The sequence below is a fragment of the Trachemys scripta genome, chromosome 2 (genome assembly GCF_013100865.1).
Source record: "Trachemys scripta elegans isolate TJP31775 chromosome 2, CAS_Tse_1.0, whole genome shotgun sequence".
NCBI classification, from domain to species: domain Eukaryota; kingdom Metazoa; phylum Chordata; order Testudines; family Emydidae; genus Trachemys; species Trachemys scripta.
This window is the reverse complement of record NC_048299.1, coordinates 216,578,008-216,638,955: the sequence shown is the minus strand read 5'-3', so window position 1 is coordinate 216,638,955 and position 60,948 is coordinate 216,578,008. Positions and strand designations below refer to the sequence as shown.

At 43.0% G+C, this 60,948-nt stretch overlaps 1 protein-coding gene and 1 long non-coding RNA gene across 5 annotated transcripts; one reads left to right on the top strand and one right to left on the bottom strand.

The window, feature by feature from the left end:
- Positions 1-14,881: 14,881 nt before the first annotated feature.
- Positions 14,882-48,513, top strand: LOC117873493 (transmembrane protein 68-like). 3 transcript variants are annotated; one of them, XM_034762936.1, is made up of 7 exons: positions 14,882-15,074; positions 25,706-26,036; positions 35,366-35,530; positions 40,750-40,943; positions 42,248-42,308; positions 45,012-45,151; positions 47,927-48,513. In XM_034762936.1, exons 2-7 carry the CDS (start codon positions 25,709-25,711, stop codon positions 48,029-48,031), a joined length of 993 nt encoding a protein of 330 aa, XP_034618827.1. In that variant the 5' UTR covers positions 14,882-15,074; positions 25,706-25,708; the 3' UTR covers positions 48,032-48,513. The 3 variants fall into 3 exon arrangements, with proteins under 3 accessions (XP_034618827.1, XP_034618828.1, XP_034618829.1); XM_034762937.1 differs by lacking the exon at positions 14,882-15,074 and adding an exon at positions 24,975-25,115; XM_034762938.1 differs by lacking the exons at positions 14,882-15,074; positions 25,706-26,036; positions 35,366-35,530 and adding an exon at positions 40,221-40,292.
- LOC117873494 lies at positions 20,805-39,524 on the bottom strand. 2 transcript variants are annotated; one of them, XR_004644740.1, is made up of 3 exons: positions 39,296-39,524; positions 36,419-36,540; positions 20,805-21,683 (listed from the first exon to the last, which is right to left on the bottom strand). It is a non-coding gene; the product is annotated as an uncharacterized LOC117873494 (long non-coding RNA). The 2 variants fall into 2 exon arrangements; XR_004644739.1 differs by lacking the exon at positions 20,805-21,683 and adding an exon at positions 35,550-35,791.
- Positions 48,514-60,948: the final 12,435 nt, after the last annotated feature.

Below are 60,948 nucleotides of genomic sequence, written 5' to 3'. Positions count from 1 at the left end.
TGCCATCCATCACCCCAATAGTGGGAACTTTCTGCTTAGTGCACTTTGTCCTGCTGTGATTCTCTGTGCATCTGCTTAATAGCTCCTGCACCAGGAGCATTATCTTCTCTTCTGCATGCTGCGCAGCCTGCATCAGTGTACAGCTAGTCTCTCGTTACCACAATCCAGTTCCTTCAAGGAACCTGGACAGATTTCAGTGGAGAAAGAGTGCATTAATAGCCTCTCTTCTTTGGCCAGAAGAGATTCTTGAATGTTTGGATTACTTGTTTCAGCCAGTGTAAAAGCACAGACAGTGCTAATCTATTTTCCAATTGAGTGTGATTCCGTGACTGGAGCTTTAAGAACATAAGAATGGCCATACTGGGTCAGACCAAAGGTCTGTCTAGCCCAGTATTCTGTCTTCCAACAGTGGCCAATGCCAGGTGCCCCAGAGGGAAGGAACAGAACAGGTAATCATCAAGTGATCCATTCCTTGTCACCCATTCCCAGTTTCTGGCAAAGAGAAGCTAGGAACACCATCTCTGCCCATCCTAGCTAACAGCCATTGATGGAACTATCCTCCATGAATTTATCTAGTTCTTTTTTGAACCCTGTTATAGTCTTGGCCTTCACAACATCCTCTGGCAAGGAGTTCCACAGGTTGACTATGCATTTGTGTGAAAAAATACTTCCTTTTGTTTGTTTTAAACCTGCCTATTAATTTCATTTGGTGACCCCTAGTTCTTGTGTTATGAAAAGGAGTAAATAACACTTCCTTATTTATTTTCTCCACACCAGTCATGATTTTATAGACCTAAATCATATCCCTCCTGTTAGTCGTCTCTTTTCCAAGCTGAGAAGTCACAGCGTTTTAATTTCTCCTCATATGGCAGCCATTCCATACCCCTAATCATTTTTGTTGCCCTTTTTCTGAACCTTTTCCAATTCCAATATATCTTTTTTGAGATTGGGTGACCATATCTGCATGCAGTATTCAAGATGTAGGTGTACCATGGATTTATATAGAGGCAATATGATATTTTCTGTCTTATTATCTATCCCTTTCTTAATGATTCCCATCATTTTATTTGCGTTTTTGACTGCCACTGCACACCGAGTGGATGTTTTCAGAAAACTATCCACAGTGACTCCAAGAACTCTTTCTTGAGTGGTAACAGCTAATTTAGACCCCATCATTTTATATGTATAGTTGGGATTATGTTTTCCAATGTTCATTACTTTGCATTTATCAACATTAAATTTCATCTGCCATTTTGTTGCTCAATCACCCAGTTTTGAGAGATCCTTTTGTAACTCTTCGCAGTCTGCTTGGGACTTAACTATCTTGAGTAGTTTTGTAATTTTGCCACCTCACTGTTTACCCCCTTTTCCAGATCATTTATGAATATGTTGAATAGGACTGGGCCCAGTATAGACCCCTGGGGGACACCACTATTTACCTCTCTCCATTCTGAAAACTGACCATTTATTCCTACCCTTTGTTTCCTATCGTTTAATCAGTTACCAATCCATGAGAGGACCTTCCCTCTTATCCTATGACAGCTTACTTTGCTTAAGAGCCTTTAGTGAGGGACCTCGTCAAAGGCTTTCTGAAAATCTAAATACACTACTATATCCACTGGATCCCCCTTGTCCACATGCTTGTGGACCCCCTCAAAGAATTCTAGTAGATTGGTGAGGCATGATTTCCCTTTACAAAAACCATGTTGTCTCTTCCCCAACAATTTATGTTCATTTATGTGTCTGACAATTTTGTTCTTTACTATAGTTTCAACCAGTTTGCCCGGTACTGAAGTCAGGCTTACTGGCCTGTAATTGCCGGGGTCACCTCTGGAGCCCTTTTTAAAAATGGGCATCACCCTTAGCTATCCTCCAGTCATCTGGTACACAAGTGGATTTAAATGATAGGTTACAAACTCCAGTTAGTAGTCCTTCAATTTCACATTTGAGTTTCTTCAGAACTCTAGGGTGAATACCATCTGATCCTGGTGACTTATTACTGTTTAGTTTATCAATTTGTTCCAAAACCTCCTCTAATGACACCTCAATCTGGGACAGTTCCTCAGATTTGTCACCTAAAAAGAATGGCTCAGGATTAGGAATCTCCCTCACATCCTCAACCGTGAAGACCAATGCAAAGAATTCATCATTTGTTTCTCCACAATGGCCTTATCGTCCTTGAGTGCTCCTTTAGCATCTCGATCGTCCAGGAGCCCCACTGGTTGTTAAGCAGGCTTCCTGCTTCTGATGAACTTTAAAAAATTTTGCTATTACTTTTTGAGTCTTTGGCTAGTTGTTCTTCAATTTCTTTTTTGGCCTTTCTAATTATATTTTTACACCTTGTGTTATGTTTCCCAAGAAATGGTGAGATGCCAGTGTTTTGTTCACATGTAGGATAGGCAATTAGTAGATGTTAAAGATCATTAATTATGAACCTTTTAACAGACTCCAAAAAACAACTGCAATCCAAGTGCCTGGATAGGCTTTTAGAGATTACTACCCAAGTATAGTCAGCTGGCGGAATTCAACCAGAACAGACATAGGCGCTTGAAGAGTAGAGTTGAAAGGACTGCATTTAGTTAATTGTCCCTCTCTTATTGCAGCCCAAAATGGCTGAAAACAAACTTTATTTTGCTGTTAGTCAAAGTCAAAAAGGCGCTTTTAAAAAAAGAAAATAGCCTAAAAAGTGTTTGGCCCAGATGCACAAAGGTACTTCGGTATTTAAGTACCTAAATATCTCTATGAATCCAGGCTTTAATGCCTATAACAAATAATTCAATATAAAGTGGCAGTGAGAATTTATAATCCTAAAACTCAATCCAGCAATCAGATTGGTGTGGGCAGATCCCCTTTGACTTCAGTGCACTCCCTGCAGGTGTAAGGGTTTGCCCAAATGGATCCGGTTGCAGAACCGAGATAAAGATCAGATTTTAGATTTTTAAAAATGAGTATCTAGTTGGCAATGGCATTAAACTGATCTGGGTTACCTTTTGTAGGCCTTATAGATGAAAACAGCATAGTTTTCTATAGTCAGAAGTGACATATCACCTTGTTTTATTTCTGAATATTAACCTTTACTTGTACATGATTCAAGTTTGAAAAGGTGTCTTTCCCCTCTTCAATTTCCTAGCACAAAAAGCTGATAAAAACTGGAATAAAATACTGAGAAATAAATATCAGTACTGTGGTGAAATTCATAAATAAAAATAAGTTGATTCTGTGACAGAATGGGATATATCAGCTTGTGTTGTATTGTAAACTCCACGTATGTGCTGAGCACGTCTAACCTTGCTCAAGACAATTATTGTAATGTATTCCAGACAGGTGCCCTACCTAGGAAAGATGCTTGCTGTCCTGATGAAAGACCCCATAACTGAGCAGCCATCAACTCAGTTTCTCAACTGGAGGCCCAACTCCATGGAACAATGGCATTTCTATATAGGGGAGCCAGCATGGCTAGTTGAATTGCAATTTTTCAGTTTAGCACTAGGCAAAAGAAGAGAGACTGTATTGTCGAGGGGAAGGATGCTCCTCTGAGCAGAAGGGTAAATGTAAGCAGGACTGGCTCGAGAGATATTAGACAGGAGGGAATCTGCCTAGTCTGAAATGCTGAGAAGCCATGGACTCGCAGGGGGGGTGAGGTCAGACTATGGGAGGCTGCATCTCAGGATTTGTTATTTTTCAAATAATTAGCACTTTTAAAGAATAAACTGACTCTTGCTATTAAATTCCCTAGCTAAGCCTGTGTTCCTTACTTTCCTGCACTGTTTTCCACAAAAGGGTTAAACTATAAGCCCAGTGTGATCCCACCTCAGGTGGGACTCTTAGGGAGCATTTGTAAGCAAGGTGGCTCAGAAAGTTTAAGGGACTAGTTTTCAGGGAGCAGACCTTCTGGACTGCAGTCCTATGCCACAATGAAGACTTCAGACAGAGAATTCAGCCCAGACCCCATTGGTTTGGTGGCCTGTGGAACCTGCAGTTGCGTCCATTTGCAATAGACTGCTGATACAGAGAGGTACTGGGAATATAGTTAATGGGAGAAAGGAATAAAGGTAATGGAAAGTTAAGTAGCAATATGTTGGGTAAGATAGGCCTGGCAGTGGACAAGATGTTTTTATCAGGTGGGACTCCATTATCCTGATAGCAGCACTTCTGGACCTTAACCAGAAAACCAATTGTATAAGTAACATGAATGCTGGCTGAGTGGGAGAATCCTAGGCTGTAATAACCTCTCTAATAAGCCATTAAAAGCAACCTGGAATTGTAACTCATTAAACAGAGTACCAAGAAAGGTAATTGTCTAGTTTGATCAATCACTAATGGATCACCCACTCACAGGAAACATTACAGATGGGGTGAGAAAGCAAAGGAACACACTAGCTCAGACCACAAAAATGCCAGGGTAGGGTAAAAATTTAGCATAATATGGAACTGCAGAATGAAGACTTCTTCAAAGAGTGTCCCTGTGGGTGCTCCACTTCTGGTGAATGTGCGTCCCTGTGCCTTTGATCAGAGAATTTCAGCAGCAGTGCTCATCTGGGTCACGCATCCACTGTCCCCATCGCGCACCATTGTCAACGCCTATCTACCATGCACAACCAGACTCCCCTCAGTTCCTTCTCAATGGTCCTCACCCTGAGATGGTACTCCCAGCAGTGTGAAAAATAAATAGCTTTATTCAGTGTTTAGAATATTTTAAGTGGTTTTAGTACAGTAGTTAGATTTACTTACACTTTTCTTTCCCTGTTTATTTTTTTCATTGAAAAAAAATTAATACATATATTTTCCTACCCCTTAGAATAGTTCGTGTTCACCCTTAGGGCTGAACTGCCATAATTCGATCCATGCCCTGTTCACTGGGATTCAAGTGCTGCTGTTCCTGGTAGGAGGTGATCCCGGTATCGGATGGACACTCTCAATACGTCCGGTGCTTAGGTGAGACAAATATCTGTAGTGAGGCGGCCTGGCTCCCAGCCGCCCCAGAGAGGGACGAGCCCCTCCAGATGCCAAAGTGGGTGGAGCCAGTGGAGCCTGCACCCGTCCCCCAGAGGTCAAAGCGCAGGACAGGAAGTATAAAAGTCCAACCCCAGGGCTCAGAAGCTGCCTGGCTGCCGGAGAAGCCAGACGCTGGTGGACTAGCTCCCGCTGGGGAGATTCCTGCAGCCTGTGACCGACCCGAGGACTGGCCATACCAGTCAAGGCCTGATGCCGACCAGACCCCGGAGAAGCTGTTAAGCCTACCTGTGAGAAGCGACCCAGAGGAGCTGCCAAGCCTACCGCTTGCCGAGTACCCTGAGGAGCCCATGGTGCTTGATTCCGTGGAGGACACCGACCAGATGCAGGTACTGCTAGAGGGGGAGGTAGGCAGTAGTCCGGGGGCAGCCAACCTTAGGCTGGCTGCGGCACACCCAGAGCCAATGTCAGTGTATTGCGGCCAGGATCCCCACTGACACAGCAGCAGGCTGCCTGCCGCTGTTAGGGCCCCGGGCTGGGTCGCAGTGGAGTGGGTGGGCCTCCGTCCCCCCTGCCACCCCACTCACGGGTGGCAGTCTCCCCCTCGCCCCAGACGCTCAGAACCAGGAGCCTGGGGTTTGCTATTGAACTATTTGCTCAGCCCCTGCCTGAGGGCCTGAGCTCCAGACGGTTTGTTTGCTGCTCTGCCCTGACCCAGGGCTTGTTCCTGAACTATTTGCTGAGCCCTGAGGGCCTGAGCTCCTGATTGTATGTTGCCCCGCCCTGACCCAGGTCCAGGACCTGTTACTGAACTATTTGCTCAGCCCCTGTCTGAGGGCCTGATCCCTTGACTGTTTCCTGCACCGCCAGGCTCATTGCCCAACTCACCAGACCTAAGTAGTGAGGCGGCCTGGCTTCCAGTCACCCCAGAGAGGGAAGATCCCCCCAACCGAACCCCTCTACAATATCCCACAAATGTGCTCTCTCTGCAGCAAGTTGATTTAAAGGCTTGAGCCAGAAAGGACAGAGACTTGCATCTCAAACTTATATTTATGCAGAAGTCTCTATGACAGCAGACTCCCTCTGGACAACGATCTCCAGAGACTTTAACCCTCTTCACAAAGGAAGGCTCACTTCGCCAAAAAGCTAGCGATGAAAAGAGCATCAACTTCTCCCCCCTGAAAAAGCCACCGAAAAGGCTCATTCTGTATCCTCAGAACTGACTGCACCACAGCTGAGTACATATGAGGCACCAGGATCCTCCGGTACCGTGCGTATCGTGAAAGCCAGTGACCACAAGCGGGCAGGCTTGGAGTGAAGAGGCAAACAGAAGCCCACCTCCTTTGCTATGACATTGAGGGAACCGCCCAAAGATGCAGCACCAAGGTGCTCCCTGCAGGCTATGGCGCCACCACCTGCTCCAATAGCAAAGAGCACTCAGATGTCAGCACCGATGCCTGGAACCGCAACAGCATCATCTGCTTTGACCATTTTGGCGCTGAAACCATTGGGTCTCTTGAGATATATAGATAGACTTATGTGTAATGCTGGGGAGGAGCTGGTGGTTGTGGTACATGTAGGTACCAATGACATAGGAAAGGATAGAAAAGAGGTCCTGGAGGCCAAATTTAGGCTGCTAGGTAAGAGATTGAAGTCCAGCACCTCCATGGTAGCATTTTCTGAAATGCTTCCAGTTCCACACGCAGGGCCAGCTAGATAGGCAGAACTGTAGGGTCTCAATGCATGGATAAAACGATGGTGTAGGGAGGAGGGGTTTAGATTTATTAGAAACTGGGGAACCTTTTGGGAAAGGAGGAGCCTATACAGGAAGGATGGGCTCCACCTAAGCCAAAATGGAACCAGATTGCTGGTGTGTAAAATTAAAAAGGTCATAGAGGAGTTTTTAAACTAAGGGCTGGGGGAAAACCGACAGATGCAGAGGAGCACATGGTTTGGACAGAGAGAGATCTCTGAGGGGAGGATCTATTAATGGAGGTTCCTTTTATGTAAAGCCTCTGCTCAATCCAGTAGAATGCGATTGTAAGATTTGTAACTTTTCAGTCATTGCTAAGTATGATCATTAAGTTTTGTAACTTTTGCAAGCTTTGTAACCTTTTCAGTTACCACTTCTATAAGCCTCCAAGCTTTGTAATATTCCATCACGCAATCAGAGAGAGTGTGAACAAGGGAGTGTGTGTGGGAGATAAGGGAGTGTGAACAAGGGAGTGTATGTGGAATTGGGCGGAGAGAAACTGCAAGGAGAAAAGAGCCAGGAGCCAGGTGTGTCTGATGTAATCTGCCCTGAGAAGACAATCATGGGGTGCTGTAAAGAAAAGAAGAACTCGGTATGCGTGAAAGGAACGAGGCCTGGAAATGCTTCTTGGTGATGGAAACAGAAGGGAAACTCAGTGTACGTGACAGGAGCCGCCCAGTTCCAATAAAAGAAAGAAGGCATGCACACAAGCCTGCTGGTTTTTTTGACCTGCTCGTCGGCCCGGACCCGTGACCGCAGGCGGACACACCAGAACTACTATGCCTCAGCTTCTCGGCTTCTTCTGCGGTCTCCGGTAATTCTCCGCCTGTGTGAGTGTGTGGGTGCATGAGGGTATGAATGCGATGAATGTGGGAGCGCATGAATAAGCTCCATCCCTTTTCTATTTGATCCAATAGCAGCATTTAATAAAACCAATATGTGTAACCCTAGGTTGATTTCTACGGAAACTGAGGTAACAATATTCTCTGTCCTAGTAAGGAGGAAAGGATGGAAAATAAAATACAGGTAGGATCTGATGAGAGACAGTCAAATGAAAAGGAGTCCCATTTAATTACATCACTTAATGGCAGATAGCTAAAAATTGACAATTTTTTGAAGTGCTTGTATATAAATGCTAGAAATCTAAATAACAAAATGGGTGAACTAGAGTGCCTCGTATTAAATGAGGATATTGATGGAATGAGGACAATCAACGGGACACAGTAATACCAGGCCACAAAATATATTGGAAGGACAGTACAGGTCATGCTGGTGGGGGAGTGGCACTATATGTGAAAGAAAGCATAGAATCAAATGAAGTAAAAATCTTAAATGAACCAAACTGTACCATAGAATTTCTATGGATAGTAATTCCATGCTTGAATAATAAGAAAATATCAGTAGGGATATACTACCGATCACCTGACCAGGACGGTGATAGTGACTATGAAATGCTCAAGGAGATTAGAAAGGCTATAAAAATAAAAAACTCAATAATGGGGATTTCAACTACCCCCATATTGACTGATACAGGTCACCTCAGAACTGGATGCAGAGATAAAGTTTTTTGACACCTTAAATGACTGCTTCTTGGAGCAGCTAGTCCTGGAACCCACACGAGGAAACATAATACATGATTTAGTCCTAAGTGGAGCATAGGATCTGGTCCAAGAGGTAAATACAGCTGAACTGCTTGGTAATATTGACCATAATATAATTAAATTTAACATCCCTGTGGTGGGGAAAACACCACAGCAGCCCACCACAGTAGCATTTAATTTCAGAAAGCGGCACTACACACACAAATGAGGAATTTAGTTAAACAGAAATTAAAAGATACAGTGCCAAAAGTGAAATCTCTGCAAGCTTCATGGAAACTTTAAAAAGACATCATAATAGAAGCTCAACTTAAATGTATACCCCAAATTAAAATACATAGTAAGAAAACCAGAACAGTACCACCATGGTTAAACAACAAAGTAAAAGAAGCAGTAAGAGGCAAAAAGGCATCCTTTAAAAAGTGGAAGTTAAATCCTATTGAGGAAAATAGAAAGGAGCTCTTGGCCATGACTGCCTTTTTTCATTTGCACCTAAGTACACTAGATCTACTGGCTCACCCTTGTCCACATGCTTATTGGCCCCCTCAAAGAATTCTAGTAGATTGGTGAGGAATGATTTCCTTTTACAAAAACCATGTTGACTCTTCCCCAACAAATGGTTCATCTATGTTACATCTATGTTACATAGATGAACTAGTAAAGAAAATTCTGTTCTTTACTATAGTTTCAACCAGTTTGCCTGGTACTGAAGTCAGGTTTAGCAGCCTGTAATTGCCGGGATCACACCTGGAGCCCTTTTTAAAAATTGGCGTCACATTAGCTATCCTCCAGTCATCTGGTACAGACACTGATTTAAATGATAAGTTAGTTGTTCTGCAATTTCCCATTTGAATTCCTTCAGAACTCTTGGGTGAATAACATCTGGTCCTGGTAACTTATTACTGTTTAATGTTATCAGTTTGTTCAAAAACCTCCTCTTATGACACCTTAATTTTGGACAGTTCCTGAGATTTGTTACGTAAAAAGAATGGCTCAACTTTGGGAATCTTCCTCACATTTTCAGCTGTGAAGACTGATGCAAAGAATTTATTTAGTTTCTCCGCAATGGCCTTATCTCCCTTGAGTACTCTGTTAGCATCTCGATTGTCCAGTTGCCCCACTGGTTGTTTAGACGGCTTTCTGCTTCTGATGTTCTTAAAAACTTATATGCATCTTAATGCTGCCATATCATAAATTCACTTGTGTTTTAAATTTATGACTGTGTTCTATTTGCCTGAACAAAACAATAGAAGCAGTTCGTATTGCCTCACACTTAACAGCTAAATACACACTTGTTTTAGATTTCTTTGGGCATGGCTACACTTGCGGATGTAGAGTGCTTTGATTTAAACCAGCCCTTGGAGAGTGCAGTAGGGAAAGCGCTGCAGTGTGTCCACACTGTCAGATTCGAACACAGTGACATGGCCACATTAGCAGCTCTTGCAACGTCACAGAGAGCAGTGCATTGTGATAGCTATCCCAGCATGCAAGTGGCTGCAACATGCTTTTTAAATGGGGGTGGTGGTGGTGGAGTGTGACAGGGAGTGTTTTGTGTGTACGTGGAGGGAGAAAGAGTGGGTTTTTGGGGGATTGAGAGCATGTCAGCATGCTGTCTTGTAAGTTCAGAGAGCAGCAGACCCCATCCCCCGGCCTCTCTCTCTCACACACTCACAGCAGCAGCATTCCACACTAATGGTTGCTTTGTCCCGGAGCAGATAAACAGGCTGTCAGAAACAGAGCTTTGAATGGGCATATCCGCATTCCTGCAACCGATTCCAAAACAATGACAAGAGTGGCCACTTGACTTAAAGGGATTATGGGACGTTTCCAGAGGCCAATTGCAGCGCAGTAATTCAACACCTTGTTCACACTGATGCTGGGGCGTTTCAGCCGAGGCGCAGCAAGTGTTATGCTTCTTGTGGAGGTGGATTACCAGGAGCGCTCCAGCTGCAGAGTCCAGGCGCTTGCAAGTGTGGATGGGTCGTGAGTTAGGGTGCCTGGGGCTGCTTTAATGCGCTCTAACTTGCAAGTGTAGCCAAGCCCTTTTCCCTCTCTTAGGCCTTGGCTACACTTGTGAGTTACAGCACAATAAAGCCTCCCCCAGTGCTGTAACTCACTCCCCGTCCACACTGGCAAGGCACTTACAGCGCTGTATCTCCGTGGCTACAGTGCTGCACGTACTCCACCTTCCCAAGAGGAATACCGTGTATTGCGCCACCGCTGCAGCGCAGCGGCGCCAGTGTGGCCACCCAATGCGCTGTAACTGGCCTCCAAAAGAATTCGGCAGTATCCCACAATGCCTGTTCTAGCCACTCTGGTCATCTGTTCAAACTCTACTGCCCTGGCCTCAGGAAACCAACCATGTGACCCGCCCTTGACATTCCCCGGGAATTTTAAAAATCCCCTTCCTGTTTGCTCAGCCATGCGTGGCGTGGAGTGCTATCAGCGAATCTTTCCAGGTGACCATGCCTGCATGCGCCAAGCGAGCCCCAGCATGGAGCAATGGCGAGTTGCTGGACCTCATCAGTGTTTGTGGGGAGGAAGCTGTCCAGTCCCAGCTGCGCTCCAGCCGTAGGAATTACGATACCTTCGGGAAGGTATCAAAGGACATGATAGAAAGGAGCCATGACCGGGACGCCCTGCAGTGCAGGATTAAAGTGAAGGAGCTGCGGAGTGCCTACCGCAAAGCCCGCGATGCAAACGGCAGCTCGGGTGCTCCCCCCGCGACCTGCCGATTCTACAAAGAGCTGAATGCAATACTTGGGGTTAACCCCACCTCCACTCCGAGCACCACCATGGACACTTCAAAGCCGGGGTGGGAGGAGGAGGAGGAGGAGGAAAACGGGAGTGAGGGTGGTGGGGCAGATGGAGACACCCCGGAATCCCTGGAGGCATGCAGCCAGGAGCTCTTCTCGAGCCAGGAGGAAGGTAGCCAGTTGCAGCGGCCGGTAGTTGGTGGAGGACAAACAGAAGAGCAGGTTCCCGATAAGCGGGTTTTTTTTCGGGAAGGAATTTTTTCGGTGCGGGCTCTTTGGGAGAGGAGGGTTAGGCATGCATGCTTAGATGTGGAATAGTGCATTGATATGATTTATCACATCGTGGTAATCGACCTCGGTAATCTCTTTGAATGTCTCATCCAGAACGTGTGCAATGCGCTTGCACAGGTTTATCGGGAGAGTCACCTTGGTTCTTGTCCCAGCCAGGCTAACGTGTCCGCGCCACTGTACCGCGAGGGGTGGGGGGACCTTTGCTGCACACAGGCAAGCTGCATATGGGCCACGGCGGAAGCCGCATTGCAGTAGAAGACCCTCCCTTGCTTCCCAGGTCACCCTCAGCAGCGAGATATCGTCCAGGACGAACTCCTGTGGAAAATGTTGGGACAGGGTTCAGTGTAGGTGCCCCCTGCAGCTGTTGGCTCTCCCCAAGACACAGAAACCCAGAGGACAGTACAGCCCTGAAACAATCAGTCCCCCTTACTCACCATTTTGAGGCTCCCATGGGGTGTGTGTGATCTGTTTGGGACAGGAAAATTATGCTATTGTGTAGACCCTGTGTGTGCCCTCCTTAAGTGCGGGGGAAATCATTACTCTGTCTGGTATAAACAATGCTGCCTCTGTTAAATGTTCCATTTTGCCTATACAGCTGCAACAACCTTGAGACTTCAGCCCTCCTTTTTATCGTCGGCTCAGAGACTGCAAAGACTCAGGAAGAGACCACGAAAAACCAAAGAAGACATGCTGCAAGAAGTGATGCGGCAATCTATTAAAGAGAATGAAAAAGCACAGAACTGGAGGGAGAGAGAAAGCAGGATCCACCAGGAAAACGCAGCGCACCGGCGGCAAAGCACAGAGCACCAGCAGCAAAGCACGGATCGGCTCATAAGCATCCTGGAGCGCCAAGCAGACGCTATCCAAGAGCTCGTAGCCATGCAGAAGGAGCAGTACCGCAAACGCAAACGCCACCCCCCCTACAGCCCTTGTCCCAAAACTCTTTCTCTTGTGCCCCACTGTTACCTCCAACCCACTTTCCCCAACTTCCGGGTTCTTCACGCCACCAGCTGCCTCCAACACCAGTATCTTCACCAACCAGCCCTGAAAACCACGACCCTTACTTTCTGTACTCAACCCCCATCACCATGCTTTACAGCTATCCTGAAGTGCAGCACTCACTGCACAGCACACCAGACAGGACATACGCGAATCTGTGATTGTACCATACCCCACTCCACCCCCTAGCCCTTTCTGATCCCAAGCAATTGCGTTTCTTTTCAATAAATAAATTTTCTTTTCAATAAATTGATTTTTTGGCTTTGAAAACATTCTTTATTATTGAATAAAGTAAAAGATTCCTTAGCCCAGGAAATAAACAGGCACTGCAAGTCTGCTTAGCAAACACTGATTCCTAAAGATTGGAACTACTGCACTTCACTCCTGTGCAGGGCACCAGATATCACTGCTGGTTTTCAGCCTCAAATTGCTCCCTCAAGGCATCCCTAATCCTTGCAGCCCTGGGCTGGGCCCCTGTAATAGCCCTGCTCCCTGTGCAAATTCAGCCTCCAGATGTTGAACCTCAGAGGTCCATGCCTGAGTGAAGCTTTCACCCTTCCCTTCACAAATATTATGGAGGGTACAGCACATGAATCTAATTGCGGGGATGCTGTGTTCGGCCAAGTCCAGAGTTCCCATACAGAGATCGCCAGCGGCTCTTTAAATGGCCAAAGGCACACTCCACAGTCATTTGGCACTGGCTCAGTCTGTAGTTGAACCGTTCCTTGCTGCTGTCAAGACTCCCTGTGTAGGGTTTCATGAGCCACAGCATTAACGGGTAAGCGGGATCTCCAAAGATCACAATGGGCATTTCAACTTTCCCTACTGTGATCTTCTGCTCTGGGAAAAAAGTCCCGGCCTGCAGCTTCCTGAACAGCCAAGTGTTAATGTCAATGAAATGCCCACGGTGATTCACAAGCGCCTGGAGAACCATAGAGAAATATCCCTTCCGATTAACGTACTTGGATGCTAGGTGGGGTGGTGCCAGAATAGGAATGTGCGTCCCATCTATTGCCCCTCCACAATTAGGGAAACCCATTTGTGCAAAGCCATCCACTATGTCCTGCACGTTACCCAGAGTCACGGTTCTTCTGAGTAGGATGCGATTAATGGCCTTGCAAACTTGCCATCAACACGATTCCAGCGGTCGACTTTCCCACTCCAAACTGGTTTGCGATCAACCGGTAGCTGTCTGGAGTTGCCAGCTTCCAGATTGCAATAGCCACCCGCTTCTCCACTGGCAGGGCAGCTCTCAATTTCATGTCCTTGCGCCGAAGGGTGGGGGTGAGCTCCTCACACAGTCCCATGAAAGTGGCGTTTCTCATCGGAAAGTTCTGCAGCCACTGCTTGTCATCCCAGACTTGCATTACGATGTGATCCCACCACTTGGTGCTTGTTTTCCGAGCCCAAAAGCGGCGTTCCACGGTGCTGAGCATGTCCGTGAATGCCACAAGGAATTTCGTGTCGTACCCGTTATGCGGCTCGATAGCATCGTCGGACTCCTCACTCTCACTTTGGATCTTAAGGGATAGTTCGAGAGCCAAACGTGACGTGCTGGCGAGACTCGTCAGCATACGCCTCAGCAGTTCGGGCTCCATTTCCCGCAGATAGTTCCTCCATTTCTGCACAGAAATGGTTGAAAGATGGTGCCAAAAGTGGATGGAAACAAAGGGATTTCTGGGATGCGAAGCGATGCATCACGGGGCATTGGGACAGGACCCAGAAAGCTCTGCATCCACGTCCCCTTCCCGCAGCAAGTGTTATGCTTCTTGTGGAAGTGGATTACCAGGAGCGCTCCAGCTGCAGAGTCCAAGCGCTCTAAGTGCCTTGCAAGTGGATGGGTCATGAGTTAGGGTGCCTGGGGCTGCTTTAATGCGCTCTAGCTTGCAAGTGTAGCCAAGCCCTTTCCCCTCTCTTATAAAGATTAACAGTGGAACAATAAGGCCCCGAGTCTACACCACACCTATGCAGAATCCAACTGGGTGTGTAAAATTATGCATGTGTTCCCGTGTTTGCACGGTTGGGATCTAAATTAAAAGTTTTCCTCCTTCCTAGACACAAGGTGCTGAAGCAAGTCATGTCTGTCTACAAAAGAGTGGAGCATGGCATTAGTTCTTTCCCTTTTACCTATGAAAACGAAATGCCCTTATGCTCCTTCCTCCTTTTCTGCGAGATTCTGTGATTCCTTCCATAAGCCTGGAGAAGCTGGCAGCGCGTACAGAGCTCGCTGACAGATCTCCCAGGTAAACGGGGCCACCATGGGAAACCTGGGCAGGAGGCACCCCGGGTGCTGCGGGAGGGCAGCGCGGACTCTGAGGGGGCCGCGCAGCCTGGCGGCTGGTCGGGTCTCCGGAGCGGAGCTGGGCACGCAGGCTGCCGGTGCCGGGCTCTCGCGCTGACAGGGAACGCAGCGGTCCGGCCCTGCCCGGCGCACGTCGCTCGGGAGCGCCCAGGAACTCCCGCGATCGGCTCCGCCCTGCACCGGCCAATCGCGTGCAGCACCGCCGGGTTCCTTCCGCCGGAAGCGGCGTCCGGCGCGTGTCGCACCCAATGGAGTCCGGAGGATTTTGCCTCAGAGAGGAGGTGGCGCCGATACTACCTGTCTCCCTGAGCCGACCCCGGGGGCGAGGGGAGCCGCCCTGGCGGGACCCGGACTCCGCGGGGGCGGCAGGTGGAGGAGCAAACCCGAAGCAGGGCTAGAGTCGCAGCCGCTGCCGGAGCGAGGTGAGGAGGCGCCCGCGTTCCCCGTGTGCGGGTGGGGCGGCCGGCGGGGCCGTCGTTGGGTCTCTCCAGGGGGAGCCGCTGCCGCAGCGCGATGTGGGGGCTCATCCCCCTCTTCGCTAGGCTGTGCCGCAGCTGCCCCTCCCGCCTCCCCGAGCAGCGGGGCGCGGCCCCCAGGCTGGCGTGTCCCGTCCTCTCCCCCCTCTGCCGGCCGGCCGCAGCCAGCCCCGGAACTGCCGCGGCCGCGGCTTGGAGGGAGCCCAGCCACCTAGGTCCCTTGGCAGGGCCCGGCGCACGGCTTCCCTCCGGGTTGGGAGAGAGACATGTGGAGGGTCATCATCGGCTGCTCTCCACTGAGGCACTATTGACCTCGACCCTCCTCCTCTGCACGCAAGGGAGCGGTGAGGTGGGATTTCCTCCCCCCCCTCCCCCTCCCCCCTTTACTTCTTTGTATGTGTAAAGAAGCCCTAAATGTGTCGTGTTCCCTGGTGCTGCGAGGCTGGGCCTGTGACCCGTACCGAAATCAACGGGTGTGATGTGATGCACCCAGCAACAGTCTTGGATCGCGCTCTCATAAAAAGCCTGCTTTTGATTTTTAAAAGAAAAAATGACTTGATAATAAAAAAATATGTGAACAAATACAACTCCTTCTTTTTATCCTTAACTCTGGTGGCCATAGATTTTTCCTTGTGCTGGGATGGCACTAGTTGCACTGATGGATTTTTTTTCCCCATGGCCATGCTAATTTTGCTTGAAATAACAGATGCGGCGGATGACATAAACAGCAAAATGCTGCTCTTTGCAGGTGTTGCTATGAACACGTTAAGCTGTTTTACCTAACTTCTCTTAGACCGATTCTGGAGATTTGTGAGGAGCATCTGCTGTTTCTCCTCTCCGAAGAGGAAATCTTAATCCTAACCCTAATCTTGTCACCAGTCTTATTCAACATCAATTAAAGTAATTTAGGAAGGTTGTAAGAAGACAGTGTGCAACACCATTATTGTGCAGATGAGACGCATCTTTCTCATCCAATGCAGACAATGAGCTCTTCAAACTATTCCACTATATGAAGGAAATTGGAATCTGAATGAAAAACATTTGAGGTTAAATGTGGGAAATACGCAGATGATGCTAGTTAGAAGTGGAAAGCACTTCAAGGACATAATAGCTCTGTCGAGGAAACTTGCCCACAAATAATCAAGGTGTATCATCTCAAGGTCAGCTTGGACTCATTGTTGCAATCTGGTCAGAGGTAGCTGGCACTCTGCGATCTTTGAGGTTGCTATGGCGACCACAGATTATGTTTTTAGGATGGGATGTAGAGCATTCTCAGTGGAATGCTCTGGGCTTTGGAACTCTGACATTCATGGTCAAGACAGATCCTAGACTGGTTAGAGTGAAAAACAAGACGTTCTTTAATCAGGCTTTCTCACAAAAATGAAGTTGCAGAAGGGCCTGAGAATATTCTCCTGGATAACAGAAAACAACCTGCTGGGTTTGGAGTTGGATTTCTTCAGGGAGAAGTCAATGCCAGAGACCCAGTACCCCCATGTACTGGTGATGAAGGGAGTGGGGCTTCCCTTCCCTTCTGGTGCCTAACGGTGAGGCATTGGGTTCTAATATGAACAGAATTTGCAGTAATCCATAGTTTTGTAAGTAGCACCTAGGAAATTGGTGGTTGCAGTAGAAATATTACATACAATTGTGTGGCAGGGGTAGCCACATTTTGCAAGGGTTACACACACAGACAAGTCTTTCAGATTCACCCATAAGGAATTGGGTTTAAAAAAGTTATGAGCAACTGAAAGAGAGGTGTTGTAGTGGCAGTTAGACCTCAACTCTTAAATAGACTTTGAATGGATGTAGCCACATATACACTTCGAAATGACTTCCAGACCACTACAAGCCAGAGATGGATACGAAAGATGAGTTGGGGAGGGAGCGTCGGTGAAGTCCAGGGGTGAAAATCTGGTGTGCAGCTTGATCATCTTGTGGTAGGGAACTGTCTGTGGACACTGCTGGGGCTCATAAACTTAATCTCTTAAACTAGGTGCAGGCTGACAGATATGTGATGGATACTGAAATCCTGCTTTGGCTGTTGGAAAGGAAAAGGAACTCTCTCTTCTCCTTTTCTCCTCTACCAGGGCCTCTGATCCATTCAGTAAGGAGATCTATGGCTACAAGCAGAATTCCACCAGTAAGAACGTTGTGCCTTCAGTGCTTGAGAGCCTAAACCTCAGCTTGTCTAGCTGCACCATATCTGTAGAATGCAGCTTTCTTAGTGGGTTGTGGATGGTGACATGTTCTCTGAAATAACCATGATTTTACCTGTTTGGGGTCTTGCTAAATTAGGATTACAATTTTGAATTCAGTCTAGAAGCAAACATGGAGTTAATGTAGTATGCTCACAATTTGCTCACAATTTGTGGCATAAGATGCCAGCTATTGTTCATGTACTCAGGAACTCCCATGAAGAGTGGGTTGCAGTAGCCTCACTTCAAGGTGACAGGCCTGGATCACCGTGGCAAGGTCCTTTGCAGAAGAAACAACACAGTTTACTGGTCATGTGGTAGAAAGCTGTCCTTTGCCACTGTTATTCTACCTCTTCCCTCTAGCTCAGCAGTTCTCATACTTTTTGAGCTGAGCCCCCGTTTGAGTTACAATTTTTGGTTGTGCCCCCCAGCCGTAACAAAAATAGACACATGCAAAAGTATGCTTGATAGCCTACTCATAAAGCTAACGGAGACCTTAACATAACTTTAATTAAATTACCTACAACTGTAAGTTTCAAATACACAGATATTTAATGGCACAGCCCAGGTTTCCTCAGCTGCAGACTGCTTCTACCTTGCAGCCAGGCTGCACTGTTAGGGTAGGGCCAGTACCTTCCCCTTCAGGTTTTCAGGGTGGGGGAAGGCATTTGCGATGGTTTCTGGGTGCAGAGGCTGCCGAAAGTGGAAATCGGTGCGGCCGCAGTGGGTGTTGACACTGACTCACGGGCTGGGTGGTCTGCTGAAATGAGTTGGGGTGGAGGTGGTGCTTCCTCCCCGCCCCCCTTGGGGGCTGGCCCATGATCCGCAGCACTGGCAAAAGCCGCCTGGTGTCGCCACTCCCCTCCTTCCGAATGTTCCTCCATGCCCCCCAGGAGGGCGTGCCCCACAGTTTGAAAACCTCTGCTCTAGCTTCTAGCCCGGGTCGGCAACCTTTCAGAAGTGGTGTGCCGAGTCTTAAACCTGATTTAAGGTTTCGCGTGCCAGTAATACATTTTAATGTGTTTAGAAGGTCTTTTTCTATAAGTCTATAATATACAACTAAACTATTGTTGTATGTAAAGTAAATAAGATTTTTAAAATGTTTAAGAAGCTTCATTCAAAATTAAATTAAAATGCAGAGCCCCCCAGACTGGTGGCCAGGACCCGGGCAGCGTAAGTGCCACTGAAAATCAGCTTGTGTGCCGCCTTCGGCATGCGTGCCATAGGTTGCCTACCTCTGTTCTAGCTACAGAAATGGGGAGTTTCTGCTACTTCACTTATTCTCCAGTCTCTTTTTAATTTTTTTTAAAAATGGTCTTCTGTGGAAAATAGTTCCAGTACCTGCCTCGGATGCTCACAGCTGTGCCAAGCAAAAGCTGAATGGAAGTGACGTATTTTTTTTTTTTTTTTTGGCCTTTAGGATTCTGAATAGCAATGGTGAAACTAGTTAGTATGTTATAATTTCAATCTGTTGCTTGGGGAAAAGTATGAGCAGCAGCCGAGATATGATGTAATGATGTCTCTTCAGGGTTACTAATTAACGTACATTGTAACTGTGTGTGCTGTAAACTACTTTAGTAAAAGCATACGTTCTTTCAGAACTGGTGAATCAGGAACAACCTCTCCCCCACTGTATCTACATTTTACATGACAGAAACATTTTCCTACTTGCCATTGACAGGTAGATTTATTTTATTTTCCAAACTGTTGTCACTTACGGTTTGTCTAGACTAGGATAAAAGGTGTGTTATAAAGATGCTAGCTAACATGTTTTAAAACACTAGTGGAGATGAGTGGTATTTTAACATGCTGGCTGAATGAGGTGAACCCTAGTCTTCCTCTTATATACTAAAAATTTAGGGCTGTGGTCTCCAACCTTTTTAAGCACAAGATCACTTTTTGAATTTAAGTGCAACCCAGGATGTACCTCAAAGCAAATGTAGAAATAAGTTTGTTATATAAAGCTGAGATCAAGTGCTTAATATGCATAATTATACATTTTCCCTACTTACTGAGTCTCAGTGTGACACTTGTGACTGCACATTATCTGCCAGTTTCTTGAAATTCGGGTTGTAATTTGAAATAGCTTGTTGGATGCAGTCCTGCAGATGAGCATCTGTGAGGCGGGTGCAATACTTGGACTTGATCATCTTAATTTGTGAGAACGCTGTCTCACACAGATAGATGGAACCAAAATAAACTTTCACCTTTAAAGCACATGACAATAGAAAGGGGGTGTGACGGGTTGGGTCACAGAAACTCCCTCAAGACTGTCACTAGATGTGCTGGGATGCCACTGAGAACAAACCTCCTTGCCAGAAAAGGCTTCCCTCCACTCCTGTCTTGCTGAGCTAGTCACACCAGTCGGCTTCAGCACAGACCTACAGGTTGTGCCATGCCCTCCTGCAGTTCACAGAAATTAAGATTCACTTAGCCCCGGGGCTTCTCAGTTAACAGGGACTTTCCCAGCACCCAGTATTCAGTCTTTCTGTGAGCCTAAACCCTGAATAAATCTGTTTTGCTTTGTATAAAGCTTATACAGGGTAAACTCATAAATTGTCCACTCTCTATAACACTGATAGAGAGATATGCATAGCTGTTTGCTTCCCCAGGAGCTACTCTGGGTTAATTTCTGGCACATGATGGCATATATCACATTGGTAGATCACATCACATCAGATCATATCAGCCACGCCATCAGGGGCTCATTGACCTGCACATCTACCAATGTGATATATGCCATCATATCTGCCATGTACATTGGCCAAACCGGACAGTCTCTATGCAAAAGAATAAATGGACACAAATCTGACATGAGGAATCATAACATTAAAAAACCAGTTGGAGAACACGTCAACCTCTCTAATCACTCAGTGACAGACGTTAAGATGGCAATTTTGCAACAGAAAAGCTTCAAAAACAGACTCCAACGAGAAGCTGCTGAACTTGAATTAATATGCAAACTAGATACCATTAACTTAGGTTTGAACAGAGACTGGGAATGGCTCGGTCATTACACTAATTGAATCTATTTCCCCGCGTTAAAGTATCCTCACACTTTTGTGTCAACTGTCCGAAATGGGCCATCTTGATTATCACTTCAAAAGTTTTTCTCCCCTGCTGATAATAGCTTCTCTTAATTAATTAGCCTCTTACAGTTGGTATGGGTACTTCCACCTTTTCATGTTCTCTGTATGTATAAATATCTTCTTACTGTATGTTCCATTCTATGCATCCGATGAAGTGGGCTGTAGCCCACGAAAGCTTATGCTCAAATAAATTTGTTAGCCTCTAAGATACTCCTGTACTTTTCACAGACTAGACTCCTTCCTAGTCTGGGCCCAGTCCTTTTCAGACTTTTGTTGTAGTTTATAGCCTGGGTCACCCCCCTGTAGTTACTATCCTTTCTCAACAAATTGACCAAATGCTTCACTGATGCTACTTAGAATCATACACGTTGACCTACAAGTACATAGCCAATATTCATAACTTCAAATACAAAAATGATACACACAGACAGCATAATCATAACTAGCAAAAAAACGTTCCGTAGACACCTTTCACCTCCTTTGTACAAGATTTGGTGCAACTAGAGGACATTGGTTGCAACGATGATCTATATGGTCACAGTTCATATCAATAATGTCACAGGGAAACTTTTTTTGGTTTATGAGTCCCTCAAAATCGCTGTCCCTAGATCTGGCGTTCATGGTAATTATCTCCATATCAATTCCACTACTTTGTAAATCAAACAACTGATGGAATATCGCAGCCAACCCTCCAATGTCTGCTGGAAGGAACGGATTTGAGATACACATGATGATTGGCTCCATTATGTCTAATTCTTGAAATAGCCTGTTGAATTCCTCTGCTAATTTGGTCAGCTCTTGCTCGAATTGAGTTTAGAATTCTGACAGCGATTTTCATTATATGTGAGAAGTCCATAATTTTACTCGCTAGTGCTTGCAGATGGATTATACAGTGGTAATTTACAAATGAAAGAAAATCTGGATCACTTCTGCAACATGCGACAAAGCCTGCATTTTCACCAAGCATGGCGGATGCATCATCCGTTGTGATCCAAACAAGTTTCTTGACTGGAATGATTTTCTCAAGTATGTACTTTTTAAATTCGTTGTAGATATCTTCGCCTCTTGTTCTCTCTTTAAGGGGGAAAGCAGTCAGAAGGTCCTCTTTAGTTGTCATGTCCTTAAAAACCATTCAAACAAAAACAATTACCTGGGCTGTGTCGGTCATGTCGACTGATTCATCAAACTGCAGTGGAAAGCAATGCAGTCATTCAAATCCAGCTGTAGTTGCTGAAAGATGTCTTCGGACAATGATTCCACCCGTCTTGCTACTGTGGAAGCACCAAGTGATATGCTGTGAATTGCCATCATTATTTCCTCTTTGATTTTAAAGTCTTTAAAAACAAAGGAGTCTGCTGCCACAGTCATTGCCTCTTTAAATACTTCTGCATCCGTAAACAATTTCTTGTGTTTTGCCAGCAGATGACAAACATGAAACAATACTTCAGTAGAGGCCTTCCTTTTTGCTGCTGATTTAGTAAAAAATGACTGAGCTTTCAAAACAGCCTTGAATTCATTAACTTTCTTTGTACGGAGTGCACTATTCAAGGGGAAACTGTCCTTTAATTTGCTATGCATTGTTTTGTGATGTCTTTCTAAATTCACCTTTTTACTTATTGATGTACTTGTGTGGCATAGAAGACATGCACACTTATCTTTCACTGTTGCTAACAGAAATTCACTTTCCCATTCCAAATGGAAGTTGTAGGTTTTCAGTTTCTTTTTTAGATGGCCTGGGTTCATCATTCATTGTTAATGCTGGCTAGCTAGGTTTGTATTTTTTATTATAACAAGAGGAAAAGGAGAGCACTAGTGACAACTGTAATCTATAGGAAACACTTCTGAGCAGTAGGCATGCGCCACGCACAGTGAGCTTTTTTCTTTTTTCAATTTTGCACTTGCAACCAATAATAAGTGCCATTTTAAATATAGTTACGAAGCTGTTTCAAATTTATAACCTGCCACGTTGAGGGGGTCAACTCATTGTCGGAGAAAAACACAGTTCTCTACTTCCACATCATCATGCCTAGCTAGCAGCATGATTAGTTTAAAAGGGTCCGGTCTGATGCGATCATGCATGCCGCTTTATTTTTTGCCTAACTTTAGCTTGAAAAAAAGAAAATTAAATGGGGGTCTGAGCCTGAGATCAACTGTCAGAGGCTCCATGATGGACCAGTTGATCACAATCTATTGGTTGGTGACCACTGATCTAGGGGGAAGATGTTAGTTTCAGAGAAAGACAGATATACCGTGGAGTGAGGGGATGGAGAAGATATGGTAACATGAGTTTTTTTTTTTTTTTTTTTTTTTTTGTAACTTTTGTGGGGGGAGACATGGTAGCAATATCATAGCTAAAGATGAAATCTGTCTTCTTTTTTTTTTTTTTTTGCTCCTACTCCACCCCGAAACTCTGATAACTTAATCAATCTGCCTGAAAGTTGTCATGTCTCTACTATGATAGGATTTTTCTGGAAAACTGAGTGAGTGAGTGACGTGCCCAGAAGAATTGGTCTTACTGCTTGGAAAATTCAAAGTTAAGATTACACTTAAAAACTGTTCTTAATGCGATTTCTCCATAAGTAGTTGATGATGTTATAATATCTAACTCCAGGCTCAGAAAGTATTTAGCCTAAATTAGTATTTGCAGTATCTGGTAGTGTCCTGCTAATACTCACTATATTATTCTGAAGCAAATGCACTGAAGAGTATGTATGGAGTCTTTGTCCTGCTCAGCAGCAAGAGAATAACAGTTGCTTAGTATAGTGAGAGAACCAATGTTGTGAATGCAAAGTGAATGAAACTCTTGTTTACACTCTCTGCAAAGTCCCCAGATAGTGCTGTAAACTCATTCATTGCTTAAGTTTTCATGGTAAAAGTTCCTTGCCTCTGAACATGTCCACTGCTGTCTCGCGGTAGGTGCCCAGGCGCTTGTCTCTCGCCTATGCCCCCAAGCAATCCATGAACCAGGGGATGATAGATGTTCCTGTACCTAACTCATGTGCTGGGTCTGATCCAGTAGGCATGCTCAGAGGTCACCTGGCTCCACACACATCAGCTGGACGATTGAAGAGGAGGAGGACCTCCCTTACAACCTCTAGTGTTTAGGGTACACACCTGGGATGTGGGAGACTACCTGTTCAATTCCCCTCTTCTGCCTATTGAGAGGGGATTTGAACAGAGAGCTGCCGCCTGTCAGGTGAGTGCTCTAAACACTGGGCTATGGGATATTCTGATGTGTATCTCCCTCAATCTCTCCTATTGAAGTTGCACTTTTTAGTTTAATATTAGGCCAGAGAGAATGAGAATCATTCTAGAGCTCAGCAGTTAGAGCTCTCACCTGAAATGTATCAGATCCTTTGTCAAATCCCTTCTCCTCGGGTGGGGAGGCGAGAATTGAACCAGTGGCTCCCACATCCCAGGTGAGTACCTTAATCACTGGGCTAAAAGATCTAATTGAGGTGGTTCCACATCTCCCTAGGTGGGGGGTTTCTGTGAAGTTAGGCAGTCTCTGAGCACATCTATTAGACCAGGCCCAGTGCACCTATCTTCCTCCAGTTCATGGATCACAAACAGATAGACACCTTTCTGTAGATCAGATATAGGTGCATATCTCTGTGAGAGGGGCAGGGCTTAGGACACACTGCTCTCACTGGCATCTCCCAATGGCTACCTTAGGCGACTCCCTCCCTAGCATGTTCGGTTTTGTATATTGCATTCTAAGGTGCCTATCTTTCCCCATTCATTGTATAGGGAGCGAAGGCACTTAACTCAGGTTCTGTGTATCTTGCTGTTCCCATGACTTTTTTTTCCTAGGCAACAAAAAGTTAGGTTTTACAGTGCTGAGAGTTGCAACACCAAAGTATCTTTGTAGATCCAGGCCTTTGTTCCTATGTTTTGGAGAGATCCCAGTGGCCAGTTTGGGGCAAATGCTCTTCTGCCCCAGAATTCTCTCGTGTTTCCACAGGGTTCTATCATGTCCCTCCCTCCCCAGTTTTGTTTATAGTTTATATGGGGCTGGTAGGAAGATTTGTATGCAGACATGAGTTGCGATGTCTTAAGTATGCTGACAATATCGTCTCATCCTCTCTGCCTCAGTTTCATATGACCTTGCTTGTCCTTAACCGATTTTTGAAACCTTTTATGTGGTGTAGATGATGGATTGCCAGCTGAGGCTCTGTTCAGTTAACATTAAAGCAATGGTGTAGGATGGGGGAAGCAACTGAAAGATATGAAAATATTTCCCCCTTTAATTTAGGGTGTGTATCTGCCATTTGTTACTCAAGTTGGCAGACTGGGGTTACTGTTGGATCTCCAGTTCTGTATAACTATAGAAGCTCTGACAAGGATGGCTTTTTATTTCCATCTGTATTTGGCTATGAGGTTGCAACCAGTTCTTTCTGATGCATGCACATTGTTACCATTATTCCTGCTTTTGTAACATCAAAGTTATAGTATGCAATGCATTCTACATGGGGCTATGCCATAAATCAACTGGGAATCTAAAGTTAGTACAAAAAGCAGAGCTCAGTTGTTGGGTGGAGTTTCTCGGAAACTGTTCTTTGTGACTTGGTATTGTCTATCTGTAGGTTTCCAGGTGAATTTAATGGTTCCTAAATGACTTGGCATCTGCCTGTTTGAGACACTTTTCAGTCCTGTGTCATACTGCTGCAACTGTGGTTAGTGGATTACCTGTGAGCTTCAATGTAAGCATTTGGGTAGTTTGAAAGAAATTAAGAAATTTCTTTTTTTGTTCATTTTACTGCACTTTGTGTATAGTCAGTTTAATTGTTTATGCTGAATGGTCAAATAGTTTAGTTTTCTTGTTGAAAAGACCCTTTACAAACGTTAACAGAGAAATAAAATTCTCTTCAAAAAAAGGAATTAAAACAATTAACATACTATATAAATTGTGGATTTTTTTTAAAAAAAAGACTATTTCGAATAACTGAAAATGAGTGTCCCTTTTTAAATTCTTGCCGCTGTGTCAGTTTTGTTACAACCTCTGTCCACACTGGGTGCAATGTTATGCCAGCAAATTTCAACTCTTAGCTTTCATTTGCTTTATTAATTCTTTTGTGCTATGTTACATGAAATTTTACATGGCTGTCATCCTAATCATATATCCATTCTGCTTTCCATGAGGACAATTGGAGGATAGTATGAATATAATTTAAATGAAATTTTTAAAAGTTTTTATTTTGTCTGATACGATAACACTTTTTATTCCTGCCCTAGATTAAGAAGCTTCTATGACCTGGAGACCGTTTGACTTGTTTTGTTCTCTTTTAAATAGGAGATGATACATAGAAATGAATCCTGTACTTCAGGGCAGGTACCTACGAGCTACTTATGCTGCCTGATTTACATATTGGAAGAATGGACTGGTGTGGAGTACCTTGAGGACTATCTGAATTATGTGGCCTACCTTTTATGGGTGTTTACTCCACTCATAATAGTTTTTATACTTCCTGGACTTATCCTCCTCCTCCTCTACATTTCCATTATTTTACTTTATGTTTATAAGAGGAAGAATGAACTAAAAGAGGCTTATTCCAATGATATCTGGGATGGTGCAAGGCAAATGGTGGCAACTTTATGGGATGGACATGCAAGAATATGGCACGGTAAGCAAGATCTGATTGTTTTGTAAGTGCTGAAACTATTGTCACTGTAGTTTAATGACTTAGGCCTATCAGCCTTCTTTTTCATATTTGTTTGCAAATTTCATGTAACTCTTATTTGCTCAGAAAATAAATGTGTGCTCATGATTGACAATGTGCTGTGTTGTAGCCATGTTGGTCCCAGGATATTAGAGACAGAAGGTGGGTGAGGTAATATCTTTTATTGGACCAACTTCTGTTGGTGAGAGAGACAAGCTTTTGAGCTTACACAGAGCTCTTCTTCAGGCCACCTTGTATCTCTAATGATTGACAAGACAGAGGATAAAATTAAGAGCCTAAGCAGCACCTCCATTTGCTCTGCTTGACTGTCTCCAAATCCCCCACCCTTAAACTATATTTGGAGGAAGGATTGACTCCCACCCCAGCTGCAAGGTAGTACCGTACCCTGGTTGCATTGATTATGCCAGACAGGTTTCCATCCATATTTGGGTGTAACTCTGTGTCCTCTTCAGTCCTTAAGATATCCATTTCAGCAAAGAGCCTAGCAGCTTCTCTACCCTTCTTCCCTTTCTGCCATGCCCAACTTTTTCTTACAGCTAATGTTAGATGAGGTCCCTGCTGACAGAGGCCTTATATTCTTTAGAGAATGTACAAATGGACTAGTGATTTCCTTCCAGGCAAGGAGGGGAACTAAGAATTTCAGTGAGCATTCAAACAAAAGAAAACTGTTACTTCAATCACTACAGATAATTTTTCTGCAGCCTCAGACAGCCTTTGCTGTAACTGGCCCGTACCAACCTGCAGCAGTTTAAACAGCTGTATTTGTCTTTGAGAAAACAGAAAGCATTTGTGCCAATGGAGATATCATTCCCTCCCCTGCCCTATTAAATCTAAAACTGACATCAGACTAGTAAGTACCTCTAATATTGTATGTAATAAACAGGCACTTCCTGAATTTGAATAATAGCTTGTGGCCCAGGTGGTGCCTAACTCAGGATGCAGATGCCCAAACCCGTAACTGAGGGTGGGGTTTTTTTCCTTGGTTTTTGTAAGGATTAGTTCTTTGAGTAGTGCTCCACTCTAGGTGCTAGGACATGGGTGCTCCACTCTAGGCGCATCCATGTCCATGCGCCTCAAATCGGATATTTTAGGTAGCAGTGTCCATTTGGCCCACACGTGCTATCTCTGTCTCATGCCCTACCTCAAGGCTATCTAGCGCTGCGTGGGTGAACCACCCTCAGTTCCTTCTGAACCATCCTTGGCCTGAGATGAAGCATGAGCAGAGTCGTATAGATGATTAGTTCTCAACCTTGTTTTAGTTTATAGAGTAGCTACTAGAGTTTTTGTTTAGATGTTTACTGCTCCCTTCTCCTTTTAAAATATATACTAAAAAAACAAACTTGTTTTTGTTTGTTCTGGCTTCAAAAACAGTTATCTCCCTGTCCTTTTTGATTTTTGTTATCTTCTCCCCTTGTGGGGAAGGAACCCCAAGAAGGGGCATTCCTGGCTCTCCTAGGTTTAAACGCTGTCTCTCCTACAGAGAGGCGATTCTGGTCAGCGATGGTCATTTGCTGCTTAGGAGAATCCCATATATCAGAAATGTCCTTGACTTCAATTTTTGACAGAAGGTACAAGAAAGAGCTGTGAATTAACACTCAGACTTCTGATGATAGAGATCTCTCTGAGACCAGCCTCCAGCTCCTGGTCCTGGGACTCCCCCAGAGCAACAATCCCCATCAACATCCATGAGACATCAAACTCTGGTAGCATCAAAGAGGAAATCTACAGATTCTTCTCACAAAAGCACAAAAAAGAGGACTACAAGTCCCCAGACCAAACAGTTGACTGGGAAAAAGAGATCCCCGGCAAAGTCAGCCACTTTGGTACCAGCAGAGCTGCGGTGCAGTACCCATGAGGCATTTGGTTCCGCAGGTACTGGCACTGCGCCTAAAGACCCAAGGGGCACAGGCTCAGAGTGTCAGTACTGTCTGATGAGTGGCAGTAGAGACCAGACCACCTCTTCTAAAACGGCACTGCTGGAGACAAGGAGAGCCATGGTACTGAGCGTTTCCATGCAGCAGTGTGCATCTCCTGTCCAGGGCCGTGCGCACCTCTTGAAAACACGAGCATGACCAAGGACATCTGCTGGTGAGCCTGGTGCCTGCCTAGTGGGCGGGGCTAGAGGCGGGGCTGTGGGTGGTACAGGGCCAAAACAAGCCAATTCCTAAGAACCCCAACACCCTATGTGACTAGATCCCCCGCCCCCCATCGTACAATCTGGGACGGTGGGGGGCCCATTGTGCACCCTTGACTCTCTCCTCCCCCTTGCCCCTGCTTGCCGGAGCTGAGTTAAAAAAAAAAAAAAAAAAAGAAGCAACAAGCTGCAAGCCCAACAAGCTGCAAGCCAAAAACTAGCTAACAACTAACTCATAAGCCAGTTAAGCCAAAAACAAACCCAATTTCTGCGTGTTTTTTGCGGGTTTGGCATGTCAGGGTGTTTCTGGCCCAGGCCTTGTGCTGTGTCAGGGTTAGGTGCAGCCTCACCGCTGAGTCTGTGTCCCGGGGGTGGCGGGTTGGGGGGCTGTCTGTAGTGTGTATTTGTTAGTGTGTAGTGTGTGTTTGTTTGTGTTTGGGGGTTACTTGCTGTGTGCTGAGCTTGTGGTTGTCAGTCTGTTTGTTTGTTTGGTTGTTTGAAGGACCGTGTGCTGTGACTGGCAGTTGGAAGCTGTGAGCTTCAAAGGAAGGTCTGAAAGCTAGAAGCCTCTGGTAATTGGCTGAGCCTTAATCAGTGGGCGGGGCATTCACACAGGCCAGGGCTTTATAAAGCAGTGCACAAGCGACCAGGGGCAGCTAACAGGGAGTTTCGCAAGGGAGTTGGGAAGGGGAGTGGGAAGGGAGCATGGTCCCTTGTCGGTTTCCCTTTATTCCCCTTAAAACCTATAAATCAAACTACATTCAAAACTTCTTGCTTAAACAGCCCTTTCATTAACTAGGAGACAATGCAGGCAGAAGCCCAGCTGCAGAGTGGGGGCTATCCAGTTTATTGCACTGAGTGCAGCATGTATGATTACCTGCCCCGTGGGCGGGTGGCGTACGTGTGCATTCGGTGCAAGGAGCTCCTGGTCCTCAGAGAACACGTACGGACTTTGGAGGCCAGGATAGCAGAACTGGAGGAGCTAAGAGAGGCAGAGAGGTATGTTGATGAGGCTTTCCGGGACACTGTAGAATTGTCCCACCTCCAGGCAGACAGCCCCTGCACTGTTGAGGATGAAAGGCCCAGTGAAGCAGAATAGTCAATGGGAGCAGAGGGAAACCTTCCCATAGTTGGGATCCTCCTTCCAGATGGTGCAGGGGTTGCCTCTCGCACTGAGGTTACCTCTCCAGGGGAGGGAACTCCAGTTGCTAGGAAAAGGCAGGTGTTAGTAATGGGAGATTCGATCATTAGAAACGTAGATAGCTGGGTTTGTGATGACCGGGAGAACCGCATGGTGACTTGCCTGCCTGGTGCGAAGGTTGCGGATCTCTCGAGGCATCTAGACAGACCTATGTGTAGTGCTGGGGAGGAGCCGATGGTCGTGGTACATGTAGGTACCAATGACATAGGGAAGGGTAGGAGAGATGTCCTGGAGGCCAAATTTAGGCTGCTAGGGAAGAGACTGAAATCCAGGACCTCTATGGTGGCATTCTCAGAAATGCTCCCAGTTCCACGCGCAGGGCCAGGTAGGCAGGCAGAGCTTCAGAGTCTCAATGCGTGGATGAGATGATGGTGTCGAGAGGAGGAGTTTACATTCATTAGGAACTGGGGAAACTTTTGGGATGGGGGGAGCCTATACAGGAGAGATGGGCTCCACCTAAACCAAAGTGGAACCAGACTGCTGGCACTAAACATTAAAAAGGTTGTAGAGCAGTTTTTAAACTAGGAGATGGGGGGAAAGCCGACTGCTGCAGCAGAGCATGTGGATTGGACAGAGACTTCTCTTAGGGGAGAGTCTAATGATAGAGAATCTCCAGGTTATAGTCAGGAGCAGAGGATGGAGGAGGATAATGTAAGGGCCAGATCAGATGATAAACATTCACATAAAAAGGAATCTGACGTATCAGAAAAGGGCAGACAAATAAATAGTGACAAGTTTTTAAAGTGCTTGTACACAAATGCTTGAAGTTTAAATAATAAGATAGGTCAACTAGAGTGCCTTGTGATAAAGGAGGATATTGATATAATAGGCATCATTGAAACCTGGTGGACTGAGAGCAATCAATGGGACACAATCATTCCAGGGTACAAAATATATCGGAAGGACAGAACAGGTCATGCGGGGGGGGGGGGGAGGGCACTATATGTGAAAGAAAATGTAGAATCAAATGAAGTAAAAATCTTAAGTGAATCCACATGTTCCATAGAATCTCTATGGATAGAAATTTCATGCTCTAATAAGAATATAACATTAGGGATCTATTATAGACCACCTGACCAGGACAGTGATAGTGATGATGAAATGCTAAGGGAAATTAGAGAGGCTATCAAAATTAAGAACCCAATAATAGTGGGGGATTTCAATTATCCCCATATTGACGGGGAACATTTCACTTCAGGACGAACTGCAGAGATAACATTTCTCGATACTTTAAATGACTGCTTCATGGAGCAGCTGGTACGGGAACCAACAAGGGGAGAGGCAACTCTAGATTTAGTCCTGAGTGGAGCGCAGGAGCTGGTCCAAGAGGTAACTATAACAGGACCTCTTGGAAATAGTGACCATAATACAATAGCATTCAACATCCCTGTGGTGGGAAGAACATCTCAACAGCCCAACACTGTGGCATTTAATTTCAAAAGGGGGAACTATGCAAAAATGAGGGGATTAGTTAAACAGAAGTTAAAAAGTACAGTGACTAAAGTGAAATCCTTGCAAGCTGCATGGGCGCTTTTTAAAGACACCATAACAGAGGCCCAACTTGGATGTATACCCCAAATTAAGAAACACAGTAAAAGAACTAAAAAAGAGGCACCATGGCTTGGCTTAACCATGTAAAAGAAGTAGTAAGAGATAAAAAGACTTCCTTTAAAAAGTGGAAGTCAAATCCTAGTGAGGCAAATAGAAAGAAGCATAAACGCTGCCAAATTAATTGCAAGAATGTAATAAGAAAAGGCAAAGAGGAATCTGAAGAACGGCTAGCCAAAAATTCCAAAGGTAATAACAAAATGTTTAGTATATCAGAAGCAGGAAGCCTGCTAAACAACCTGTGGTGCCCCTTGATGATCGAGATACAAAAGGAGCACTTAAAGACGATAAAGTCATTGCGGAGAAACTAAATGGATTCTTTGCTTCAGTCTTCACGGCTGAGGATGTTAGGGAGATTCCCAAACCTGAGCTGGCTTTTGTAGGTGACAAATCTGAGGAACTGTCACAGATTGAAGTGTCACTAGAGGAGGTTTTGGAATTAATTGATAAACTTAACATTAAGAAGTCACCGGGACCAGATGGCATTCACCCAAGAGTTCTGAAAGAACTCAAATGTGAAGTTGCGGAACTATTAACTAAGGTTTGTAACCTGTCCTTTAAATCAGCTTCTGTACCCAATGACTGGAAGTTAGCTAATGTAACGCCAATATTTAAAAAGGGCTCTAGAGGTGATACCGGCAATTATAGACCGGTAAGTCTAACGTCGGTACCGGGCAAATTAGTCGAAACAATAGTTAAGAATAAAATTGTCAGACACATAGAAAAACATAAACTGACATAAATAGTCAACATGGTTTCTGTAAAGGGAAATCATGTCTTACTAATCTATTAGAGTTCTTTGAAGGGGTCAACAAACATGTGGACAAGGGGGATCCAGTGGACATAGTATACTTAGATTTCCAGAAAGCCTTTGACAAGGTCCCTCACCAAAGGCTCTTACGTAAATTAAGCTGTCATGGGATAAAAGGCAAGGTCTTTTCATGGATTGAGAACTGGTTAAAAGTCCGGGAACAAAGGGTAGGAATTAATAGTAAATTCTCAGAATGGAGAGGGGTAACGAGTGGTGTTCCCCCAGGGTCAGTCCTTGGACCGATCCTATTCAACTTATTCATAAATGATCTGGAGAAAGGGGTAAACAGTGAGGTGGCAAAGTTTGCAGATGATACTAAACTGCACAAGATAGTTAAGACCAAAGCAGACTATGACGAACTTCAAAAAGATCTCACAAAACTAAGTGATTGGGCAACAAAATGGCAAAGGAAATGTAATGTGGATAAATGTAAAGTAATGCACATTGGAAAAAATAACCCCAACTATACATACAATATGATGGGGGCTAATTTAGCTACAAGTCAGGAAAAAGATCTTGGAGTCATCGTGGATAGTTCTCTGAAGATGTCCACGCAGTGTGCAGAGGCGGTCAAAAAAGCAAACAGGATGTTAGGAATCATTAAAAAGGGGATAGAGAATAAGACTGAGAATATATTATTGCCCTTATATAAATTGATGGTACGCTCACATCTCGAATACTGCGTACAGATGTGGTCTCCTCATCTCAAAAAAGATATACTGGCACTAGAAAAGGTTCAGAAAAGGGCAACTAAAATGATGAGGGGTTTGGAACGGGTTTCATATGAAGAGAGATTAAAGAGCCTAGGACTCTTCAGCTTGGAAAAGAGGAGACTATGGGGGGATATGATAGAGGTATATAAAATCATGAGTGATATGGAGAAAGTGGATAAGGAAAAGTTATTTGCTTATTCCCATAATACAAGAACTAGGGGTCACCAAATTAATAGGGAGCAGGTTTAAAACAAATACAAGGAAGTTCTTCTTCATGCAGCGCACAGTCAACTTGTGGAACTCCTTACCTGAGGAGGTTGTGAAGGCTAGGACTATAACAGCGTTTAAAAGAGAACTGGATAAATTCATGGTGGTTAAGTCCATTAATGGCTATTAGCCAGGATGGGTAAGGAATGGTGTCCCTAGCCTCTGTTTGTCAGAGGATGGAGATGGATGGCAGGAGAGAGATCACTTGATCATTACCTGTTAGGTCCACTCCCTCTGGGGCACCTGGCATTGGCCACTGTCGGTAGACAGGATACTGGGCTAGATGGACCTTTGGTCTGACCGGTATGGCCAGTCTTATGTTCTTATGCTGCAGGATGATCTCCCACCTTTGTGCAGCTAGTGGCCTGTGCACCCCATGCTGGAGCCTCTGCATTTATTTATTGACAAATAAAACTTGCAGAATTTTAAAATATTGTGCGCAGAATTTTTAATATTTTGGCGCAGAATGCCCTCAGGAGTACATGATGTATAAAATCCCAGTCCTGATGATCAAATAAACATATTGGATCAAAATTAAATGCTTCCTTCTCTTTGTATTATCATTGAGGCTAACTGCCATTTCCCTGAAAATTAACCATCCAGCATTTGTTAGTACAATATATTTAGACAGAACATGTCATGTTTCTTTTAAGACTCATGTCAAGAGATTCTTAAAATCAGCACTTAACTTCAATCTAATTCACTTTCTCCACCCATTACCTTAACTTGACCTTGGAGCCCTAACCATTCATGACCCCTTTACTACTCCTACTATAAATATAAAGAAATTCTAAGAAATTATCTGCTCTTTATACATAAGAAAATCACCTATTTCTGAGCCTTTTTTCATAACCACCGTGGCTAGATCCAGCCAAAGCAAAAAAGGATGTTTGAAGAGCAATTTACATAAAGACCAAAATCCTTCCTGAAAATCATCTCCACTTGTTCTCTGCCATTCAGTCAAAGGGAAGTGAGTTTTTAAGGCATTGATAACTAGATAGTGCAAAGCCTGCATCAAAAAGCTTACAGAGCCCAAAATGCAACTTTAAATCTATTAAAGCATATTGGACCAAAACCATCAGCTATATCAAAGAGTAGAAAAAGGATGTGCATATATATATATGTAGTTGCTTTTTTTGTAAAGAAAATTCTCATTCTCCAAGACACTTGCTGTTTCTTCCTCATACCATATCTAAGGTTTGACACTTCTGTCTGCACAGCTAAAACTCTCTCCAGACCCTCAACTACTGTCTGAAGTTACTGTAAACTCATCCTCCCTGGTCTTTCTGACACCTCTCCCCCCTATGCAACTGTACAAAGAATTTTCTTTCTACTTAAGTAAGATGCACAATTTTCCTACTGTTTATTCATCTAAGAAGTCTTATAATACCATGAAAGTAATAAAGTTATTTGTATATGACGTTAGCCTAATACTGCTAACATTATTGTCTTAGCATTTGTATGGGTTTTAGGATTGGGACTGGCAGCAGAAAGGATTTCTCTTTTTACCGTTAAAACTTGTATTTAGAATAAAGGAGTTAGAGGACTATAGTCTTTGATAAGTGACTTCATTTCCTCTTTCTAACTTTGAAAGCGTTTCATCAAATAGACAAGATCAGCGTGCCAGGAAACCAGATCATCATTTCTTTACTGTGATGTTACAGCTCCTCAAATTTTGAAAGGAAAAGCTAATCAAGAGATGAGGCAAGAGTCTAGATACAATCAAAGAGAGTGGGAGGCATGGAAAAGCAAAAAAAAGCAGCAAGAAAAATAAAAGGAAAGCATGTAACTAAACTACAGCTGAAAATTTTACACATTTAACATGGATGGGCAGAAAAATACCATTAGAAATGGCTACCCAATAAAAGAAAGGCGTGTGTGTGTGTGTGTAACAAATTTCAACCAAGAATTTAAATAAACATGTTTAAAACTTCTGCACAAGTCCCAAAATTGTTTTTAGTACTTTCCTCTGCCACCACTATCTCATTAGTTCTGCAGATACATTTTTCCTAAGAAGAGATTTTTTATAAATATAAAAGGCCTGCAAATGAAAAAACTGAAGGGCACATTGTCAAGTCAAACTTTTTCCTGTCCCCATTTACATAAGATAGTGTTCTTGATCACTGATTTGTCACTGTTTCAAACTGTGGTTTACCTACCAATCCTCCTCCCCTCATCTATTCCTTGTTTTAATTACTTTTAAATAATCTCAATTACATAAGTGATATAAATGATTTGTAAGACTTCAGCAATATTCTAGATGTTTTGGGGGAAAACATATGTTAAAATGATATAATAGTTCAAGATAGTAAGGTGGCTTTTGTATTATTGTAAACTTTGTGTTTAGTGAAATTCTTCTCACTCTTTTAGAGTAAATAGTTAATTGTGAAATCAGCTTTTGTCATCTTTGAAGTCATCGTGCAGCAGCTCTTGTGTTCATCGTGCTCTATAACATGTTAACTTTTCTCAAGGATGTTGTTATATTGGAGTATGAGTGGTATAAAACGTTGACTCCATTGTACCTTATACTTCTAACAGGTTATGAGGTTCATGGTCTGGAAAAAATACCAGAAGGACCCGGGCTTGTTGTTTTTTACCATGGCGCAACTCCTATAGACTATTTCTACTTCTTGGCTAAACTCTTTATACTGAAGAACAGAATGTGCTATACAGTAGCTGATCACTTTGTCTTTAAATTACCAGGTAAGGGTCTTTCGTTGCAAATAGTAAGCTTGGAGTATTTAATTGTAGACACACTTTTTTTAGTGATATAACACCATAATATTACTGACACACATTAATTAGCATAAGTATTCAGGTCGTATCTGCCAGCAGTCTATGTTGGACAGGACTTTCTTTGGTCTGTAGTAGCCCAAGGCCATAATTGTCCCAGTTTATAAATATCATGTATGGATTGGATAGGATTGTTTGGTGACCATTCCTACCTCATCTGTCCCATTGAGTCTGAAAGCAAAGCAGAGGAGATCATAGCACTAAGTAGCCATCTTGATTAACCAACAGCAGCAGCTTCCATGCCTCCTCCCATTTAATAATGCAGTCAGTGATTTGGGTGACTGACTGGGGCGGAAGGGTATGAAGTGACATTCAGTAGCTGCGGGGATGCCCCTCAAGTTGCCAGAGGCAATAAAAATGTCTTTAATATCCTCTCCCTGAAAAGAATGCATAATGTAACTGGGCTTCAGCCCAAGAATACAACTACAAGTAGGATTGAGCCTCTTTGGCAGAAGGACTTAGAGGTGGTTGAGGTAGGGATACATTGGTTTAGATAAATATATCTAGGGAGGTTAACTCAGTGGTTTGAGCATTGGCCTGCTAAACCCAGGGTTGTGAGTTCAATCCTTGAGGGGGCCATTTAGGGAACTGGGGTAAAAATCTGTCTGGGGATTGGTCCTGCTTTGAGCAGGGGGGACAAGATGACCTCCTGAGGTCCCTTCCAACCCTGATATTCTATGATCCTAAATGTTAAGGTCCTCCTGAGCACTAGTATAGAGAAAGTTAAAGAGGGTAAATATGGAAGCCTGTGATAATTCATTAAACTAACTTTTTATATTAAAGTAACCTAAAATTTACCTAAATGCTGATGAGGAACAAATTCCCCCAGATGCCATCTTTTGTCTTGTCCTTGAGGAAATGGTGGAATTTTCTATAAGATGTCCCTTCTTCCTTCCTTCCCAACTTTTTTCAGAGATGTCCTATGGAATAAATGTTTGAATAAAAAGTTTAGTATAGTTTGAGGTGCATAGATTTCAGAATATTTGTGCATATTATTTAAATGGATGAGGCAGTGTTCTTTTCTGAAGAACTTAGGTTTTTGGTTCTTAAATGGAAAGAACTGCCATGCAGTGTTAGGGCTTGTCTACATTACCCATGACGGGCAGCGATTGATCCAGCGGGGATCGATTTATTGTGTCTAGTCTAGACGCGATAAATCAACTGCCGAGTGCTCTCCGGTTGACTCTGGTACTTCACCAGAGCGACAAGCACAGGTGGAGTCGATGGGGGAGCATCAGCAGTTGACTCACCTCAGCGAAGACACCGCGGTGAGTAGATCTAAGTATGTCGACTTCAGCTATGTTATTCACGTAGCTGAAGTTGCTTAACTTAGATCGATTTCCCCCCTCATCCCCCTGTGTAGACCAGACCTTAAAATTGTTCAGTTAACATAAAAGAACCTTAAGTCAGCCACCCTGCCCATCCTGTATATTGTACGGATTAGATTTAACAAACAATAATACATTGAACTGCATATTTATAAAAATAAATACAAAACAACATGTGCAGTATAGCTGAGTTCATGGTACTGTAGGAACCTTGCTCTTCCATTTCCTCTCATTTTACTTGTACATTAATTTTTCATAAACAGCTTTTTTGCATGTAATTTTAAGATTTGCAATTGTTTTTCTTTAATAAAAAAAAAAAGTCTTAGGCAACTGAGTGGAGTCCATCTTGGTTGACGTGTGCCTCTTAACACTTGTGGGAAAAATGGGCAATTTGGTGTTCATGTGTGTGCTGCACACATACATATATTATGGGCCAGATCTTCATCTAGTATAAATTAGCATAGTCTTATCGAGTTCCTGCTGAGAATCTTTCTGTATAAGTTCATGTTTGTGGACTTAAATTATTTTTTCACTGCTTCAAACTACATTTTGAAAGAGTCCTTTTTATGAACTCAGAACGCAGTGCTCCTTAGCAAAGGCTAACTATGTAAAAAGTTTGAACTTTCAAAGTTAGACTGTGCTTGATATTATTACATGGGAAGGGGGAGAGAATCAGCCTTATTTTTTTTTTTTTTCCATCAGAAAATCCATTACCCAAGTTTAAACTTCAAAATTAGGATAAGCCTGGGGCTGAAGGAAAAATTTCTTCTTAAAAAAATAAAAATTAGACAAATATTCCATATGGCCAGCCATAATATTGCAGATTCTTAATCCCTGCCCTCCTATTGTTGTTCCTTTGTTTTACTCTTTTAAAAAATGAATTTAAAAAATAAAATCAGATGGCCTAAAAATAGTGTTTCTCTTATACTCATACCTCAGTTTGCTTAGGTCAGGTCTGCACTAGGAGTGTCTTGCTATGTCAGTTAAAAAGAATAAGCTGCATTATTATCGCTATCCTCCATCCTGTGAAATTACTGTACAAGTATAAATCAGCTATACTAGCAAAGCTGTGTACCCACAGGAGCACTGTCAGTATAGTATACTGGCATTCCCATACCAGTAAACACTCCTTGTGTGGACATGGTCTCAGCTTTCATTTTTTAAAAAAAAAGCAAGTTGCTAGTTGTTATGGTTGGGTAGGGGAATCCCTCAAAAATATGAATTGAGTGTAATCAGTGACGAGATAGGTATGTAAATTTGCAAAGAGGCTGGAATAATAGCTCTGAGAAGTGCCTCATTCATTTCAGTGAGGAGGTTAACTAAGATGCCTAGTGCTGATAATTTAAATGTAGTCATTGTTAATTATTTCGTTCTCATGTAAGAAAAGAGAGGGAATCACAAATTTGCAGGTTTCTGTGAGTGATGTTGCATTTTGGTGAGTTCTACCACTCCCAACTGTTCCCCCTCGCCCCTCCTCCCCCACAAAATAAAGGAGCTAAGCTCAAGGTACATGGCGGAGCCCATGGACATATTCAAGCCCCTCCGATAGGAGCTAAGCTCAAGGAGCCCAGAGAACACACATGTTCATGTTTTGAACATCTGCACGATCTCCCGTGAGTGGCAATTCATTTTGGCAACTCACATGGGTGAAGTTTATTTTGTGAGCAGAGCCTGGAAGAATACCACTACTTCATCTCCCCTATACTTCCCCATTTGACCCCTAGATAAAAGTACTGAAAAGTTCTTGTCAATTTGAAAAATGAATAATTAAACTTAATTTTGTAATTCTGACAGTCATTATTAAACTAAAATGTAAGTTGTTCCATTGATCTGTCAGAATGTGTAGCTTCTAGCCTTCTCCTTTTTAAGGCATATTCCTTCCAAGTATAAACAACTGGAAATGCAATCCTGCCTACATGAGGAAATCTATTATATAAATGCCTCAGAAACTTCATTGACACAGAGTGAAGGTTGCCTGGTGGTGCCTTGTGCCCTTTCAGAATGTGAAGAGTGGCTCAACGTAAACTTCTGAAAACCAGGAAATACAAAGTTAAGGTACATGATATCCCCTCCCCCCCAACTCCTGCAATATAACCTTAACTCTGCCCTCTGCCCAGCATGTCAATAACACATATACTAGCATTCTATCATTTACACAGAACATTTTGAGAACAGAGCACATGGGCATTGTAGAACAAAGCCCAACAGCTTCTTTTTGCTAAGACAAAACTCGTGTTTAAGTCTGGCTTAGCTAACAGGAACGATCTGCACTTAAACATCGAGTCTGTTTCACACAAACCATCTTAGACATGCTAAATTTAACCACCCCACCCTTAGGATTCCTTACCTTGAGGATTCCTTCTGAGACATTGCCTTGTTCCTCGCTAAGCCCCAGAGACTGCTGTCACATAGATCACCGGGCAATCCAAACAGCAAGAACACTCCTGCGCACCTCTGCTGACACAGCCTACAGAATTCTGTGCTGAAATGATGCATACTTGGACACTTAAGGTATGCATGCACCACTTTTCATATCACAGTGCCAAGCTGCTCTAGCTAATCTCTCCACCATTCAACACAGCGAATGCAACTGGAGTTCATGCAGATAAATGCTGTAAATTGATTTGTGGAATGCAGCACAAAAATGATGCATTCCATTAGTCCTTCCTCAATCTGTTTATTATAGATTGACAGATTTTAGGGCCAGAAAGGATTATTAGATCATCTAGTCTGTACTCCGGTACAACACAGGCAATAGAACTTCATCCAGTTATTCCTGTGTTGAAGCTAATAACTTCCAGAAAGGCATCCAGTGTTGATTTGAAGACTTCAAGAGATGGAGACTCCACCACTTCCTTTGGTAGCTTGTTAACCGTTGCACTCCCTTACTAGACCTTTCCCCGAGGCTATTGTCCACTCCAGAAGGGGCAGAGTTACGGTTGCATTGCAAGGCTGGTGTGGGAGTGGTAAAGTTTGACTTATCTCATCTGGTGTTGTGTGCCTTTCTGGTTAGACCAGTGTCTGACTTAAATAATTGAAATTCAAGGATGATGCAAGACAGGAAAGGGTTGCGTAATTTTAATTTATAAAACATGTCCCATGCCAACTTGAATCTAATGTGAACAAAATTAGGCTCACCATATTTTTCTTTCATGGTAAAAATTTAGTCAGTACGTTTAGTTACTGTTACTGAAAATGCTGAGGGTTTTTTTATTTTCTTTCTTCACCCATATCAACATGCTCTTTGACCATTGAAGGAAAGAGCTTTAAACAATTCTGATCCATTTTACTGGTGGATTTGGTCAGAATCAAATCACGTTTGGAAAGTATGACTTGGAAAGGAGGTAATGCTGCTGTTAAATCATCTCTTCATCATAGTTGATTAACCTGTCCAAAGGCATCTCTGTGTGTTTTTGTTAATTTGATTTGTTTGTTATGATTGAAGTTGTTACTACTGATTATGAGGTAGCACCTAATTTGATTAGGTGTGATGTACAGAGCCATTAAAAACAACCCTTTAAAGTTTAGATTTTATTGGCCAGGATTTTCAAAATCTACAAGTGATTTTTTTGGGGGTGCCCCATTTGGAATGCCTCTAAAGGGGCTGACTTTCAGAAAATGGGTGCTCTATACCTTCTGAAAACCAGATCCCTTTAGAGGTATTTCAAATTAGGTACCCCAAATCACTACTGTTTTGAAAATCTTGACCAACATATTTTGTTTTGAGACTGTGTGAAATCAATAGCTATGTAACACATTTTAAATGTTCTGTGTTGATAACTTATTTTTTACATCTTGCAGGGTTTAAACTTTTACTTGATGTGTTTGGAGTTATGCATGGACCAAAGGAAGAATGTGTTAAAGCTCTGAAGAATGGCCACTTGGTGGCTATCTCGCCAGGTGGAGTTAGAGAAGCACTCTTTAGTGATGAAAACTATGTTCTTGTATGGGGTAATCGTATGGGCTTTGCTCAAGTGGCCATTGATGCAAAAGTGGTGAGTGTGTGTGGAGGATCACAGAACAGAAGCAAAGAAGGTTAGATTTTTAGGTCTTTCTCTGGGGCTAAAGTTATTTTTCTCAGCACAGTAAAGCAAATGTTTATAAGTTATAGACGTATCATAAATATTCTCTTCCTAACTTTTGTAACTAAATTATATGATTCTATCTCCTCTCCTGTTTCTTAATGCATGCTTAGTTGTATACTTTTTTAATTTCTTTTTTGTCTGATATTGAAATTCAGCTAACTTTCATTTTCCACAAGCTCATGTCGCAAACTTTTAATAGTACACTAGTGTATGTAGTATTGGAGTATCTTTTCTAAAAATACTAAAAAAACTATTGGTGATATATTATCCTAGCATTTGTTTAATCTCTAAGTGTCAGAATCCAGTAACCAAAATCTGAGTGCTTCTGTGGCTCAAAATTATTAGTGTGACTTAGCTAAATGACTTCCATCTTCCATACAGTACTAAACTGTTCTGCAAGATGTTACAGATGTTTGTTTAAATTCTTGGGAAATGTGAGATGAAAATATTTTCTCTTAGATGAGAAATATGCTCATGTAACTAAATGCTGGTGTAATGATGAGAGGTATAGTAGTCATATGTGGCTACAAATGCTAGCTAATGGTGTGCGTGTGTGTATTTATGATGTGGGTGTATGATAAGATAGACCAATTTGAGATTAAATAACCTGTAACAATAAGGGCCTCCAAAAGCTTTTGTAAATTTGACAGCCTTATGTCAATTTCTACAACATCATTAACAATGTATGGATAGCAGAATATGTTAAATGTTAACATAACTCCCCATAGTTTGCCCCAGCAAATGATTCCTTATATCCCTAGCCATGGTGCTCTACCCAATTTCATTTAGGTCTGAGACAATAACATTGCCTACACGTATATTAATTAAGCACTCTACGATCCCAGTCCTGCAAATCTTGCACATATGTAATTGCTTATTTAAGTCCAGAAGGCTACTCAGATAAGTAAAGTCACACATGTGCAAATGCTTGCAGAGTGCTGTGGGGGCTCTAAAGCAATACATGACTTTAACAAGATTGACCGACTGAAATATACTAACTGTACTAACTCTACATTAGCAGGTGGTATCTTCCAATTTGAACCTTTCAGTACTATGGTAAAATAGCTTGTAGAACATTGTGTTGTTCACTGAAAAATCAGCTGTCTGCCAAAAGTATTTATCAAATAAATTACACATTTGTTTTCAAATAAACACTATGTAAAACAGTCTTCCACATATTTGCATTAAATTCTTATCTTTCTTTTTTCTCATAGCCCATCATTCCTATGTTCACACAAAATGTTCGGGAAGGAATTAGGACATTAGGAGGAATAAGTAAGATATAAAATATCTATTTTTCTATTTTTAATTTTCTGTATATGTTCAATCTCCTTACCTCAGTAGAAATACTCTCTTTAAAATCTGTGTTTAGATTTGTCATACGGTCTTATTTCTCAGAGCGGGGAAGAGAAGTCACTATGCTTTAGTGGTATAAACTGATGTGGAATTGAAAGTCCTGTGGCACCTTTAAGACTAACAGATGTATTGGATGCGTCTGATGAAGCGGGTATTCACCCATGAAAGCTTATGCTCCAATACATCTGTTAGTCTTAAAGGTGCCATAGGACTCGCTGTTGCTTTTTACAGGTCCAGACTATCACGGCTACCCTTCTGATACTTGAGGTGGAATAGTATTGTCAAATCTTAATATTGGCACTAGCATTGGATCAGATGATGACCTACATTATTCTGTGCATAGTGAAAGGTCTTGATAAAGGAACCTGCTGCTGAATTTGCATGTAGAAGAATAAGTTTTTAGAATAATACTTTTTTCCTACTTTAACATGTCTGCTATGCCTACTGTGAGTTTTCTGTTCTCTGCTGGGAGGTAGACCAGCTCTAATTAATGCTGCCTACGTTTATCTAAAGATGGGGAAAAAATCTAAACAGTTCAACTTAATTTTAATCCATATCTAATTTGCTAGTCAGGCAGAAAACATGTGTGAAAATACATACGTGTTCTGCCTCCCTCTTTTCACTTACCCCTCCCCCTTCAGTTTTTTCCAAAACACACACATGAAGTCTAAACAGTCTGCTCCTAGGACAGCTAGATGACAGGGTCTCTGCTGAGCCATTAGTGCAGGTTGCCTTAGACACACCTCTCCTCCACGCTCCTCCATATGCCTTGAGTCAGAGGATTACTAGAGTAGTCACATCTATCTGTGTAGCACCTTCTGCCTCAACCACAGCCGCTCCTTCTCCTGTTTCACAGTACTACAGACAAAAAGCAATCTTTCCTCCTGACATTGCTTCCAGTCATGATCAGGGACAGAATTCTGGGCAAAGAGAGCCTGGGCAACAAATGGAGAAGTGCAAGGTAGCCACATGTTCTCCATGCACTACAAAATAGACATACAACCATTAACTGATGCAGTATTCAAGATTCATAGGCCAGAAGGGACCATTATAAACATCTGCTCTGACCTCCTGTAAAAATGGCATATGGTAGAGGTGGGATTCAAACCCACACCCCCAAAGAGACCGGACCCTCCATCCAGTCTTAGCCAGGCTACCAGCATAGGAAAGAGGTCAGCTCAGGAAGGCATCACTGGGAATGAAACCCAGGAGCTCCTTTTCACTAGAAAGGCACTAGCTAAGCCATGGTGCTACCCTCTGTAATTCTAAAGGTACAAGACCAAACTTGGGTTTTGCAAAAAGCTCCATCCCTGGAAGTGCTACAATCTCTAGTGCCTTGGGAGTTTGTTTCTATTCTAGGAAGAATTGGCGTTGTTTCCATCTAATATCTTTCCTGCTATTTGCAGTAGGATTAGTATATATCTTAGAGAAATTTAGTTAACTTCTTATTGGTGTATTTTGTCCTTTTATGTCTACCAGTTGTTGCTTTCATTACATTTGGACTTTCTTAGGTCTTATATGCTCTGTACACAAAACTTAATAACCCAGTCACTGATGATTTTCTTATCCCTTTACACTCTGTTAAACTAAGTTCTAGTCTAAGGTCACAGGTCTAGTACTGTCACAGCTTTGCGATGACACCACTCTGGTGACCTTGAGATAAGTGCTTTAAAAAAAAAAAGTAAAATAAATAAGCATATGATGGAGGCAACTTAATGCTGACTGATGCCTCTGATTTTGTCTCCTAAAAATCAAAATATAAAATGCCATATACACTTTATAGTGCAGGATGGCTCTTTGATCTTCCACTTGGTGTGGACTAGAGCAGTAGGTTTTTTGTGTGTGCAACTCTCCTCTCTCACCCAGGTCTCTTCTGATTAAAGAGTTCCTTTCCCTTCCTTCCAGACCCCAAATCCCTGAAATTCAGGTAGCTAGTTCTATTCTAAATTCTAGTCTTCTCTAGGTTCTTATATTGCCCTTATTACCCTAGTATCTGAGCATCTTTCAGTAACATGTTAAGCAATGTGATTAACATCTATCATATGTGGTTCATTCTCTCCTTCTCATATTTTGGGGGGCAGGGGGAAGAAGTAGGTGTATGTGTGTGTGCATTTTAGTTTGGTAGGGGGTGGTTTTGGAGATTTTTAAAAATAGATATTTGACATCCTCCCTGACAGAAATTGGTTGAGGAGGGTCTCCTAGGGATGCCTGTTTCCTTTTCTCCTGTTAGATATTTCAGGGGAGGGTTTGTTGTCCTGTCTGCACCCTTTCTTCTCTCCAGTCATAACCCCCTCCACAGGATTTTGAGGAGGCTATCTATTAATCTGAACTCCCACCTATCTCAATAGCTCGCCTTGTCCTTTCAGTGTCAGTCACTGGATTACCTTCTGCAGAAGAGAACTCTAAAAAACTCCCTTCCAGGCATCATAGGAGCGGGTTGTGGTTATTCTTGTTTTGGCTGTGACGCTTCCATTTTTACAAAGTGAAGATCAAGGGTGGAATAGCACTTCAAAGATACTGTTCATTTGGGAACCTGAGATCAGAGGCCTGGGTTACTTTACAAGTTAATTTATCTACTGCCTCCCAAAATGCAAATTAATATTTTTTTAAACTAAAAAACAGGATTATTTAGGTTGATATATGAACGTCTTCGATTACCCCTCGTTCCTATATATGGAGAGTTTCCAGTCAAATTTCGTACATACATTGGAGATCCTATTCCATATGATCCAAATATAAATGCTGCAGAACTGTCTGGAAAGGTAAGGTTTCGGGGGTTTTCTTCTACTTTTTTCTACTTGCAATATTGAAACCATTTAAAATACTTGTAGCTGAAAGTCCCTGCTGTCATGAAGCCGTGAGTGTTTAAAAAAATAAATTAAAAAAATAAATAGACAAGAACTCCACAAATTGGAAAGTAAGAGACTGTGAATCCCAGTGATGATTGGACCTAGTGAACTGTGTTATTGGGCCAAGAGATCCACTATCTATGCAGTCTCCCTCATACAGCCTATGAAATTATTGTATGCAGATTACGTATAGAGTAAGGGTGGTGTTAAATCAGTGGCCTAGCATTCTTGGCATGGGTGTAATTTGTAAAGTCAAAATGGCTGAGAATTTAAAAATCCCAGTGAGGATTGAAACTGGTGATTATTCTAAACAAAGTGATCTATCCACCATGGTTGTAGCTGTTTCTGTCCCTTCACGCTGACTCAGCAGAAACTCTGGGCTTCAGAGTGACATAAGGAGAGATTGACAATCCTGGAAGCTTATTACTGTAAAAGCTGTTTTATCCGGCATGTTGGGGGAATGCCAGTAAATGAAAAATGCCGGTTAACTAAGAGGGAGGGAGTTTGGTTGGGGGGTTAGGGCGAGGGAGGGGGTGCGGGGCATGAGCTCTGGGAGGGAATTTGGTGTGGGAGGGGACTTGGGGCCGGGGAGGGAGTGCGGGGTGCCAGACCTTGGGGGCACTCAATTCAAGCGGCTCCCCGCAAGTGGCGACTTGTCCTGGCTGCTCCTAGGTGTAGTCACGGCAGGCGGCTCTGTGAGCTGCCTCCACCCACAGGCACTGCTCCCGCAGTTTCCGGCCAATGGGAGCTGTGGAGCCAGCCACCTGCCGTGCCTCCGCCTAGGAGCAGCCGGGATAGGTCGCCCCTTGTGGGGAGCTGCCAGAGGTGAGTGCCTCCTGAATCCGGCATCCCAAGATTCTCCCTGTGCCCCAACCCCATGCCTTGAGCCCCCTCCAACACCCAAACTCCCTCCCAGAGCCCGCGCTCCACATCCCCGCACATGCCCCCAACACACTGCTGGCCCTGTGCCAACTGGAGTATAAACTGGACTTTCAATGAAGATCAGAAATTCTGGTTTATAGAGCTTTTTTATTGGTGAAGTGCTGGATAAAACAGCTTTTACTGTATATAGATACTGGAAGTATTTGTTTTCAAGTCAGTGATTTTTATCTTAGAGTATGCTAATTAAGTGTTATATAGTGCAGTGTGGTCCTAACACACATCTATAGTTGTTACATCCCTGTCTTATGTTGTCAGAATTCATAATAGATTTCTTCATTGTTTGATTCTTGTAACCCTCTTCTGTCCTATGCTGATAGCTATAATATATGAAATGGAGGTAAGGAAGTTCTGGCACAGAAATAGGTTCTAGGCCCCTTGAAACAGTGTATGGTGTTTATTTGGATCAGAATGACAGCTTATCTTAAGTTCTAGTGTGACTTCTAGCCCGATGAAAGTAGCTGTAGTTACCTGTTTATGAAAGTCATTTACATTTGTCCCAAAGGAGGTCCCTCTATTTCTTGGCTTATGTAGAAAAAAAAAAAAAAATACTAAGAAATGTTAAACCCACCAGATCTGCACTGAGAATTATGGATGTTAACAGGAAATAAAATCACATTAAAGAAAACTGATCTCTCCACCTCCCAGCTACACATTGTAGTTCTTCGTCGTCTTAAGTGTCTGCAGCTACAACCACACAACATGCCCACGCTCTTCAAGTTTAGTATGTTCATAGATGATTAGTTCAGTCATCTTTTCTGTTTTATGGTCGTCTACTGTTTTATGTTCACATAATTATGACTAGCCTTTGTGAATGCAGAGTACAGGAAGCCCGCAGCTCTTTCGTAGACTGGCAGGTATGAGTGGTGCAGGCAAGGGCGATTTTAGGTCAATAATCAGAAGATCTTTAAATATGTACTTATAAAATAAGCACTCTGAAAGGAAATCCTTCGCTATCTCATGAAAGTTTTGACTGTGTCAGTATCAAATTGGTTGGTCTCATTAGCTGGTTTGCTCTCTTTGAACATATTTATTGAAAGATGACATAGCTGATAAATGTTTGACTGTATTACTTAAATCCCATTTAACTAAAGCTCAGATATTTTCCCTCCATGGTTTGCCTAAAGCACTAGTCCTGTAGAGCTGCAAAGCTAGTGGGATTTGGAAAAGGAGGCTTGCTATTTATCATTTAAGGGAGTTGTACGTCAGGCTTTGAAGTTTTTTTACTTAGTGCCTGCATTTCCTCCAATCCTAAACGCAGACTTCAAAATCTGTTGGACTGTCTCCCATGACAACTTGCCCAATTAATCAAAAGGGTTCGGATATCTCCTGAAAGCTTCAGATAAGCAATGTACTATAGGTATACTTTCCCATCATGATAGCTATGAGACATCATTAGCTTAATTTCTTTATATTTTTATGGAAACTTTACATGTTTAGACACTTAGGTGGAGTGAGCATGTACTTTTTACTGTTGCTTTGCTATTTATACTTTGTATATTTACTTATCAAAGGTAGATACATCAGGCATCACTGGTGCCTGAAAAGGAATAAATTGTAAGTGGTTTCTTTGAAAAAGATCCTACGCACATTTCCCCTGGTTTTAATTTAAAAGCAGGTATTGTGCCCTGGATTCTGGAATCTTTAGTAGGATGAAAATCTATTCTATGAATTGATGTATTCCCACTAGTGTAATATAAAAAGAACAGTTAGTTAATTTCCTTGCAATTTCTTTTTTTCTCTTAACAGGCAAAGGCTGCAATCCAGTCTTTAATAGACAGACATCAGAAAATACCAGGAAATGTATTTAGGGCTTTAATGGAACGATTTGAGACACAGCAGAAAGAAGACTAGTGTGTGGTGCATAACAAACTACACATTTACTTGTAATATTTTCAAAACTGTTTGTAACTTATATTATTATCCTCAAAATTGATTATTAAATGCATTGTCTTAATGATATTTCTTTTTTAATGCAGATGTTTTCTGTATAGTTTAACAAGAGCTGTGAGCAATGATTTTTTTTTTTTCTTCCTCTGCAGTGACCAGTATCAAACTTGAGCCCAAACTTGCAATCTTACTCAGGTAAAAATCTGACTAACGTAATTAGCTTTGAAGTGCAGTCCTATATTGAAAAATAACTTAGTGAGAATGACATTGGAGGCTTCCATATTCATGGTCTTTTGATAATTTCCATCTCAAATTTCCACGTAAAAAAAATGTTTGGTCTAACTGCCAAGCCTGCAAACTCATGGTGGATTCTGAGATGCAAGCTAGATTCGTTCTATCTAAACACCATTACCAGAAATAGAGGTTCTCCCAACCAAATAAAGCCCTGAACTACACCTGTGAAACCCCATTTTCTTTAGATTATGCCCTTGGCTACATCTGTACAAACTTAAATTACATTCAAAGATGTTGGCATAGACAGGTGTAACTAGTCACTTAGCTTTACATGCGGAACCTGTAGTCCTGGTGGTAATGCTTCAGCTGGAAGGTATCCAGCTTTATTGTTGGAGCCCAGAAGGAGTTTGTGGGGCTGGAGCTTTATTAGAAGAAAAAGAAAAGAAAAACAAAAACAAGAAACTGAGCAAACTTCTTACTTAAACCAGTAAGACACAATACATTTGGAACCCCATAATGCTATTTTGATGAAGTCATTTTTCAGGATAAAACCACATGGTTTTTTTTGTCCCTGACTAAGGACTGTAGCCCCATAAATCTGCAAACAGAAAACCAGATCGTTTTTTTGGCACAGTGAACTGAATGCCTAATGTTTCAGAAAGAAGGCATGAGTAGTAATCAAAACTGCAACAGTCGGAATTTTTAATTATATTACAAAATAGAATGCAATGTGTAATGTATTTTTTTCAGAGTTTCACCATATTCAGCAGTATAAACAGGCTTTATAATTTTTGTATATATGTACCTCACTATTTTTGTAAAAAACTATATACATTTTTTTTACGCATCAGAATTACTAAAATATGACTTACCCTCAATTATGCAGTCTTCACTCATATAATACTCTCACTAAAGTGCGTGGGGGGTTTGCCTGAAGAAGGAGTTGCAGGATTGGGCTAGTTTTGTTCATTGACAATAAACTGAATTTTTATCGTAACTGAATCACTGACTAATGCATGAATTGTCTGAATAGCAAAATACCTTAAATATTTCCTGTAGATAAGTACTCAAACTGTCAGTGACAATAAAATTAATGTCTGGGAGTGCTCTTCAATTGTAGGAGGCCATCATCTCCTGGTAGGCCTTTTAAAAAACAAAACACTTTTAAAGACACAAAGAGCAAATCTCTTTCACTTAACTGTTACAGTTTGGTTAATTCCTGCAAACACTTACGTGCACATGCCTTACTTTACACACAACTTAAGTCCCATTTAAATCAATATGACTGTGCATATATTTGCAGGATCAGGGTTTTATATTAAGTGTAGAGTCATATGGGGGGAACAAATGTCTGTACATTATAAGATCTGCAGAAACAATTCATCTCTCTGTACACTGTAGTGTTCTGTTTGATTTAAAATGTTTAGTTAAAATGTTTAAGCTTGAAAAAAATCATGTCGTGAAAACAAATGCCCTTTCCAAAGTCTTCATTGATTTGTGATCTACTTGAAAATTTAAGGGGATGCTATCATGATCTAAGAATAACTTTAATTTATTGTTCTGTTTAATGCATTAGACCATTAAAACTGATAATTTTTACTAAAACTTATTTTTATGTAAGTTAGATATTTTATTTTTGCATTTTTCTCAAGGTGGACAATGAAAACAGACTAAGTTGTAGTTACCTTTCAGGATGCACTAGGGCAGTGCTGACTGTTGGGGTTACACACTATATAGGGGAACACTTAATAATTTTTTTTTCATGGGAATTAAATGAGAGAAATCAACCTATTATGTTGATCTTAGATTTTGAAAGACTTGCTTTTACTTCACATGGGGCCAAATTTCACCTGACTTTGTCCCTTTAATTTAAGAACTATTGAAACTTAAGTATCAAATCAAATGCAGTATCAGTACTTTTTAGATATTAAATACACTTTTTGTTTGTATAGGCTTTTCATATTTAATTCTCTATTTGTGATATGTACTGTATAAACATACCCTACAGACAAATAAAATTGAAATTACAACTGGAGTAGACTCCTGAAATTACTTTATGCTCACTGTGTATGGATTAAGTGTGAGAGTACATGTAACTTGGCCTTCTGAAACTACCAGTGGATCTGAGCAGCAGAGTAGAAAGTATCCAGTTGTGGGGGAGGAAAAAAGAAATAAAATACCAAAAATAATTACTAAATTAAAGGAATAAGAAAACATTGAAAGAATGGATGTGAAAAACATTGGCAACTGTTCTGGGACTATGCAGTAGGTATTGCCAAGGGTGATTAGTGGTAAGTAGCTATTGTGTTGTGTGTTAGGAGTAAGTTATTAAAAGAATGCTGTAGTTGCCTTCAAGCTGGATGGCTAATAACTACAAATATTAATTGTATAATCTGCTGAACAGCAGATAATTTTTCCCTCTTTATTTCAACTGAGATGCCATAACAAAGACAGGAATTTTCATACAGGTTAGAAATGTACTACTGTCACACTAAAATGGAATTAGCACTCTTTCCCCTGCAAATCCAAAACTTTTCACTGGCCAGTTTTTTGGCTGCTTTTTACTGGCAGTTAATACTCTTCCGGTAGCAGATTTAGTGACACCGAGATTACTGTAATTTAATACTGAATCTCTAAACTAAAATCATTTAAATTTTGTCAGAAGATGGAAGCTAGAGCAGTTCATCATTCTACCAATGTGGATCCTGTTTAAATAATGAATTATGCAATAGATTTTGTGTTGGATTTGCTGTACAGTGTGCCAAGGTGGCAATTTATACCATTATACTTTGTGAAAGATTTGCAAGGGGTAAAGTGGAGTTTTTCCCATTGTAATGATAAATGTTACAGAGTTGATTATTGCTAACCTCTATAAACTTGTCGTAAGTGGTTAGCTTGAAAGACGAAAAGTGCACAAGTGATGAAGTAGGTGAGGACAGACAGGTCCTCGCAGAGAGGTGTAGAACAAACCATACTTAAATAGAGGGTGGAATTTTCTTTTCAATAGCTGCAACAAATACAGTTCTTTGAGTGTGTGTCAGTGTGGAATCCACTGGAGGTGCACATGCACCTCATGCAAACAAGACTGGATTTTTTTGATTAGCAGTGTCTGCACATACATCCTGTGCTACCTCATGCTGTCGCACAAGAGCATAAAGGGGGACCTGGCCATCTCTCAATTCCCTCTTAGCACCCATGGGAGTGAGACAACCTGGGGAGTGTCCAACCTGCTAGTTCTTAGCTCAGGCTAAACGTCAAAATCTTCTGCAAATCTTCAAAACTGCTTCCCATCTCTGTCTGAATTAATCAGCAATCATCTGGACCGAATTTTGTTGGTCAGACTCTCCTTTACAGCCTCACTCATACAGAATCCCCCTAAGCAGGGCTTATCAAATGGCTGATTTGAAACCTGCGGCCTTCAAGCCCAGTCCTTCCTGCAATGGACTGATCCTCCTGGGCACAGTAGGTATTTCTTCTGCCTGGGGGAATCATACATTCCAAGCTGAAGCTTTGTATGCTTATCCTTCTCCATGAGGACATGCAAGTCCTGAGAGATGAGGCTGAATTCCACCTTCTGGAACAGTCCATGAAGATCTCATCAGACACAGAAGAAATTAGGTCCAAAATCCTACTAGTAGTCAAGCCAGAATCATCTAGTGTCCCATGGAGCAGACAGGCAATGCCTAAGCTTACAATGGAGAAGATGGCACCAAGGAAAAACTTGACACAGACACCAACACCAGCATTGGCACAAACAGTGGTACCAGCACAAAAGCTGTCCTCAGCTTCAACACTAAAGCCAGCACCAATAGCTCAGGTGGTGAAGTCAAACATCAAAAGGGCCCACTCCGAGCACTGAGGCAGAAGCAAAGGTCAGTAATAATAATGTTAAATAAAATTGTTCCCAAGACCGATGCCTGAGGAACTCCACTACTAACCTCCCTCCTGCCTGACAGAGAGATGTCCTGTAAGCTCCATATCCCACCCAGGGATGGAGAGAAAGATCAGGCTGCAAAACAACTTTGGGTGATGAAATGCAAGCAGAACCAGGTCCAGCATTAGTATTCTGACATCCATTGCCACTGATGCCGACTCCAGTACTGAAAGCACCTTATGCATCAATGCTGCTCCTAGAAGACATCTACTCTTCACCATCACTGCAATATACATTCTCCCTGTCATCAAGCAGAGAATCTTCACCTTGGAGTTCTTTCTACTCTGGGAAGTGTGCCAGGTGAGTGCCTGGCAACTGCAACCCAGCAATATGAGTTTTCTGCTAGATGTACTTATAATGCATACTCTGAAATGCCTTTCTGTGTAGGAGTGATGTGTTCTGCAACGCCCATATACAAGAAAGAGAGGCCCTGATCTTAGTTTTGGCCTTCTGCGCTACGTGCTCTGCATAAACATAAGAAACAGTTCCTGCCCTGCTCACCTTACAATCTAAACAGACAACTCAGAGAGAGAGGGGTAGTCTGATTTTACAGATGAGGCTCAGAGAGATTAAGTGTCTTGCCCAAGGTCACACTGGACACCTATGGCAGAGCTATGTATTCAGTCCAGATTTACAGACTTCTAATCCACTGTTTTAATGATAGGATCAGGCTTAATTTTATACCATTCACACAGAGAGAGGGCTTGATTCTGCTGACGTACCACTGCAGAGTATCTCAGGGCAACTGCACCTTTAACCCTTCTTCCCCTCTGCTCAAGAAATGCCTGTTCAGATCTTGGGCGTCTAGCAGTCAGCTCATCCGTAACCGGGACCTGTGTCCCTTTCCCTAAAGATAGTTCAGGTGCAGTCTCCTTGCACTCACTGTGATTCTCCCCAAACAGTCTGACTAATGTCCCACCCCTGCTCTATGCTTTCTCTCCAGGGGCTATGACTAGGGTGTGCCAATGGTTACAAGAGACCCAAACAGCTCTTTCAGAAGAGGACATTTGTTTAAGGATAAAAGCATATAGAGAAAACAAAAAACGGTATCTAAACGCTTTACCAGTAGCTCCCCGTCAGTCCTGTGGAGACTGTAGCAGGTTCCAGTCATTCCAAACCTTCATCAGACTTGGGTCCTCCCTCGGAAAAAAGGTCATGTCTGTTTGTGGAATCAAAAAGAAGGCCCTGAATCTCGTTAAGCTCAGTCTTTATATCCCAAAGCCTTTGTCTCCCAGCCTCCAGAAAACAGGCAGCCGTTGCCCTCTTCCCCAGGGAGTAAGGCTTCAAAGGCTGGGTATCTGCATTAATTACCCCTCTGGTCATTCCAGATTCTACAGGAAATCCCCCTCAGTGAGCCAAGACCACACAAATACATACAGTATAACATTTATTGATCCAAAGGGTTATAATTATTCCACATTCACTGAACTTTACATGCTTTGGTTCAATTATTTGGATAATATTCATAATGCTAAATACAAAAGTCTTAAGAGAAAAGCATGTCTGTCATAATCACCACTCAAATCTTTCAGGACCAGAGCAGATGTTGAGTTACACTTCTTCCGATTCATCACTGAGTTTGGCCATTAGTGTTTCCAGAGTGTGTGGATGTAATCTTCTTTTGGCCAGTGTTTGAAGAAGAAATTGCTAGTCAGAGCTCTCAAGAACGATCCAGTACTCTACACCCACTGGCTAGTCATTTCTTGTAGTGTCTTGTCCAAGTGATAACACTATGTTCCTATGTGTCATAAGGCATTATAGTGGGTAGTTGCATAAGCACACATTTGTTTTTGGCAGATACTGCTAGTAAATTCCAAAAATATCAGAGAGGTGCTTTGCAGATGTAACTGTGCCTTTGGGGGGCACAACTGAGAATACCAAATTCAGGAGAAATTGCTGAGAAGTAGGGCGGATACCCCAAAGCTGGAGGGGTTATTCTCCCATGAAATATACCAAACCAGCAACAAAAGTAAGCTTTTGTTTACTAACAAGAAGTCATAAAAGCAGTTTCCTTAGGCATTCTAGTCCTTTTATTACCACCAAAAACAGTAGACATAGAGAGGAGTGGTTCTTTAAAACCAATCTACTCAAATAAAAGGTGCTTCTGATCCCCAAGGACCAGCCCCACACTAAGGTCAATATACAACTCAGATCTTACCCAAAAATCACACTGATGCCAATCCTTTAGTATCTAAAGGTTTATTTGTAAAAAGAAAGGTGAGAGTTAAAAGTGGTTAAAGGAGTCAAATACATATAATAAATGCAAAGTCCTTGGTTCAGGCTTGTAGCAGTGATGGAATAAACTGCTGGCTTGATAAGTCTCTAGTTGCTTCCAAATCATTGCAAGGTCCTCAGTCCATTGGTTAGAATGCTTTCATTAGTATAAGTTCATAGTCCAGTAGCTGGAACAGGAAAGATAGGGTTACCATATTTCAACACTGAAAAAAGAGGACACTCCACGGGGGCTCTGGCCCCGCCCCAACTCCGCCTCTTCCCCATCCCTGCCTCCGCCCCCTCCACTCCCATTCCAACCCCTTCCCCAAAGTCCCCACCCCAACTCTGCCCCCTCCTCTGAGCACCCTGCATTCCCCCTTTTCCCTCCTGCTCTGTTCTTGGTTGAGGGTTGCTAAGTGCTTCATAAACTGTAAAACGTTTGTAAAACCTACAACGTGAGGGTGAAACAGAGAAAAGTCTGTGAGCAAAACAAGCTGCTAGTGAGGGAGACATGGTATATGAGATGTTTTTATTTAAGAATCCATGGTAATACAAATAGTAATGATGATGATGGTGGTAATGCTACAAATAAGCAGTTAAGATTGGGACCTTATTCTAAACAAGAAAATAAATCTAAACCATGGAGAATGCAATGAAAATTAATATTGATTATTAGGAATAATGGTGAGGTAGGAATAGCATCATGATGGTCAAGGAGAAGGGATTCTGCTAGGGCCAGGTAGTAACCATCGTTCTATTTAGTATTTGTGTCAAAGCACATTCACCGCTTAAATACAGTTCTCTGGTTTAGTTATTTGGTACAGTAACTTGCAAACCGTGAAGCCGGTAGCGCTTCGCCAAAAGACGCTCGGGGGACCCCGAGTGCGAGTGGCTGCAGCAAAACTAACAACTCGCACCGAGATGATGTCACAGCGGGCGACCCCCCCCCACAAATTTGGAGAGCCTTAATATAGTTGAAATACACTGAATTGCAGATTTTTTGGATGGACAGAATGGAAAAAATAGCTATTTTGCTAAAAATTAAGGACAGCTGTTAGTGTACAGGACTTCTGGCACTGCATTTCTGACTATACCACTGCCTCATTTGGTGACCCTGGGCAAGTCACTAAGGCCTGCTCTACACACAGATTTTTGTGCCAGGGTAAATATTTTGGTTAGGTGTATAGTTTTTTTTAAACCAATTTAGTTATCCCAGTACAACCCCAAGTGTGGATGTAATTCTATACTGGTACAAGCATTTTGATACCAAGTCCATGCCAGGAAGTTGTCCCACTTTCATTATACTGGTACTGTTAAAATGAGAGAATTTTCTTGCACCACCAAGGCCTTACACTCGATCTGTTTCCACCTATTTATGATTTTCCACTTGCCGCTTTGTGATGCTCACACTGCAGGAGCTCTACAAGCATAAAGTATTTTTATGGCTGTGTATCACGAGTGAGGTGCGTGGCTAGGAGCCTGATCTTTGCCTCGCCTCACAAGATATGGAGGTGCAAGACCTGGGTAACGTTTCCCCTGGGTCATGGTTTACGGACAGGACTCATAGGGCACGCAGCAGCCCGATTGATTTTCACCAGTTCCATTCAGGAAAGTAAACGGAGACACGGGGAGGGGAAGGGCGGGATCCTGCCCCGCAGACACACCCCAACAACATCCTCCAGGCAGCTCAACCCGACTAGCGGCTCCTCTCATGCCCCAGGCTTGCCAGCCGCCCCGAACTCTCCAGCTTGCCCCGTGACTGGTGCCCGGGGGCAAAGCTCCAGCCCCAGGGGGACGCAAATCTGGACAGTGCTGGCTCCCCGCAACACGCTGGCGTCCACAACCCCCCCAGGGGTGCCCCCCAGTCCGGCGCTGGCTGCCGAGCAGAGCCCAGAGACACCCCCCCCACCCAAAGGACAGGGGCCCACGCCCCCCTCCCCCAACGGCTTGCTGCCTCACAGGGGCAGGTTGGTCGCGTCGCAGGGGCCGCTGGGAGTTGTAGTTCTCGGCCGCTCCCCTCTCCCGGCTCTCCCTGGAGCGTGAGGCCCGGTCGGACTACAGCCCCCAGCATGCCCTGTGGAGCCGAGTGTCGCACCGAGATGATGTCACAGTGGGCGATCCACACACACAAATTCGGAGATCTTAGCCTCCCTATTTCCCCGGACATGTTCGGCTTTTTGGCAATTCCCCCTGGACGGGGATTTGGGGACCAAAAAGCCGGACATCTCCGGGGAAATCCGGACATATGGTAACCCTAGAAAAGAGGCAAAATAGAGGTGTTTCCAGGGCCTTTTATAGCTTTTGCCGTGTGGAGATAATCCCATTGTTCTTACTGTGGAAAATTACAGTAACAAGATGGCATTTGGAGTCACATGGACAAGTCACATGTCCATGCACGATTTCGCCTAGTCACAGCAGGAAATCATTACCTGTACCTCAAACAGCATGTTCACGGGGAAGTCCCTTCAGGATAGGTGGGCATCTTCCATTTTGAGTTAAATGTTCTTCTGATGGGCTACTCAATTTGAATAGTTTCTCCAAGATGTGCTGGCTAACTACCTTGTGGGCATTATCCCAGGAGCAAACATTTGAAATCCAGGTCTAGAGCCAATACTCATAACTTTAAATACAAAAATGATACATGCACACAAATAGCATAATCATGATCAGACAATCATAACACCTTACTTTTCATAGACACCTACCTTGACAACCTTTGTACAAGATTTGTTGCAAATACATAACTGGGTTCAACAATGATTTATGATTAAAAAGGTCATATTTTAATCAGATAACATCCCAGCAGATTCATACAATTACCATAAATATTAATTCAGATGAACAGAGGGAACGTTTGTTTTGGCTTTTCTTTTGCTTTGTGTTTTCTTTTTTTTTAAATTCTGGTAAATTGTTACTTGACACCTAAGCAAATGAGTGATTTTAGCCAAGTTGGTACCGCAAAATGCTTAATGAAATATTAATGTATGAAGAATTGTCAACTACTATGACTGAATTTGTGAAAGTCATTAATCTTGACCACAGATGCTTTTATTCAAAACAGAATGATTGTAGAAGTCAAGATTAATGAAATAAAGTATTATACTTGGAAATAAAAATCAGTATCTGCCACAATTAGGTAAACAGATTCTGTCCAATCCTGCTTCAGAGGGAAAGAAACTGCTGAAAAGCTAGCTAGCAACCTGCTGGATAATAGAGGCCTGGCAGTGGGAAGGGATGCTAGTGTGAGGTGGGAATCTGATATCTTCCTCTCAGCGATCTTGGGGGACCTTATGTTGCTTCACTCGTCAATGACAGTGTTCCAACTAACTTCAGTAGGATTGGACCCCAACTTCTCTTGTGTCAAATGTCAGCAGCTGGAGCACGTGCACCCTAGGTCAGTGGTTTTCAAACTGTAGGTCACGAACAAGTACTGGGTTGTGGAATGTAAGGCACTGGGTCACCGCAGCTCTGGTCAGGACCACCGACCAGGCTGTTAAAAGTCCTGTCAGCGGTGTTGCCCGGCTAAGACAGGCTTTTCTCTGATCTGACACCATGCTGCACCCTGGAAGCGGCCAGCAGCAGGTCCAGCTTCTAGACGGGGGGGGCCACAGGGCTCCATGTGCTTCCCCCACCCCGAGCACCAGCTCTGCAGTCCCATTGGCCAGGAACCGGCCAATGGGAGCTGAGGGTTGCGATGTCTGTGGGCAAGAGCCACACGGAGCCACCTCTGCCTAGGAGGCGGACCTGGTGCTCGCCGCTTCCGGGGCACAGCACGGACCGCAGTGCCAAGACAGGCAGGAAGTCTGCTTTAGCACCCCGGTTGCACCACTGACTGGGAGCCGCCTGAGGTAAGCCCACGCCCCAACCCTGTGCATCAATCCCCTGCCCCAGCCCTGAGTCCTCCCAAACCCGGAGTCCCTTCCTGCACCCCAGACCCCTCATCCCCGGCCCCAGCCCAGAGCCTGCACCCCCAGCCCAGAGCCCTGACCCCCTCCAGCACCCCAACCCCCAGTCCAGAGCCCCCTCCCACACCCTGAACCCCTTATTCCTGGCCCCATCCTGCAGCCCTCACCCCCGTACCCCAACCCTCTGCCTCAGCCCTGAGCCCCTCCCACACCCCAAACCCTTCATCCCCAGCTCCATTGGGTCACAGGCATCAACAATTTTCTTCAACTGGGTTGCCAGAAAAAAAGTTTGAAAACCAATGCCCTAGGTTGTAGTAATCTGTCCCATAAGCCTTTAAAATCATCTGTCATTAAGAGGCTGAGCACCCATAACTCCCAGCGGTTGTTCTAGCTACTTCATCCTCAATGGGACACTAACTCAGCCTTGCAAAATTCTAATAATCTGCCCACCTAGTGGGAGTACAATTTGACAGGAGCATAAAGTAGTAAATTTGTTTTCACTGTTATCCAGAGGAAGGTGAGTAAGGAGGATTTAGTGCATGTACTGCTAGATTTTTATGAATAGTTTGCTATGCTGCCCAGAGAACACTACAAACAACACTGGGGCAACCACAAGACTGGACCAGAAAACAGGGCAGAGTGGTGACTTCCAAGAGAAGGACAAAGACAATCTACTTTGCTGATGTGTTAATGCCTGCAAGACCAAATATACACTAATTTGTATATGTGGTTCTGTTTCTTCGATGTGGGCATAGTTATAGAAGCAGAGCACCTAGCACAATGGGACTTCCTTTAGATGCTACTGCAATACCAGTCGTCTTCTTTGATTCCCGTCCGTCAGCTTAGCAGCGAGAATAGGAATGAATGAAGTCTCCACTATTCTGTCTTGTAACAAATTCATGGCTCTTTAAACCTTTTTGTTCTAGGTCATGCTTCAGGGCGTCTATCCAATACATCGTCGGTCTTCCTCTGTTTCTAGTTCCCTGCAATCTGGTATTTATCGTCATGCATGGTATCCTTTCTGGGTCCATTCTTGACACTATTCCAAACCATCTCAGTCATCTTTCTTAGATCTTCTGTAACAGCATTGTTTCTTGCCCTAGCAGTTTTCTTGGTTTAATTTTTTCATTTAATTTTTTTTTTTGCAGTCTTGAAACTTTCCGTATTCCCCTGAGTCAGTTCATTTCTGTAGTCAATATCTTTTGTTTGTTGGCTTTCCTCATTCTCCAACATTCTGACTTGTACAACAGTAGCAGCACAACAATTGTCTTATATATGCTGATTTTCATTTGTATCTAAAGGTCTGTAGCCTTCCAAATCTTACAGAGTTTTCCAAATGTAATAGCAGTTAAGCCGATTCTTCTTTTTATGTCATTTTCAGAATTTCCATTCTTCAATATTAGTCCTCTAAAGAACACACATTTCCCACTTGCTCTCGTTCTCTGACTCCAATTTTGATCTTGACCTCTTCCGCTTGCCTTCCAATCACCATAATTTTTGTCTTCTTTGTGCTGATCTGCAGTCTGAATTTTCTGCTTTCCCAATCTATCTTGTTAGTTATTCTCTGCAAATCCTTCTTAGTCAATGCATTTGAGGTCAGTATCATCTGCAAATCTAAGGTGTCATTTCACATAACTTAAGTCCTCTTGTTCAATTTCTCAATACTACAGCCATTACTGCTTCCAGTACCAACTTGAACAAATCTGGCGATACTGTGTATCCTTGTCTCACTCCTACATTTGTTCTGAACCAATCTGTCAGTTTCTTGTCTACTCCCATCACACACACATGGTAATAATAATCCACCCTGATTATAGATTTGAGGCTATGGAGTTGTCTTTTGTGCTGACTAATTATTTTTATTATCATTAATAATATTGTGTAATTGATTCAAATTAAACTATAAGCTTTCCTAAGCAATTTCTGTATCTGCCCTACTGATTATCTTATAGGATCTTCAAGTCTCCTGAATTGCTAAAGAACAAAGATTTAAGATTGTCTCTGTCTAAATAAAGCAAATGCTTTTCATTTCCCACATGCCTAATTCCTGTTTCCACTCTACATCATTTCTGGGAAACATTTGATTCAGCTATTTACAGTAATGAAAACAGATATGTCCAAAGGTATGTGCTGCAGATGTTGCTTTGCTCTCATGCAAAAGAAACTTCATTTTGTACCATTTTATGTTGTCTCTTTGAAACCAATGTTGTTTCTTTGGTACCTTTCCTGGTCTGACACTGACTCCACCCTTGTGTGCAGGTTACATGTCATGGCCTTGAGGATAGTCAGCCAAAAGAAAATTACTGACTATAAAATGGGATTTTTCAAGATCCCATTGAAGGTGAGAATCTGCTACAGCTTACAGCCTAAAGCAGTGTTAACTTTTAAATTCTGGAAATAGTGCTCATTGTGGATTTTGCCAAATGCAATTGGTGTTTGGTGACCTGTTGTGGTTATTGCCTTACTGAGATGTTTTGAGGGAAAAAGGCAAACTCAGTGGCCCTTACATCCCTTCCTTCTGGAAGTTGGTGAAGGTTTCTCCTCAGCATGTGCCTGTCTGGGGTGACAACTTCTAGATCTGCTCTAGGAATTAT

Bases quoted from the DNA above. Each gene is read 5' to 3' on its own strand.
- LOC117873493 (XM_034762936.1), top strand. From the start codon at position 25,709: ATGATACATAGAAATGAATCCTGTACTTCAGGGCAGGTACCTACGAGC. The intron at 42,309-45,011 runs GTAAGATATAAA...ACTAAAAAACAG, and splicing joins TAGGACATTAGGAGGAATAA to GATTATTTAGGTTGATATAT. The intron at 45,152-47,926 runs GTAAGGTTTCGG...TTCTCTTAACAG, and splicing joins CTGCAGAACTGTCTGGAAAG to GCAAAGGCTGCAATCCAGTC.